The sequence below is a fragment of the Chrysoperla carnea genome, chromosome 5 (genome assembly GCF_905475395.1).
Source record: "Chrysoperla carnea chromosome 5, inChrCarn1.1, whole genome shotgun sequence".
In the NCBI taxonomy this organism is placed as follows: domain Eukaryota; kingdom Metazoa; phylum Arthropoda; class Insecta; order Neuroptera; family Chrysopidae; genus Chrysoperla; species Chrysoperla carnea.
Genome location: NC_058341.1, coordinates 49099330 through 49171418, shown reverse-complemented (window position 1 = coordinate 49171418; position 72089 = coordinate 49099330). Strand labels below are relative to the sequence as shown.

General features: G+C 28.7%; 3 protein-coding genes across 4 annotated transcripts; 1 reads left to right on the top strand and 2 right to left on the bottom strand.

The window, feature by feature from the left end:
- Positions 1-15503: 15503 nt before the first annotated feature.
- LOC123300220 (eukaryotic translation initiation factor 4E-binding protein) lies at positions 15504-16887 on the top strand. Its single transcript, XM_044882748.1, has 2 exons — positions 15504-15842; positions 16542-16887. Exons 1-2 carry the CDS (start codon positions 15707-15709, stop codon positions 16730-16732), a joined length of 327 nt encoding a protein of 108 aa, XP_044738683.1. The 5' UTR covers positions 15504-15706; the 3' UTR covers positions 16733-16887.
- Positions 16888-22687: 5800 nt separating this feature from the next.
- On the bottom strand, positions 22688-27015 carry LOC123300343 (PAT complex subunit CCDC47). Its single transcript, XM_044882907.1, has 8 exons — positions 26911-27015; positions 26531-26786; positions 25563-25857; positions 25371-25495; positions 25002-25160; positions 24444-24634; positions 24209-24377; positions 22688-24148 (listed from the first exon to the last, which is right to left on the bottom strand). The coding sequence occupies exons 2-8, from the start codon at positions 26756-26758 to the stop codon at positions 23909-23911; spliced, it is 1407 nt and encodes a 468-aa protein (XP_044738842.1). The 5' UTR covers positions 26759-26786; positions 26911-27015; the 3' UTR covers positions 22688-23908.
- Positions 27016-33715: 6700 nt separating this feature from the next.
- LOC123299739 (low density lipoprotein receptor adapter protein 1-B-like) lies at positions 33716-39535 on the bottom strand. 2 transcript variants are annotated; one of them, XM_044882065.1, is made up of 3 exons: positions 39280-39535; positions 37500-37872; positions 33716-34351 (listed from the first exon to the last, which is right to left on the bottom strand). In XM_044882065.1, exons 1-3 carry the CDS (start codon positions 39516-39518, stop codon positions 34229-34231), a joined length of 735 nt encoding a protein of 244 aa, XP_044738000.1. In that variant the 5' UTR covers positions 39519-39535; the 3' UTR covers positions 33716-34228. The 2 variants fall into 2 exon arrangements, with proteins under 2 accessions (XP_044738000.1, XP_044738001.1); XM_044882066.1 differs by having other exon boundaries at positions 34216-34351; positions 37562-37872.
- Between the last annotated feature and the right edge of the window lie 32554 nt (positions 39536-72089).

The window sequence follows — 72089 nt, the reverse complement described above, 5'->3', positions numbered from 1 at the left end:
GTTAGGATTAGAGTGTTTGAGCCTGAAACTGTAAAACTTTTCATTCTGAAAACAGTCCTTGCAGAGAGCATGTGAGCTTTCTGCTGTGTTTCTGGCTTCGACAGAATCTTCTAAGTAGGTTGATTTGCTCATGGCAGCACGTTCCACCATTAGACATATTGGTCTAGAATCTAGATAATAGGTACGCTTCTCATTTGATCAAAAGCTTCGCAGGTCAAAAAAATTTAATTAATGGGTGAATTCGTATGACCTTGAAAGAAAGAAAAAACTTATTTTGGTTGAAACATTTTTTTCAAAAAAAATGCTGCTATGCAAAGTTCTTGATTGTTGATCTGTTATTAAAGTGATACCGTGTATGTATTTATTATTATATTTGTACTTACACCCAATTATTAAAAGGTATAATCAATATTCGATACGTAAAACAATTAAAATTACTTTTCAGTCTTTATACATAAATTACCATAATTAGGATATTATTTATTTTATTATCACAAAATTCTAAAAATATGAGTAATATAAAGTCGTGCAATAATATACCTAATTATATGAAAATAATACAAATTATTATTATTTATTATTATTAGTAATAATAATTTTAAATAAACATATTATCTATTTTAAATAAATTAATAACAAATAAAAGGGTTAATTATTATGCTAAAAGTATGACTAATCAGTTAAGTATGGTAATAATTAAATATTTATTTAAAAAAAAAAACATACAGTCACAAGAAAAATTATGACAAGCTCTTATCAAAATAGAAAAGTCCAGTTTTTATTTATTGATAACAAAAGAGTCATGTGATTCATAAGGGTTCCGTATGCTTAAGAGATTCGAATAAGAAGAAATAAGAGAGAATTGTACAGCTATGCCACAGTCTGCACAATGTACACGGTAAGAAATTTTTTGTTAATATCACTATATCAGTATCGGTGTGAAAGCCATATTGTATTGAGGCAATGGTCACCTTAGCAATTCTTATGGAGGGCAAGACAATGCAATATGCGTGTCAGGCCCATACTGGTTCGCGATGCCCACAATACTTCTGGTGGCAGGTCTATCTACCAGAAGTATTGTGGATATCTCCAACCAGTAATATTACTTATTCTAACATATTACTTATAGTATCTGTATTTGTACCGTAGCAGTGGTGTAGTAAAAGCCATGCATTTCCCCACCTCATCGAATCAATCTTCCTGAATAAGGAACTTTATTACAATAATTATCTCCCTTAATCATGGTGAGACGGAATGAAATTTGAATGTTTCGCTAGGAGAACAGCGAGAAAAAAATTATCGGAAAAGCAGAAAATTATTGTGGGCATGAAACCAAAGACGAAGGATTCGATAAAATAACGATATGAAATAGTATTAAAGACATTTTATCTTATATTTTTGGGAACAAAACTTGATAACTTTGCGTTTTGTAACTTACTTACACCACAAACTTTCCTTACCTTTTTCACATAGTTACAAATGAGTTATCGGAGACGTAACTTTTCTTTTCGCATTTTTGATGATTTCAATTATCTTACTAATTATCCCGTATAAATGTCTTTGAGCACAAAAAATATCCGTTTTGACTACGTAATACGAAACCTCTTAAATTGTGTCGCATAGTTTCAGAACTTTTTATTTAATATTTACACGTTTTATTTCGGAACAAAAAATAATAATTAAAGGTGAATCATACCATATTAAAACAAAAGTGTCATGTTTTTTTTGTTAATCACTATTTTGAAAGGGTATTTCTTTACCTTGTTAATGAATATTAAATACTGCACTCTTAAATATTATTTTGAACTAACAAAGAAAACAAGTCATTTTTGCTACAGGAATATATTTGATACCCGGAAACTGCCACAATGAACGATCATAGAAATTATTACCTTGAGTTATTTAGTCGTTAGGTTAGAATTATTTGCAATTCTTATCTATTGAGAATTGTCTTTACGAACTTTTTCGAAAGAAACGAAAAGTGGACAGTACTTATTTTACTAAATTTTGATAAAACATTAATTTTGAACCTGGTAGAGATAGAAAGAAATCCGTGTCAAACTTATAAGTTCGGAGATTAAATTATGTTCTCAGATTTTGTCTTATCTGCCATTTTTCACAGAAAATCGATCTCGTAGCCTCAGCCAGGGGAAAAATAAACCCTAACTATTAAAATAAGCCTGCCTCCAAATTTTCATGTCTCAAGATTCAGCCATCTTGAAAAAGCCTCCCTGGAATTATTCCAATTTAGCAGAACTTACGGGATCGAGTCTTGGTGAAAAACAATAATTCGAAAAAATTGTAAAAAATCATTGATGATTGTCAAAGAAAATACCAATTATGAGGCACCATGTATTTTATGCATTGTGTACATAATCAAAAACTCGTTTCCCTCCATTGTAAGGAACAATCATAATCATTATTTTCTTTTTTGATAATAAAATTGGTCATAATATTTGACATTAATAAACATTGTTTACGTGACATTTTCCAAACAAAGTAAATAGGATAAGAAGTTATTTATATATTTACCTCTATGTAAAGCTATTATTATAAAAAGAGAGTATTGCATGTTTTTCTCGCAATCACCTGAAGATATCGATTAAGTGCTCATTAAGTGTCTTGTATATACTCTGCGTGAGTTAAATAGAGACTGATCAGTCTGTCTTCCACTCACGTAGAGTATATACCCTTTGTAAAGCATATCGTTAGCCATTATGATATATGAAGTAGATTTCTAACAAACCGAAGTGGTACTGAGCAAGAGATATCCGTTTATATAGATATGTATGTATATGTGTGTCCACTCATATCTACACTCTCTCTTGCTCAATGCCACTTTGGTTTGATAGAACTATAAGAAGAGTTTTTATGGACGTTCTTATGTAAAAAACAAAGAAAGACTCTTCAATGCGTATACTGGCAAGAGACTTAGGTCGGCTGTCATCACGTATACAAACAAACAATAGTTGTCTAAAAAGTCATTCTTTGTCTTATACATAAGAACGTCTACAAAAACTCTTTTTACTTTATATATTATAATGGCTAACGAACTGACTTACAAACGGTAAATGCAAGCACTTAATTACAGCACTTTATTTATTAAAATAGAAGGGCTTACAATAAAATAATCGGCTAAAATGCTATGGAACTTTATTCAAAGATTCTGAAGAATATTTAAGAACTTCGGTAACATTAAAATTTTTGGATTGAAAGTGGCTATATTCGCATTTTTCCGAACTTTAAATAATTAATAAAATTTGAAAAAGACCTTTTTTGTTCTAAATTGTCCAAGTATCGTTCAAATCTTTTTCTCGAGGCATTATATATAACTTCCAACTTTTATTAAGAAAAATTGTTAAAAAATTTTCCAACCACTTTTCCGAACTGGCAACATACATTTATATCATCATTATTAGATATTGAAGAGAATCATATAAAAAATTGAGATGGAATAGTTGTTGTTTGTATTAATGCTCCGATTCGTATTGTACTAGATATGTAAGTTAAAAATTTCTGTCTTCTAGTTTATTTTAAATTCTTTCAACCTCAAATTTGGCAATCGCGGAGTATTGCTTTATCCATATATTGTGAGCAATACTAATAAAAAGATTTTATTTCCACCTCATTAAATGCTTCTTATTATTAAGTACTTTTTTTATGAACGGTTTTTTGCCTTGTAATTTCTACATTGGAGGGTAGAAAGTGGTTAGGGCAGTTAACACACCCAACACATAGTTCCCACAGTTCGACAATAACTGAACTGAACCTTTCCTACAAATATGTCTTTTTCTCCAACCCTTTTTTTAAGCCTTCGTAAATGCAATATGTGGGGGGCCTAGTGAGCAACTGCTCCTTTGCTACCCATTAAATCCACCACTACTGATTATATTAATACTTATTACGATTACCATATAGTTATTATCATCTTACCTAATTTGGGGATGGTATTGTACGTGCTGACACATTTATTTAGGAAATCTTTGATAATACTTTTCTATATTATATAGAGATCGTGTGGCTTCCCACACCCGACTTTTTTCATAAAATATATTATGAATATTGTCTTTTTGAAAATGAAATTAAGATTATTTTTATCATGGCAAATGAATTTATCAGTAAAATATTATGATGAATATTTTGGTTGTATAAATATTATTTATTTTTTATGTACACAAAATACATCTTGTATTAATAAAAAATGAATTTTTTTTCTTTAAATTGCGCAACAATTTTTTTTTTTCATTCTAATTTTAAAGTATTTATTTTTTTTATGCTAAATTTTAATTATTTGTATATGCGATGGAGTGGACTCACTTACTTTTTGCAAGCATTTGATAATTATAGGATTCGCTCTTACACTTGAGTGATGACATTGACAATGAATTATTTTAATAATATCTGAATAATTTAGGAAATATGAAAATGTTTTTTTGTTAGTACTATAATACTCGAAGTAATTTAAAATCCAACTGCCCCACAGCAGAGTCAAGGGAGGAGCTCAAACTTTTATTCATCATGTTTGGTCATAAAGTCAAAAAAAATAAGAAACTCTTTTTTCGAGTAAGAGAAAATTTTATTAGGTCAAAATATAACGTTCAGTCACTATTTTGGCAATCCGTTTTCACAAAATTGAACTTCGTCGACTGAGATGTCCACTTCAAATAGTCTAGTTCAAAAAGTCGAGCGCAAGACTCTTCATCAAAATTTTTCATTTTGTTGTGAAAGAGAAAAGCACAATTTGATAAAATATTGCAATGATTCAAAACTTATGGGTTATTACGCTATGACCCGAATGTATGGCTTCCGCAATTCTATATAGTATCTATCGCATATATAGCACTGGATTTGTAACATTTTTCTTAACTCTTAACCAGCGTTTCCTCTTATTTCAATCAAAATTTGTTTCGCAACATCAGCCCGTTTGACAGCCTCGCCAAGAAGCATGTTTTTTTGGTTGAATTACTCGACTCAACAGGTACATTCTCGGTACATTCAAGACAAAGTAAAAGAATGTACAGAGCTCAAAATATGTATGGATATCTGACTATTCAGTGGAATTGCGTCTCAAAAATGGGTGCATTTACAGGACTATATTGTTAATTCAAATTTTTGTGAAGAAATTCCCAAGGAGAGGGGTTTTGGGGGTCACGCAGGCTTGATATGATGTTGTTTTTAGGCATTTTTAGGCTCATTTGAATTAACGAATTTCGATGGTTGTAATTATAGTCATCATAGGTTATAATCATCTTCACAAGGCTCAAATTTAGAAGCAATGTAAACGTCATTTCTTGAATAGGTAGACAATACGCCCAAATCAGATTCGATATTCGCAATTTAGACATAAAATTACCTTAACTTTGGTTACCAGACGTTCGTATTTGTACGAAAATGTCCGTAGTTGAGGGTTATCCATATCGTCTGTATTTTTTGACAAAATGTCCGTATATTTCATGAAATGTTTCAAAAATTAAAAAAGTTTGGAACTTGGAAAAATTACGTGTGTGAAGTATTGACTAACTGAAAAATTTTGTCAAATTATCTCTTTTGTTTTGCTCGGAAAGAAAGAGAAAATATAGATGCAAACGAGCAGAGAATAAGTTTGTGTAGTGACTTATAATCATGCAGAGTTGCAAAAACTAGGAATTACAAGGTATTACGATATACTTTCTGCAACTGTATAATAATGGTATAAATGTATAATCTCGTGTTAAACTCTAACTATACATATAGTTATCGAGTAACGTTGGATTTACGATTTTGAAATTCCGCATTTTCGAAAGAGCTTTTAAAATTTTTCTAAAAATTTTCCAAGGAGTTCGTTCAATACCCTGAACTCTTACGGTAGATCCTGTATGAATTAATTACGTTAAAATAACAAAATTTTCTCCAAAAAGATGAAAGCAATTTTCATCGAAATTTGTGTGCTTTTCTTTCTTAACTTTTGAAAAGTAGTGTGTAATAACATAAATGCAGATCGAAGAAACATATTTTTATCTAAAAATCATTTATTAATCAATTAATATTTTAAATTAATAATTTTTTATAATAATTAAAATTTGAACGTCGAATGATAACATGGTGATTCTAAAAATATATCAATAATATTTTAATTTTAAACATACGAAAATTTAATTTATCTTTTAAACCAAAAAAATTGACCCAAAAAAATCTGCCTATTTTAAAAGTAAATACAAATTATTTAAATTAAACTTGCTTTGACCTAAATACTTTTTTCTCAATTGACAATTATTTAAATAAAAAACGAATTATGTCTACAAAGTTTAAAAATTAATTTGACTTTCTGAACTTTATTTACGATTTGTTCGATGAATATACAAATATAACTTCCACGTTTCAACAATCTCATTATCAAATAATTTTCAAGGTCACTTCAATTTATATCGTAAATTATTATACAATTGAATTTGCAAATTTTTATTTTTTAGATATATTATGAAATATGTTATTTATTGATCCAGAAATATTTATTACATTTAGTTTTGTAAGGTCACATGAAACTAAATTAAATTAAATTATTAAAAAAATTTTATTAGCCCACTTTCTCGTTGTCTGACAGTCCGCCTTGGTACTTTCTTTTTTTTTCCACCATATACCACACATAAGTTTTTAATCTCAAAATAAAAATTGAAGTAAAAAATATTCTTTAAAATACAAACTCGTATTGCAAAGCATACAAAATATTTGTTTGGTGCTCAATTGAAAATGTTTTGGAAAATCCAGAACGTCTTAAGCTTAACGTACGCTTTAGGCTAGGAAATGGGTATCAGTATTATGTTAGCATTTTTGCTGATATTGATTATCACCTTGGATACAAAAATATTTTTCTGGATTCCAAAAAGTTCCGGAATGCCTAGTAACGCTTCAGTATAGCCTTTTTTAAACGATATGCCTAAAATATTAGTGTTAAAAAAAATATTTTTTTAGGAATTTATGTGGACATATTTGTTTGAGTGAAATAACACACTAGTGAAATTTACAAAATTTAAAAGCCCCCGACAAATGTTTCGGATATGGAACCCTAAATACGTATTTGGAACATAGCTAAGAACATTCTCCATTAAATTACCATTTTCCTTATAGCCTTTTCCAAACTGAACCGATTTTTAAAGTTATCGCGTCTTTTTTAGTTGTTTCAGGAACGGAATCCTAAAATCGAACTTGAAATATATAGCTAAGAATACACTCCATTAAATTACCTTTCAAGCAAAACAAAAGAAATCAAAATCGGTTCATTCGTTTAGGAGCTACGATGCCACATTTTTGGCTCGAGGGTTAAAAATTGTGTAGAAGAGATTAAGACAAAGTTTTTTGTTCGAGATATTCTTAGAGAGAATTAGATAAATAAAACTATAAAAATATACTTTTTATAGTATGTTAGTGATACTTGTATTTTCCAACGCCTCCAACTTTCTAAATCGTGCCATATTAGTGGATTATCATTGAAATAACAAACATTTGCAAAATTTCAAATCGATAAATGAAATTTAATTTTTTAGATTTGTTTACAAACATACAAGTCAACCTAATAAAACCCTACTAAATGTAAATCAGCTATTTAAATACTTGAAAAAGTTTAAAATTATTGTTATCATCTAGTAATTTTCCAAGAAATTTATCACAATTTCATTTGAAGATAACGTGAGTATAAAACATTTGATAATAAAAAGTTTCCCATTTAAAATGATAGAAATTTAAACTTGAATTAAACAACTTGTGTATGAGCTATTATAAAATTGTTTTGAAAGAGTTTTTTATAGCAATTTTTTATGACACTAGCTAAATGTAGCCCACAGTTTCACTGAGAGACCTGTGGACGATTACTTGACTGGATAGATTTGTTTCGATATCATCGATGGTATTGTGTTTCAAGGGCGTTAAATCAAGACTTTCGTTAAAGCGACATTCACATATTGTTTGATTAAAACTTACTGAGGCCTCAAACGAAAAAAATTCTACTCATATTGACGATATGAAACAATACAAATTGTGTAGTACATGGTAAGTAACTCAAACTGAACACTTATTTTGATAAAAAAAGTTCAATAATTTGTTCTTCAACATGGTATGTAATGTATGCATGACGATTTTCCCAATATTAATAGGCTTTTGTCCTAAATTTGAAAAAATTGGTTTATACGTTACATAATTAGTATCTGATTTACAACAAGAAAGTATTATTTAAAAAAAAAATACTATTTACCTTATGTATTTTGCATTTTAAAAAATCAATTCAAATTTAATTCTAAAACAGTGTAGAGTATCATGGCGTCTTGAATGACATCAAACATTGACATACAATTATTTTTGTATATCCAAGTTACAAGTATATGCAAGTTTATATGTTTTTATATATGTAAGTTTACATAGTGTTTCATATGGAGTGACGTAATACTTTCAAAGTACATTTGATTGGTGTTAGCTGTCACGTGATCGGATGCATAGTTTTACGAAATTAATTATCTAACAAGTGAAATTTACAAAATATAACAAACCTCCGACAAATTTTTTGGCTACGGAACTCCAAACTCGCATTTGAAACATCCCTTTTTTTTAGTTCTGGGGTTAAAAATAATAATAATCTTTCTTTTTTTTTTAAATTTTTTGTTTTTTATCTACATATCATGATTAATAGAAACTGTTATTTAACCGATTTATTCTTAGTGGACAAAAGCCTATTATATCGTACCTCCCAACGAAGCTGTAGGTTACATTTGGCTAGCACCATCACAAATGGTTCTTTAATTTAAGTTCAAAGTTATATTATTTTAAATGGAAAACTCTAAATTATTATCAACAATATTACTCTCTGTTATACATGCCTTAAAAATGATGTATTTGAAAGCAACCTTATATCAGCAATCTAATAACAATAATAAATAATTATATTTTATTGTTTTAATTAATTATCGTATGATATATAATTTGAATATTATCAATTTTATTAATATAGGATGTCCTACGTCGAAATTTTTTATATATTATAGTTGCTGGATAATCATGAAATGTGAATCTGATACATTTTCTTTATTTACAGTTTAATTCAGGTCATTTTTAATTTTCATTCCGTATTTACATTATAATCCTGAAAGGGACGAACGAGTATACAGTGTGTCGCACTTAAGATGAAGAGACCCTCATATTTTTGCTTTAGTTATTTATTGGAATATGGAATTTTGTCATACAGGGTGATGGGCCAAATTTTTTAAGATACTTAACCGAAATCTGATCTTTAAACTCACCCTACTACAAATTGGCAAATATAGCCAATTCTTAATATTTTGTCTATGCTGACCTAGAATATCAGAACTCCAAGAATAGTACAAAACATTCTTACTTACTTCAACTTTGCTAAAATTGTCAAACAATTTAAAGTATGAGGTGGTCGATATCTGTCAAATCAGCTAATTTAAAGAAAGAATGTAGAGGCCCACCCCACGCTTTAAATTTTACATTACAATTGAAATTATTATCCACATTTGAGTGCAATAAAAGAGTGTTTTTTTAAGTTTTAACTGTAATTTAATTTCTTATTTTTTAGTTTCGCTAAGTTAAAAATTGTTTTACTCTTTGGATAACAAAATACAATTTTAAAAAATCTACTAATACTGGGTGTCTGGGTTTCGACCTGACGGCTTTCTGCATGCGGAACGTTCACTATATGGTGTCTATAGACAGTAAATTACTTATAGTTATTTGTAAAATTGCAATATTATTTAAGTAATAAAAATAAGATTATCGATCCTGGTGATCCTGATTAGGATACCAGGATAAAATTATTAAATTATTGTATTGTCATCGGACTTTGATATGTGTGCAGTGCAGTTCAAAAGTAGGTTTTTAATTTCTAAGATTTAAATACATTGTTTGTTAGTTACAAGTGAATTAATTAAATATAGGCGCGTGTTAAAATTACTTAGTAATACATAGCTTAATATTTGTACCTAGTTTTTAAGAAATTCTTATCTACTTTTCAAGTTTTTTCAGTTAATGATTTATTTTGAAAGGTTGTTGGGTTTTTCATAGATGAGCCGTGTGAAACATTGTTTGAATTAAATATTTATTTACATTGTTCTATTGTTTAATTGATAAGTTTCAGTTATCAGTAAATCACAGTGCTTATTGCATAATACATTTAGAATGATTGAGTGAAATTCATTTTGTTTTTCATGCCAAGCATTGTCTGTACAGATATTAAATGAAAATTTCCCGATTTCAAAGTATAAAAAATGGAATGAGATCCAAAATTAATAAATTACAAAATGTACATGCATATCTGAAAGAGATTCAGCGGCTAAAGCAGGGACAGAGGTAGTTTATAGTTTTGTCTATTAATTGTTCTATAAAACATGTCTGTGAAATTATTGTAAAACAAGTGAAAACAAACAATTGACTAAGTTAATTGTTGAAATACCATGTATAGACATTAGACAGTGTTGATTACTCTATCACATTACACATATACCTATACATGTCACACATACATAACTGATAATCCCATATTAATACATACTATAAAATTTGCATCTAATGTGTTATCTAGTGAGTAAACAGTGATATTTACAAAAAAATGTTTCAAACAAAAGTTGTTTATTTTTTGATAAGAAAATGGATTAATTAGATGATTCTATGAACAACTATACCAAAATTTTTTTCGTAGCATCAATATTTTTAAGCGTTACAAACTTGGGACTAAACTTAATATACTATGTATATTTCATATAAACATGGTATAAAAAGCTTTATGGACAGAGAAAGTTATCAAAAAAACTCTAACATTCGGGAGAAAGTCCAATAGTTCCAAAAAATGTGGAATCCTATTGGGCAAGATCAGTCAGGATATAAATTAGGTACTAAATACTTTTTTCTAGAATTCAAATTTGATCATAAAAGGTTCCAAACCTTCGGCTACGGCCGAAATTCAGGTCGAAGGCGAAGGTGGTTTTTTTTTCCGAAGGTGGTCGAAGCCGAAGCTTTGGTCGGACACTAATTATATCTTATTACACCTTTTCTTCAGAGCACGCCAGTACGACCCTCTCATTTCTCAAATTTCCAGGCGTTCTGAGATGACCGCGTCAAATACTTCACCTGGTCCTAGACTTAATCATTTTGTAGAATCTAGTATTTATTCCTGTGGGAACATATAATTATATTTGTTTGTTTTCTACAAAATTATAAACCGCATCGTGTTATTGTTTATTTTTAAGTAAATGACCTAGTAGACGGATATAGTAATCAAACTTTAACACAGAGTGGAATGACGCATGTCTACGTGCACATTCACACTGTTTTCCCGTATCGTATGTTGTGAAAAGCGTGTATCTAAACACGTAATCATTAAAGGTTAACGTTACCTTTACATTGAAAAAAAAATATTATTGTTGTGCACTCGCCACGGACAACACTACAAATAAATATTTACTACGAAGAGTGCGTTAATACTTTATTTCCCCCCTAGAGTTTTCAAAAATAGATTTTTTTGGCATTTACTAGGATAATAAATTGTAAATGTTGACAATTATTATTCTGATGCGATATTTTTCTACTCTCTGGTAGAAAATCATTGTATTTCATTCCGAAAATCGAAAAGCAGAAATGAGCTTTTCGTTTGATATACAGAATGATTTGTGTTATATACAGAATCGATGTCCATCACATAAGAAAAAATTCAAGGACTCATTCAAAATAGTGCTTGAAATTAGTGATGGTTGTAACTCCGGCGGCGGGAGCGGAGGGGGTTAATTTTAATTAAGGGGGCATTTATTTAAATCTTAGTTAAATTCATCCCGTATGTCAGTGTGCTAACTGTCTACACAAATATTTACCGAGTGATAAAGATAGCTTGCGAAAAAATGATTTGATTAATTTGATAATTTAACTGTTATTGGGGCTCTATGAGGAATCGATGCAATTAAATATGAAGTGGAATTTTCGATAGCAATGTGGAATTTATAGGAGAGTAAAAACAAAGTTTATAGTTAAAGGCTTAATAATACTAAAAGGTAAATATTTATCGCAAATTGTAAAAAGTAAAAAACAAAATCAAATTTACCTATAGTCTGATATTATTTTCATAGTGTCAATCTAATATTTACAAAGATACTTAAAATGGAAGAAAATCTTAATTATAAAAATTTAAAGAAAAATTGTAGAAAATAATATTTAATTTTTTTTATTTACTCGATCGGAGAGTCATTGGGCTGACTTTAAAAAGCCATATACGTCACGGCTCGTAAATACAGGAATCTAATGCGTATTTATTAATATTGTATAATACTACTAGCATGATACTCGCTCGCTTTACTGGGTTTAAAAGTAAAGCCCACCGCGTTATAGCCTTCACCTCTTTTGCTCTCACTTATCCCCCTTTCATAACACTCGAAATTGGGATAGGGAATGTTTTACACAGGTAAAAGTATATGAACAGTTTTCGATTAAAAAACAAAGTAAAATAGTCATAAGTCATTGAGTATATCGTGAGTATATGTGAACAGGCGTCCATAAATTCGTTCCTTCTTTTTTACAGAAATCTTAGCATTACAATGATGTTCATAGATAACGCAGTGAATTGTCGAAAAAATAAATCTATTTATTTTTATAACTTTATAAATTATAACTCATGGGCTATTCTGATATATGCGCTATATTATTGTAAAGTTTCATTAAAATCCATTGAGTAGTTTTTAAGTGAAAGTGTAACATACAAACAGACTCACTTTCACATTTATAATATAATATATTATGAGGATTATAATGCTTACAGTAGACATTTTTTGGAATTTAAATTTTAAGAATTATCCTCAAGTTGACCTTGAAATAAATTGCACATTTAAACTTTTTAAAACCATTTAATAGAAAACCTTAAGTTTTTATGATTCTAAAGTTTTCGATCATCTGAGATGAGGCATTTAAGAAATTGGCCTATTTCTAGAACTAGCCGTACTTTTAGGTAAAAGTCGGTAACTTTTAAAGCAAATTTTATTATCAGGCAGGATTTATTTCGAAGTACAATCAACTTTTTAATCACAAGCGATTGTAAATCATTTATTCTATTTTTTTACTTACAAGAAAATAGAAAATTTATGTCTGCATTTGTTTCCAAAATACCTTCTTCTAATAAATAAATTTCTTATCTACTTTGCGACTAATCAACTATGAAGTTTTTTTTAACTAAATATTCAAGTATAAGTTAAGCGTAATTATAAGTCCAACACTAAATCCAATATGATAATTTGGATTAAAGTAATATGAAAATATTAGAGTTTCAAATGATAGGTGGATTATCTTAAAAAAATTATCAGGGACTTTAGAAAATGATTATGAAACTTTCAATTCTTTTACAAATAAAATTATGGTAATTCCCAAAAAAATACAAAACAATTTTGATAAAATTACTTTTACTTTTCAGCTTTTTTATAAAAATTTGCATAAAATTTTTTTTTCAAGATTTCCGGTTAACATGGCAATTTTTATGAAACGAGTGGGCTTTCTTTCCTATAAAAAATAGTAACTTTCCTGCAAAATTTGTTGAACATCATGAATTTGAACCCTTTGGGGTAGTATGTAATGCGACCTGTCGAAATTTACATTATTACATACCATAATATCAAATAGCTAGCTCGATCCTTGCGGAATTCTGCAGTGCGGTACCCGTGGCTAAAAACTGGCCAGAGAAATAACATTTAGTGATACAAAAGTTTATTTTGTTTTCATTTATAGGCAATTATATTACAGATATTATATTAAAAACAGGCTAGAAAAATAATACATTTTGATGACCATATACACAATTACACAAACGCGCTTTAATTCAGAGTTGGCGTGTTATCATCTTTCCTCCAGGAAAGATTATCTAAGTGTTCGTTTAAGGTCAGCTATTGGGAAATGCCATAAGAGAGAACAAAATAGATATCTTTGACTTTTCATTTCAAATTAGTGATAAAATTTTTGAGGTCAAAATAATTTATATCAAAATGCACTTGATGGAAGGTGTGTAATATTTATCGAAATGAAAACAATTTCATGGATCGTATGGTTTTTATTGACGTCAAAAAATGTTTATCTAAAATCTGAACAATAAATAACAACGCCTTTTGACTTTATAATGACTTATACGTTTAGTAAAAATAATAAATTTTAAATTATTATTCAATAAAAAAAATAACAAATAAAAAATGTTACTACTTAAGGTAGTTGGGGCTACAAAGCACGACAAGTAATTTTGGATTCTCGTTTTTGTTAGAATTCAACGAACCGTTGTTTGACTGCCAATCTAATAGGATCAATTTTTCATAAAGCCCTAACAGTAAAAACTTAAATTGATTGATTGTATCATTTGTTCAAAATGATGCATGTTTCAATAGTCAACCTAAAGTTATCATTGGTATTTTACTTAATTTGAAAGCAAACCTGGATTTCTACGGTCAAATAAATTTGACAATTTTTGCAGCCCAAAAAAGCGTGTCTACCCACAGTTTGCATAGCGCCGCAGTAAACCCACAATATGGCAGATGACTGATATCAAATTTGCACATTACCCATAAAAATGTAAAAATAGACTTGATAACAAAATTTGAAAGTTAAATTAAAATGGATTAAAAAACGAAGAAGTTATAAGCATTCAAAGATTATTGTCCTTCTCTTTCTTGCAAAACAGAGCTTTATATGTAATCTCTATAGATGGCGATACTTTACAATAACGTTACTATTCTATATCTTTCTCTTTGTTTAATTAGTGGTTTTAATGATTCATATTTTGCATACTTCTAAAGATTTTCAAAAGCAATTTCAATTTTCTGCCGGTGTAGTGAGAATTTTCTACCTGAAGTGAAAAAAAAAATTAATTAATCATCTTCTTTACAAAAATACCTATACGTAACTTATATAACACTCCACGTTGTATATGGTTTTCTAATAAGTTTTTTCCACTCTGGATTTCGACGAAAATGTTTTACTTAGAATTTTACGGATGCTTTACTGGTAAAGTTTAGTATTTACTTTAAAACAGCTTAAGCCACATTTTCATTGATAATCCAGAATGAGAGCTCGAATACAAAGTCCTTGGGGCCACTTAGTTATTGATAAAACTGAAAGCGTTTAAAAAAATCTTGATTTAAAATTTTTTGTTAGAACGTATTAAAATATCTTTATTGATCGAACCACCTTAAGAAAAATTCGAAGGACATGACTTAGTTATTTATTTTGAACTTATTCAATTAAATGAGTATTGAATATAGGTATATTATTTTCCGACAACCTGATGAAAATCAGCAAAAAACAATTTCAAGAAAAAAAAAAAACATTTACTTAAAAATGTAAACAAGTGAATAAAAATTTACATATGATGTTATGTAAAAATTATAAAAATTCAACAAAGATAGACTGATTTGTGTTTACGCGAAATATTCGCGATAATTTTGTAGTGGGGTTAAATAATAATTTACGTCGTAGATTGCTTTATTAAAAGCCGGTGTATTGCCACATACAGTGATTGTTTTAGTTCAGTAGTTGTGGAGAACACATATTAAATTAATTTAAATTTAAATGGTGTTTGTTCTATGAGTACAGTTTTGTATTGTTGTTATACGTAAACCTAACTTCGTGTTTCCACAAAAGTTTATTTATTCGGTGCTCTGAATCTCAAATTTTTCAAGTCAATTAGTTTTGGAAGTGTGTACAGCGAAAGATGTCAGTTTCATTAACACGTACAAGTCAAAATCAAAACATTCCAACAAAAAGAATGATTATTACCGATATGAATCAACTGCCATCCGATTATTCTTCAACACCTGGTGGTACTCTTTATTCAACTACTCCAGGAGGTAAATTTCTATTATATTTGAAATTTTTTTTAGAGATTTTCACGGTTTTATTTTGTTTAGTTGTTCTCTAATTTAATTCTTTAAGTTTTTAATTTTTATAATGTTAATTAACTATTCAGTTGTGCTTAATTGTTACCCCTAAATTTTTTTTTAAAAGAAGAATTAATTCATTCGATTCAATTCTTCAAAATAAATTAATTCTTTCGATTCTTTTTTATACCATTTTGATTCCGAAATTGATTTGAAAATTTAATTTTAAATAGAAAAAAGGTTCCTTTTACTTTCAAAAGTAAGTAAATCAATTTTTTAAATTTCGTATCTTCATAATGCTGTTTCACCAGGAGCAGCAGAAAACACTGATGCAGGATTATGAATTTCAGGAACGACTTTGCAAATCGGAAATAACCTGCCGAAAATAAATTAATATTTCAATTTTTAAGCGGGTCTCGAACCCACAATGAAATATTTATCGAAATCAGCTTCCTCATTTCCGAGGTTTTGTTCGTAGATTGGCGTACATTGCACTCGCCTCTGCCGTCTCATATATTGATAGAATTAAATCATTTTATAAAATGAATCTAAGGAATTTCTGAATTCCCAACATACAAGACCTTGATTTTATTTAATTATTCTCTGAAATCGTTTTAATTTTCTAGGAAAAATATTTCCGTGTTTTAATATTTGTCCTTTTTTTTGCAGGATCAAGAATAGTTTATGATCGTACATTTTTAATGAACTTAAGAAATTCACCAATGTCTCAAACACCTCCAAAATCTGGTTCAATTCCTGATTTCTTACTACGTGGTGGTTCAGGAATATCACCAGCCAGATCCAGTCCTCCAAGAAGTTGCCAGACCGTGGAGGAAGAACAATTTGTTATGGACTTATAAAATTTTCTATGAAAATTGCCCCAATATTATTTAATTATTTATAAGTGTTTTTCTTTAGTTAGATTACAATGAATCATTGTGATTTACTAAATTAGGAATTTAGTATTAATTTTTATTGGACTGAGACCCTCTTAATTTAAAAAAAATCTCATATGTTCCTTTTTTTTCTTGATTTTAAACTTTTTGTACGTTTAAATATCAATTAATGACCATATTTTTTTGTTTTTCTAAATGAGATTCTTTTCGTTTTTTGTATAAAAATTTTTTGTTAATTTTTTCCTTATTTATACAATATATAATATATATTTTATGGTACAAATTGTATTATTATTAAATAATAATATTATTGTTTAATATTTTTTTAAACTGAAAATAAAATTAGAAAAAATAAAAAAAAACTATTAAATTTAAAAATGTTGTTTTCTTATTTGGGCATGTCATAACAAGGTGTCATAATACCTTTTTTGGATATAGATTTACTTTAATAATAATTACCAGTTTACAATATGGACAGTTATTTTTAACGCCCTAAAAAGGATATCTGTATAAACGTTAGAATTAATTTTATCAATACATTGAATTCATATTCAGTTAGGGATAATGGTGTTTGTCTCCGATTTTATCTGCGATGTTTAATTTTAGTCGCATGAAGGAATACATAAAATAGCCATTCTTAAGGAGTCCTCAATAGCAGTTCCGATTTCGATGATTTTTTTTAACCTCCGAATAAAAAAAAGGAGTGTTATAAGTTTGACCGCTATGTGTAATTCATTTGTTTGGTTTTGAAAGGTAATTTAATGGCGAGTGTTCTTAGCTATGTTTCCGGTGTGAATTTAGAGTTCCGTCCACGAAAAAACTAAAAATTGGCGATGATCTTCCAAAAATGCTTTAAGGAAAAAGGCTATTTATTAGCGAGTGTACTTAGATATGTTTCAAATGCGAATTTAGAGTTCCGTTGCCGAAAAATTTGTCGGAGGTTTTTCAAATTTTGTAAATTTCACTTGTTAAATGTTTTTTTTATACATTATTTAAAATCAGAAACCTTTCAGAGGGGGAAATTATCTGAGGGTGGGGGTAGACAATGTCCCGAAAGGTATATCAACACCCAGCCTAAATTGCTAATGGTAGAAGTTTAAAATTTCGAGAGGATATTGATTTGATACTGTAGGTGTGATTTAAGAAATAATTTTTTGAGATTTACCCTCATAAAAGGGTGAAATAGGGGATGAAAGTTTGTATGAAAATTTATTGAAACCGTCATTTTTCTGTTCACTATTTAACCGATTTTAAAAATTCCTTCACCTGTAGAATAATGCTACATTATCAGCAAGTAACATGGGCTGTATTTTATTTTCAAAAAAATTAAGTTTCCACTCCAAAAGTTAAAATCCATTTTTATTGTTATTAAATTGAAATACATTTTTTTATATAAGTTTCACAAATATTGTTTAAATAATGTCAATATTTAGCAGTTATCCACGTTACAGCCATCAATTCTCTTACCTTCACTTTTGTTCACTATTTAAGGGATTTTAACTTTTAGTGCGAATCCCTAATTATTTTGTAAAAAAAAATACGGGAGTATAAAATCAATATCGTCTCGAAATTCCAAACTTCGTTCACGAGCGATTTAAGCTGTGCTACGATATATCAGTCATCAGATATATCAGTATTTGACGGATAGACGCAAATCGCCTAGACATTCCTTAAAATCTCATAATATCATATTAAATCGTTACACGAATTATTGAAGATTTTTACGACCCTAGTCAAATAATTAAAGAGAAGATATTAAAATTTGTTGAAATTTAAAACAATTTAGCTCAAAATAATACTAAAACCAATTCGATTTAAGTTGTTCGCTTTTAATAACATTTTCATGAAAAACACTAAAAAACTTAAAATTTTTAGATTAAGTAGAAGTTTTAATTTATATGATTTTCGAGGTCTGATGTTTTTTTTATGACATAAAGTTCGACAAAACTTGACAGAGAATTGATACAGAATTTGTCCAAAAGTTCAATGGCATTTACAAAGTTTCTAACTACGGGAAAAAAATTGCATGAATTCAAAAAAAAAAAAAAAAAATTGCGAATTCAGAAATTGGTATTGAAATTGCATAATAATATTTTTATTTAAATAATGAATAATTAAAAATCATCAACATCCGTAATTGTTTTATTATAGCCTAGGAATAATAAATTTTTGTCACAGTAAAATATAATATTTTGCAAACGTTGCTAAAATGAGAAAGAAAATCTTTTCATTTGAAAACTTGAAGTGTACCTCTATGTATACAAACTGTAATTAATGTATCTGCACCAATAACCAGTTTTCTAGCGTGAGTCATGCTAAATTTTTATTTGGTAGGATCATATCAACAATAATGTGTTCCTTTGAGAAAACGTGGAATTAACCAAGAGCATATGAACTTGATTTAAGTCTTATTATTACCCTAAATAATTCATAGACATGACAATTTAGTTAATTTTGCGATTCAATTAATAGTTTCCGAGATATCGGCTCAGAAATTTCTGAACATCAACCCTCAAAATCGAGATTGGTTGATATCTCAGAAACTTTTCGCGCCATCGTTAACATGGTGCGGTTTTTGTATTTTTTGGATCTAAATTACTCTAGAAAATGACTTTTTTTAAGTCCAAATTGAGAACATAAAAAAATAAAAAAAAAATATTATTCCGGAATTTGATGAATCTGGCATATAGGATAATTTTGACCCAAAATATACAAAAGTCTAGTTAATTTTGCGATTGAAAGGCAAATTTTTGAGATATTGACTGAGGAAATTAATCTGAGATACCATCCCTCGATTTTAGTCGATATCTCAGAAATTATTCTTCCAATCGAATTTCGGAATTTGATAAAAGTTGGTAGGATAATCTTGATCCAAATAAATTAAATATAGGATTCATTTAACGATTGGGTAAATAGTTTTCAAGATATGGTCTATAATCTATTTTTCAGTTTATATTTCATATACATATATATACTCTATATTTCAGATAGAATAAATTGATATTCCATTCTAGCTTCGAGTTTTCAAATTATTGTATTATGTAGGTATTATTACCAGAAACTGAAAGTTATTTGTTCTTATTGATGATTTTCTTCTACATTTCGGAGCATGCAAATTGAAACCCTCAAAAGTTAAGGATACAAACTTAGATTCTTTAATTATTCGAAAGAAACCCAATATCGATATATAGAAGTAAAAAATATTTTTATTATTAGTATATATAAATAAAATAGCTGATAAAAGTTACTTAATCGATTATGAGATCAATATAAGAATTTTGTTCCTTATCAGCAATCTTAAAAATACTCACAAAAATTATGGCCTTCAAAAATTGTTGCAATTTTTATTTTTACATTGAACGTGTTCGTGTAACTACCTGACCAAAAACTGTATTGAGTTCTAAAAATTTCTATATTTAGTCATGTTTTTATTAAGAATTTTTGTTATCAAACAATTCGCTTTACTGGAAACAAAAAATTACAATAAAATAATTTTTTGGTATATAAGGTAAAAATGTACCATTTACAGGATGTTTAGGCATAACGCAATTTTATACTGATTGTTAAAATAAATACAAATATTTTTACCGTGAAAATTGGTTATTATTTCACGTTTAAGTCTTTAATTCATAGTATTGAACTTTTTTTTTCTTCGAGTTTATCTCTAATTCCGTATTAAAATTTGGCTTTAAAGCTAATTCAAGGAATAGAAGTGCATAAATCCGGGGTATACACTTAACATAGGAAAACAAAGTTTTATTTTAGTATATTTGAATTGTAAGCTATTGTTTTATCGGAAATAATTTTGCGATAAAATAAAACTATTATTTAGTTTTATTTCTTTTAATAATAGTAAAAATTATTTTAACATATATAATCATTAAAAACTAATTTCAATTACAAAATAGAAATCAAATTTCCATTTTTTCCCGGAATTACATACATAAAAAATTCCAATTTCCCTAAGTACGGTAGACTCAGACTAGATCATATTATAAAGTCCATAAAAACAAAAAATTCTTTTTTCGAGTAAGAGAACATTTTATTATGTCAAAATGTGCTATTCAGTCACTATTTTTAAATAAGTTAATTCTACGAAGTAAAACTTTTCCAAAATGTGCGCACTAAATATCATAGATTTTTGTAAGGTAATTACGGGATATATTGAGAAAGGTTAAATCATTTAGCCGATCTTCAAACATTGTCGCTTTAAGGTATGTTTTGAGACGAGGCAAAATTGAAAAGGAGCGTAAGCAAATTAAGTATATTTTATAATGAGGGAATCTGAACTTTGGTTGTTCCAAATTGTGGCATAACACACAATTGCATTTTATCTGTCACGATTGTAACTAATTCAAATTTATTAATGAAGGTTGTTAAATTAGGAGGTTTAATATGAAGCATATTGAATTCCGGTTAATCATTTCTGCACCAGGATGTCTAATTGACTAAAACACAAAGCTTAAAATAATAAAAATTTGCTGAATTTAAAAATAAATTTTATTAATTGTATGCTACCTGTTAGTTACGTGTTGAAATGACTATCAATTTAAAACTGAATTTGTTTCGTAAAGGAACAGTCTAGTCAACAAGCATCATTTTGAGATGAACCTCATCTAGTTTCTAGTTTCATTTGATTCGCATTTATGTTTTTTATAATTTTTCTGACATAAATGAAGAGATTTTGGTAAAAAATACAAGAGTTATAAACAATTCAATAACAAAAAAGAGATGGTTTGGTTTTTTGCAAATATTTCGGAAACTATTTAAGATACCCTAAATTTACAAAAAAGATCCCTAAACAGGAGGAAATTTGCTAAAAAAAGTCCTGCCTTCCAGAATTCTACCACCAATAGGTATTTATAATTTTAATTTAGAGATGAAAGTAGCGCTAAAAGCGTATTTGATTTACAATTATTATGATTGTTGTTGCTAAAGTTATTTATTTAAAAAAAATGGATATGGCTGTGAAGTTCATTTGTGTCCGAAAAATTTCTAAACATAATTCCGAATCAAATAAAACCTTGCTCATAATTTTCCGAGAACTAGACCAGGTTCGTTTCAGAATGATTCGTTTTAGAATAGAAGAAATATAAACGAGTTATTAAATGCGTTCGAAAGAAAAACAAATTTTATTTTTAATAAAATTATTACAGTGTGGGTTTTTACTTTTACAAATGAAATTATGGCAAATTTATATTTCAACCAGTCATTTAAGTTTGTTGAAATTCGAAATTAAAATAAATAATGAACATTTATTTACAAAATGAATTCGATACACTTATTAATATAAATATTTTGGAAGTAAATTGGCAATTTTTAATAACATACAAAATAATAACAATCATATTAATGAATCAATTTTTTCTAAATAAATCATTAAAAGTCGCAATCAATGGATTAATTACCCAATAATTTAGCTAACCTTGAAAATATTAATTTAGAACCGCTAAGTTAATTACTTAATGCCGATACTTCAATAAAACTCGAATATTTCAGCATTTATACACAATAATTTTATGCTAATTATGTTTTAAAAAAGGTACAAAGCGTTTCTTTTTGGCAGTAGCCCATAAATTTATTAATTATTATGGATTATTATTAGAAAGGTTGTGAAAATTAATCGCTATCTATGGAGTGTGTCTTGTTTCAAGATTGCAACTAAGAGTTAATAAAGGTTAATAAATTTTTCTAATAAGTGGCAGGCTTTAATTCTTAATAAAATCTGATATTTACATGTTTACTGGAAAACTTGATATTTATGATTTTCATTCTATTATAAAGAATTAACAACTAATCAAAACTTATTACACAGGCAACTATAAAAGTTGGGCAAAATCAAAGATTTCCTCTGTCATATTTCAAATTTTTTTGCCTGTAACGTCGGTTGAAACTGAAACTCAACTTTTGTTTGTTTCCTTTTCTAATTTGAAATGTGTCGAACTGATGTGATGTATTTATTTTAAATATAACACCCATGGTCTCAGTTAGTGAATTTCTCGGGATCTCTCAATGATTTGACTAATCCAAGGAAAAGGACTACAAAGTAAATAAAAACTGAATAATTCTAAATACCTTGAAATAAAGTGAGTCATGTCATCGAATCGAACTAACTTCAAAGCTTTTAACTAAAAGTTTGTACACTTAGACGAAGATTTTAGGAGAGTTTTGAAAAGATTTAGTTTCTATGATGGATTTCATTACAGGAGACAATAACTAATTTGTGAACATGCTTCTTTAATTGCAATGTTGATTACCAAATCTACAAAACTATTACTATCTTGCCATCTAAAAGTAATAAATCTAGGACTAGGCGTAGTATTTCATAGTCAGAACGGCTGAATATTTGAGAAGATAAGGTAAGGACCCTGTCTAACAACTTTTTTACTCTACAAAAATTATTATTATCGAAATTTATCTTTCAGGGCTCTTGGGAAATTTTTAACCAAGGGTACCAGATGCTTAAAATTGATTAATATTCGTGGACAATGATATTTAAATAAGTAGATAATTTAATAGGAGACACAAAACAAAGCAGGGTACCTGTCATCCGACACCTTGAAAATTGCAACGTTTAAGAACTTAGATAACGGACATCTCGTTATTTTGAATGTCGGACAAAATATTTTTGCATTTTCTTATTCAATTACCTTCTTGTTTGAATATTCTCCTTAAAATATTCATAAATTTTAATCATGTGCAATTAGAAACTTTTTAGACCCTTCTGAATAAGAAGTAAGCTACTATGAAAAATTTCGTAGAGTCAAAGTTGTTCAACAGAACCTTGACAACAGTCTCTTAAATTACCGCTCGTTCTGGAAGAACTATCAAATATTACGCCTACCCAAGGCGTACTTTTCCCGTCGTTTCGATTTAATGTAAATAAAAATTCAACCAGATGCAACTGAATCCTTTTTTTTACTTTCTATGAGTTTTTAACCAGCTTTTATAGGCAAATATTTGTCTGTATATGTTTATTTACATCAGTTATGGCAAACTGATTTTCAACTAATATCCGTTGCTAATGAATAATACGCTATGAATTAAATTAATAAAACCAACTATTTAATAATTAATAATAAAAAAACAAATTTCGACGCGACACAAGAAACAATAATAATTAAATTATTATGTTTATATTTACAGAGCTTTAACTTTCAATTGTTTCATACGTGGGGCTCGTCGTTTGGCTTGACGTTTTTGTTCTTTTTCTTCCCAACGTCTTTGACGTTCAGGATCTGCATCAGCTAATACTTTTTCCTTTTCAGCACGTTTTCGTTGTTCACGACGAGCTGCAGCCGCTTCGGCACGAGCTTGCCATGTACTACGTAGGAAAGCCTCTTCTACACGTAATCTATTTTTGTCAGCCTTGTATTTACCCTAGAAAATTTTTCGATATTAAAATACAATCAAGTATAATTTATGAAACAAAATACTGACTTCTTTGGATAAACGGAAACGTTTCACTTTTTCCATACAATAAAATACAAGAACCATTTGTTGTTTAATGGCATCCATAGCCTCATTTGGTGATAAACCTTTAACTGGAATATTAAATCCGAATAAAAGAACACGTTGAGTTTCTGGAAGTTTTAATTGTTGAGTATCTCTGAAAAATCAAAATAAATTGGTTGTAGATTCACTTACACTTGGAAAGTTTGTTTTGAAAACTTACTCTGGTTGTTTAGGGCCGGAATATTGATCAGAGAAATGCATGTATTCAACTTGATTCGGATATTTGTTCATAAAAGCTGTAACACGGGAATCTAAAATGTTTGAAGTTACTTCTTGCATTTCACTCAGTACTTGATATGTGGATGGAAGTCCATGTTTGTCCCCAGGACGTCTTTCACCACAAAATACACTCTAAAATCAAAAGACATTTTTTAAAGATAATCTTTTTCTTACTTTCTCAAGATGTTTAAAATCGAAACATATCTTTGAAAGAAATTTAATAGCTGACCGTCGCGTCTATTTAATTGAATTTTATAATTTTGAATCCTATTCACCAATTAAAGGAACTTGAAGACAAACGGTATATTCATCACTCGGGGTAAATTGCAAAACACATAAAAATCGCTGTTCGACTTTGCTAAATGAATTACAAGAAATCAGCCGAAATTTTTACATTTTTTGTATCCTATCCAACTGGCAAAATGATTTTGATCCAAGTCCAGTCCAAAGTGAAAGTTTTTTTCTATCTTTAATATTAAAAGCATAAATTATTTCTTACCAAATCAGCCATTTCTTTACCCAGCTGGGTGGCCGTTTTCTTTGAACCAACACAAAATACAAAACTTTCCATATCTTCCTTATTCATCATTACTTTAATATGTACTTGATCCATGGCGGGTCGCATAATTCCAGCGATTACTGCTATTAAATCTTGTCTCTATTTGTAATTGAAAACGTACATTATTTATGAATGATTTTTTGGGTTCGAAGTTTTGATGGTGGTTTTCGCAAGCATAATTTAAAGAAATATATCATTTTGATTTATAAAATTTAGTTTTAAAAATAAGCAAGATGCTATTCTTTCCATTATAAAAACTTGAAAGTTCAAAATATAAAAAATAATGGTGTCTAGTACAAATCGTTTTACCTTTAAAAATTTGAGTTCAACCAACATGCCTTCGCAACACGTTCGTCCACTACACCAAAGTGTAAATTGATTTTCGCTCTCCTTAATTAATCCTGGAGAGTCTGACTCCAATTTACCATCATCTCCTAAATATTAAAAAATAAATTAGTAAAATGATTAAGAAAAATTGAAGAAAATTAATTACCAACGCACCGACTAGACTGAAGTTATCATCTAACAATGATTTATGTGTTTGTAACCAAGCATTGGCTAATCGTGTATTTTTCGCTTTTCCCGTGAAGAAATTCACAAAATATACGAACAAACCCGTAATCATTAACATCTCTAACCAATAACTATCCCAATTTGCTCTAAATGGTAAAGGAACATTTGTTATAGTAATTTTTGGTTCTCGTGGTGGTTGATCAGGACTTTTTACTGAACGTTCACCAGAGAATCCTTCAAATTCTTCTTCATCATTAAAATGTTCGAATTCACTATCTTCCTCCTTAAATGAGAAACAAAAATGAGATATATCTATATATAGAGAAATAAAAAAAGTACTAAAGAACACAAAAATTGGGTTGATTTGACGAAATATTAAATGAGAATTGATTTTTTCACAATTTTACTTAACTCGGTTTATTGTTACTTAATCGGTAAACATAAATTACAAAAAATACAAAAAAAAACTCTTTGTCCCGAAAATCCAGTTCGTATGACTAAAAGACAAACATCTCCTAAAAAATTGGTTGAAATCGATCCGAAAAATCGGTCAACCCTTCAAAAACTTGATATTTAAACGAATTTTGACCCAAAAAATACAAAAATAAAATTCATTTGACGATTCTTATTCAATTTTCCACAGTGTACCCGAAATTGTACCAATATGAATTCCTGTATTTTGAAGAAACGTTCGATAGTATCCCAAGAACAACATATCTAGCCGTCAAATTGAATTTTAGGGAAAAAAACTTAAATACCGATTTCCTGGATTAGTGATTCCTGTGCATTAAATCAAACTGAGATACATCGAGTACAAACTGGACATACGATTATAGAAAATCGCAGTAAAATTCCAGTTTGGATAAACTTGATAGAATATTTTGAGATGAGTATCTAGGTAGGTATTCACTAAGTTTGATAATTAGGGGTAAAATTGATTAGAATATTAAAAATACCTCAACTATAATATCATCTTCACCTTCATCTTCTTGTAAATTTAAACCTTGTTCCTGACTATTTGCATTTAAATTATTTGCAGTTTCAAGTGGTGCAATTTCTTCATCTTCAACTTCAAAATCTTCAAATTCTGCAAATTCATTATCAGCTAAACCTTCATATTGCATCGATCCATATATAAAACTTCCCAACGTAAATAATAATGTAAGAAATATCCACGATTTCATTTTAATTCATTAATTTATTCAATTTTTCCTGCAAGTTGTACAAAATTTGAGGTTAGAATGACCTTTTTCAATTCATAAATACAATTATTTTTAAAATCAATATTACGTGTATTTTTGTTAAAAGTAGCTGATTAATGAGTTTTAAAACTTACGTGTTTAATTTTGTTCATTTATTTTCACAGCCCTAAATATTAATTATGTCACTCAATAATACGAACCAATTGGAGCAAATTGATAAAAAAACCCTGTACTCAATAATTAATTTATTGTTGCGTATACTGAGCATGATCAAAAAACAACACACATCATTTTAAAAATCTAATTAAGCCAAATATTTTAATACTTTTAATTAATTTATTGTTAATCTGCTTGCTTACGTGTAATGTGTAAACTTTTATGGTTAGCCTCAGTAATCAATGGTTGTAATCCCTGACCAAATTTTCTGTATTTACATTTGATTATTATTTAAATTACTTGTAAATAAACGAAAGATGTTTATTCTTTGATAAGAAAAGTATTGTTGCATTGTTTAATCGCTAAGTCAGCGTCGAAATTTCACAATCAGAATCTAAAGAATACAAATAGTATTAGAGTAACAGCAGAAATGAATATAGAAAAAGGGTGGAAGGTCTAATTTATACTAATATAAACTATTTTTGAAGTTTTGGATACGCAGTCCCAACATTTGTAACGGGAGGTGTCACCCCTAATTTTTGTGTCGCTCACAGTCATATAATATAGGTCTGTGGTGTCGCTAAACCACAAACAAATAGCTTGAAATTGTTGTCTAAGTTAGGTTTTAGAAAGTTTGTTATAACAGCTGTACCTATGAAATTTAAGTCAAGGTATGCTAAGTTTAGTCCCAAGTTTGTAACGCTTAAAAATATTGATGCTACGAATAAGATTCTGGTAAATGTTTCCATAAAATCATCTACGTTTACGGAAAAATCACAAAAAAACATTTTTGACGTTAAATGACCCAAAGAATCGAGAGTAACTTTTATTTGGTTCAAAAAATGTCATTTAATTGTTTCTGTAGAGGGGGAAGGGTTTGCAAAAATTGGACTAATGGGGTTTCTGGCAAGATTCAGAATATTATTAATCTATAAGCTTTTCTGAACAAGGATCAATTAGCTTTTTTCCTCTGAAGATTAAAAAAGATCCGCTAGATAGCAACACTAGGGATGATGGGGGAGTACAAATATATCCTGCCATCTAGAGGATCTTTTTTAATCTTCAGAGAAAAAAGGCTAATTGACAAATTGCGGTTCTCATATATTGCACACTCAGCCTCAGCCAGCGCCCAGCGCCTGCTCTATCATATCGGATCATTAATTAATAGACCAATTATAAAAAGGAAATAACCGGTGCACATTTTGGAATAAATCTACAAAAAATTCGATGAACTTTTTTTTAAATATTTTTATTTACATACAAATTAAAATTTTTTTTACATAATAATATTGTTCTAACATACAGCAATGAATTATTCTAATTAATAATACATTAATTATATTATAATTTACATTATAGTTTCTTTTAATAAAGTTTTTAATGTTTCTTTAAGTCTAATTTGAGACATTATTAACACTAATTTAATCCACATATTAAAAAATTAGTTTTCTCCACATGTTCGTTTAGAAATAAAATCCGCTAACGACAAAATCAGACGTATTAACAAATTGATATTTTATTATGAAATGATGACAAAGATGCCTTGCATCAAATTTTTTTATTTTTGGGGCTTGTTCTTACTACGAGGCAGTAATAAAAGTAATAATGGGTAAATTCGCCTGAAAAAATCTCCCAGCGGATGCTTAGAGGGCTAGGGCAAGAGCGTTTTGATAAGTGCTTTTTTACTACCTCATTTTGCTTTTATCTGTTGAATATTGCCAATTTGATTAGCATATTTTGAAATTTAAAACGTCTGATACTGCCTATTAATAATTTTATCTCTATAAGATCATGAAAGAAGTTAAAAATGAAAACTTTAAAACAGCTACAACAAAAATTATTATCATAAAATTAGACCGGATTAATTACTTTTTTAGATCTATGTTTTAAAAGCTATAGACATAAAAATATTGTGAGAGAAAATGATATAGATCTTTTGCGCATTTAATATTTAGCTAATTAGTAACACAAATTTTTTTAATTTTTTGGACCCATTTAACGTACAGTTTTTTTTTTTTTTAATTTGACACATTATAGAAGGGGTATTTACAAAAATGTTTATATTTATTAATATGGAGGGTTTTGCTTGTACAGGGCCTTTATAAATTTGTTAAATAATTTCTCATATACCATTTCTTATTAAAATATCGCAGTGCTTACAAAAAAAGCGTTTAATTTCTTGTTTTAGAATTTTGTTTTGGATCATTACATGCTTTGCAACAAATCGCATGGGTCTTGATTACTTCAAAGCTAGCGAAGTTGTTTTGTATTGAACGTAAAAAAGCTTGATTCAAGAACTGATTCTCTGTAATAAAATGACACATTGCAATTTTCTGATCAATTTTTTTAGAAAAATAGAATTATTGAAAATAATTGTTTTGATCAATTTAAGTAGGTACCAACACACGAATTAAATCTCGAATCGAGCTATTTTGTTCAATGATCGAATTAATACTTGGAATCATATCTTTCTCTAATGAAAGCGAAAAATTTGGCGATTGATAAGAGCTCAATATTTTTGTTTTTGTTATTAAAAACCGAATGAAATTATATGCAGGCTTCAAGCATTTTTATGTTCTTTTAAATACGTACTTCGCGAGATCCTCCTTGCCGTTAAATATTCAATTCGAATATTGACAAGTGTGTAGAATAACTTGCGCTTTCTTATTTCGCAGCACACCGAAATTATTTTGAACAGGAACAACTATATTGAGCGTCTATGTACCACTTTATACTTTCAGTAAAATTTGAAATAATCAAAATTGACCATCAGATGTGAAATTTATTTAAAAAAATTTTTTTGTTTTAAGTTTATTGATGGATGTAAAAATAAAATATGCGTGCAATTTTAAATATGCAATGAAGTACTTTCGTTTTACTAATTAATATCATTCTTAAAATTTAAATTCATATAAAACTATATATTTGATAGTAAAATTATTTATTTTACAGTTGAAAGAGAACTGAATAACAATCATTTAAATAATATATAATCATCAAAAATTCCTTCAAATTACTTATATTTTATATAGGGATATAATAAAAAAATTTTTATTTTTGGGTTCAAACTTTAAACCAAGAATACTTGAACAGGCTGAAAATGTACATTTTGTTGACTGTGTAGTCGTGGGCTTTGAAAGGGAACAATGTAGAAGAAATTACTGACAATTGCTTGGGTGGAATATTCAGATCATGATTAGCTGTGATTGATGTTTTTTTCAAAACGAAGAATTACTTCATTATGGGTGGAATGTAAGCGGATCGGTATTCACATGCTTTTCCGTTATAATGATGAAATATTAAAATTCTTTATTTTAAAGAAGCCGTAATAACAAGCAGGCGTGTGCAGGAATGATCCAAGGGAGGGGTTCAAACTTTTGTTCGCCATTTTTTGTTATAAGAGAACATTTTATTAGGTCAAAGTGTGATATTCAGTCACTATTTTTCAATAAGTTAATTCTGTGAAGTATAGCAAAAACTTTTCCAAAACTCTTCATTGACCTCTACACTATGTATATTGAGCGAGGGCAAACCATTAAGCCGATCTTCAGTTTTTCCATCTAAGGTATGTTTTGAGACGACGCCAAAACGCATTTTTATTGCAAATATCGAGTGCGTCGAATGAATTTTTGGTATTCCGTCCGGCAATGCGTTTTCGCCAAAGTTCAACTTCGTCGACCCAGATGCCACGAGGATCATCATGCAAAATTGAATATTCTAGTTCAAAAAGTCGAGCAAGAGTTTTCATCCAAATTTTCATTTTATCGAGAAAGAGACAAGCTAAATTTGATAAAATATTTCGATGATTCAAAATTCGAACTATAATCTTTAACTGAATCGGTATGTAAAGTCAGTGTCACAAAAAATGCACGGATTACATATGACACTATATGTAATCCGTGCATTTTTTGTGACATTGAATGTATTCGAACATTGAGCCTGTTATGCTGCTACGCACTTCTATGTCGTATTCATCGCAGATATCGCGCATTCGATAGCCTCGCCAAGATCCAGGTTTGAATTACTCAAAGACAATACAAAGAATGTGCCGACCTCAAAATATGCATAGATATCTGATTCGTCAGTGAATATGTCTCATAAATGAGTGCATTTACAGGACTATATTGCTAGTTCAAAATTTATGTGGACAGATTCTTAATGGGAGGAGTTTTGACCGCCAAAACTCCTTCCTTGAGCACGGGTCTGATAACAAGTATTCTTTGTCTAATTAGTTTATGAAGTTAAATATGAAAATTATAAAATTTATTTAAGAAATATCATCTGTATATTGTACTTCATTCGCTCCATGCACCATGCGTTTGTGAATCATTTGGATCACTTTAAACAGAAAGAACTCAGGTTAAATGTTATAGCGAAATTGATCGGCAAAATGACTTTTGATTGGTTGTTCATTTCGTTATATCGTATATTGGGTTATACGACTTACAGCAATAGCTGATTGTGAGACATAAAACCTTTAAAATTTTGAGGTTTTTTAAACAAATATTAATATATTAATATTATGTGATCATAAAGTGTCCTTCTAATGTCGTGATCGGAGCGAATAAGTGAAATATATTTCAGAATTTTCACTATTCCTACATATATTGGATATTAAAACACTGAATATAAGAATCATTTTAACTAGCATATATTTAACATATAAAATAATTAATTGAAGATTCAACATAGGCGTTATTTTTACAGAAAAGCCAACTGCAGTGCCATTTTTTATCAGAACAAAAAATAAAGTAGCTTGTCTCCTATAAATCGTATATTCAGTGTTTTTGTTTACAATTTGTATGATAAATTAATTTAAAAATTTGTTTAATTTAATAAAAATTCTAGAAATTAATTTTTTAATTATTATTTACAATAAAAATGACACAATATTTAAATAACAGAAAACTATGCAAATTAATTAATAAAAAACAGAATAATCATCAACATATAATAAAAATAATTAATAAAGAGAAACAAGAATCCAGCTTGTTATTTAATAATATAGAATATTTGATTACAATAATAATAATTAATTAAAAACAGTTTCAATTTTATAATTATTTATTTATTTTTTAAAGTTAGAATTTATATTAAATTCCAACATTTTATTTTTAAATTTATGTTTTTTTTTTTTGTTAAATATATTTGCTAAATATCACAGTTGGATTTTTTTCTAACTTTGCATTTTTTTCTACATTTTTTTTTCATTAAATGTCTTTTTGTTTAATTTCTAATTAGCTTAATTTTGTTGTTGTTAGGTTTTGAATTGTTGTTTGTTATGAATTAAAATCTAATTAATTAAAGAATAGAAAAACATCTTATTTTGACATGGCGGTAGATTGAGAAAATGACTGGTGAAAAAAATTTCACTCACAATCACGATTATGTTACAATATTACTAATTACATCACCGTTGAGACTTTATATATTATGTGTTCTTTATAAGTTCAAGCAAATTACAAATTTAGTTATCGTTAAATTCTGAAACGAGCAACGTATAGTTGTATAGGTTTTTAACTTTTCTTTCAGAGTTTGATGAGGTACATCATGTTGGGTACATCAGACTGGACCTAGTTCTTTGGGTTTCTTGAATATTCAATTTAGATCCTCAAAGGTATGAAATATAACAACAGTTTAAATTAGAAAGTTGACTCTTTTAAAACAAGCTAACATTTAACACATTTATTCGAAAATCGTACCCTTTCGGAGGAAATGTGACTTAAAAATAAGTCATTATTGCATTTCGAAAAAAAACACAACTGTTACAGAAAAATGCTTTTGCCAAAAGTTGCCAAGGGCAATAGTGGCCATTTGAATGACCTTTATTATCTGTGATAACTTTTGACTAAATCAATTTTCTAAAGCAAGCGTAATTTCTTTCGATTAAATGCAATAATGACACATTTTCTAGTTGCATTTCCTTCGAAAGCTAACGATTTTCGAAAAAATGTTTTAAATAAAAAATGTTAGCTTCTTTTTTCCAACTTACTAATTTAAAGTGTTACTCTAGTTTTTATCTATTAAGTTCTAAATTGATATTAAAGAAACCCGGAGAACTAGGACCAATCTGATGTCAGAACATAGTCCCTCGCATCATACTCTGAAATTTATGTTAAAGTTATTTTTTGATTGGTTAACTGCAAAACAAGTTATTAGCCTTTATAGATTTAAATGGCCCATCCTGTATATATATATACAGTGTGACGCATTTAAGATGAAGACTCTAATATTTTCTTTATTTGTAGGAATATCGATTTGAAATTTTGCACAGTCAAACAGGATGATTCATAGAGAGGTTAGAGATATCGAAAAAAATTATTAGAAAAAGTAGCTTAGAATATTTTTTATACCCATGTGCGGATTGTCCAGTTTTTACATTCCATAGCACATTAGTTATAAAATTAAACTTTTATCACTAGTGTGGTATGGAATGTAAAAACTGGACAAATCGATAATTTAATAGTGTTATGTATTCAAATAATTCAATAAACTAGTTGCAATAGTTATGAGTGTGGACCAAATAATGGAAAAATTAAAAATGTGAATTTTGTCATGAAAATCGGTATATGGGTATAAACAAATATTCTAAGCAACTTTTTCTATTAATTTTTTTCGATATATCTAACCATCTTTGACGCTAGGCAAAAAATTAAGAATTTGTCCTATTTGTCAATTTGTAGTTGGCTGAGTTTAAAATTCTGATTTCGGTATTAAGTATCTTAAAAAATATGATCCATCACCTTGTATGACTGTGCAAAATTTCAAACCGATATTCCAAAAAATAAAGAAAATATGAGGGTGCCTTCATCTTAAATGCGACACATTGTATATTCGCATTACCGAGGTGCAAATTGGTGGATTTTCTTTCTTTTTTTTTGTTATTCTACGACGTTCAATAAAACTAGAAGTTTGCTTTACTCTTCAAGTACGAATACGACCATAGTAATCTCAATTTGCAACAGGCGTACGCAGAATGAAGCACGCGAGTCAAGGTAATGCAGTCCTCCATTATAGTGTATAATTGACCAAACTTCGTTTTTCACTCCAAAAAGGAGAGTACGAGGTCCGTTGAACCTTTTTAAGTCAAAATAAAATGTTTCACACATAGGTAAGTATTTGTTTTTAATTTTAAATATATTTTATAACTGCTTTTTATAATTATCCATGTCATGTGTTGTTCATCGTCGTGTCAGTTTCTTCTATGATGATATGTGCATACAGGTTGACTTAACAAATGACTGTTGAATTATTATTGTTATTGTTATTGTTATTGGAGCATATTTCCATATTAAGCTATGAAGAAAGTAAGTTGATTGTTTGCTTTTCACCCCATGTATGATGTTTTATTTGTTGTGTGTTTGTTGTATTGTTGTGAATCATGTTATTCATAGAGTCCTCATTCTCGTCAAAACACACCTGTAAAAATATAAGAAAATTCTTACATTAATGCAAAATATATACTGAATGTTTCTGAAAAAGCGTTTTAATAGGTCATGCATTTACATCAATTTGTTTCTTTGAACTTGTGTTGGTATAACTATTGATATAAGAAACTAGTATCGTTACAAAAAGTTATTTTCAAGACGGCTGCGGCTGGATTTTTTGGGATATGAGAGCGGTTACATTTACTACGTTTACAAATGCACATTCCCGAAATTGATAATTTTAAAATCTTTTTCACGTGCTTTTAGAAGTATAAGTTATAATCGGGAATATTCATGAAATTTAAATTTGGTTCAAATATTTTTCTTCCGTAACTTTAATGACTGAACATTTCAACTAAACCATTATTTTAGTAAATAATATCTTTTTAATTACTTAAAATTAACAAATTCAGTGAGGGCATTTAAAAATTTTTAAAATGGAAACTCAAATTTTTATACGGATGTGACATTATAGTACGGGCTTGTCAAATTTGTTGACACACTGTATGATATTAATTACTTACATTTTATATGGTATTTCATTAAATTATACTATTATGTACTACGACTTTTTATTAGAAAACTTAATAATAACGAGTGTAAATTCTGTGTTGTAAATTCATTTGTTTAAAGTGTAAATTATACATTGAACTGTCACCAATTGACAGATCACGTACTTATACGTCATCAACAGAGAGCGCCAAAAAACTGTGTTTAAATATCTCAAAATTATAATGTATTTTAAATATTTTTTTTACACTTTAATACAACATTTTTAAGCAGTATTTATATTTTTTACTTTGTTATAACGGTGTAAACAATGAATTAAAAATATAAAAAAATACATGAAAATTCCCTATTGCGAGACATTTTTGCCGTTGCTAACGTACCACGTCATCCGAGGCAGACTATGGTCTACGCCATTAAAGCCATATCGGCAGTGAGAGTGTACATTCAAAGATAGTTTTTGGTCATAAAAGCTACATATTGAAAATTGTTTTTACTCAAGACTGTAAAGAAAGGACTCCACACGATAAGATAGGAAAATGGCTTTCTGTAAAACTTTTTCAACCCCCCTCCCCCCGAACATGCTCTTTAGCTCGTTCTGATCAAAAGCTCTCACGGCCACAAAACTTTTTAACGAGCTACGGGAAATTAAAGTTACATATACACATATATAAAATTGTCTGGAAAGAAAAATGACTCTACTAGACATTTATTTTGTGCGAGGTCTATCAAAATAAAAAAGTTTCTAGTGACTTTTCTTCTTAGGCGAATACTTTACCAGATATAAGCACTTGGACGCGTGTATTCGAAACTACATTTTTCCAAATGAAAGTACGAATAAGTTGTAAAAAACCGCATTCCGATCAACTCATGTTTCAAAATATTTCCTGGTCTAAGAATACCAAGTTTCATATCTTCCGTCCTGAGCTCTTTACAATTGAATCCTATACAGAGTGGACTATTTTAATCTATAATGGCTATAATAATTCGGTTTGTAGCTAACCAATAAAAAAATTACTCAACTTTCTAACAAAAGTTGCAAAGTCTAGTTCTCCGGGTTGCTTTAATATTAAATTTAGATCCTAAAAGGTAAGAGATAGAATAACACTTTAAATTAGAAAGTTGATGGCCTTTATCTTTAAATGATCTTGAAAATGTACCTGGGATAAAAAGTTACTAACACAGTCGAATGACCTTTAATTTTTCCTTGATAACTTTTGTCTAAAAAATTACTCTAATGCTAGTCTATTTTTTTCGATTAAATGCAAGAATGGCATATTTGTAAGTTTAACGATTTTCGAAAAAATGTTTTAAATAAAAAATGTCTTTTATCTTTTCTTTTAGGACTTTAATTGACTATTCAAGAAATCCGGAGAACCCGAACGTCCAATCTGATGTCAGAACATGATGTCCATCATCAAACTCTGCAACTTTTGTTTAAGTTATTTTTTGATAAACTAACTATACTTAAAAAAACAAAGTACATATTTAAAGCACACATTTTAATTTAAGTAATTCGATCTTTTTATTCTGATTTTAAAATAACTTATATTTAGCAAATATGTAAGTTCGAATCAATTAAATTGTACTATTAGGCTCAAAAACATAATTTAAAGTTCAAAAAGTTGGCCTCGATAAAACAACTCAAGTATACAAAACAAGCTATTAGCAATAGATTAAAATAGTTCACCCTATACATCAATAACGCAATCGATCGACGACTCAATAACATCTTGCTTCTCGTTGGTCACATTATATTAAACAACGGTCAGGATGGTGGATCAAAAGGTCTAAATATTTTTTATCCTATACATTTTTGACTGTTAATATTTAAGATAATGTGACTCGTAACCCGATAGGTGTACGGAAGAAATCTTGTGAGAGATGGCTGCGTTAGCTGCGATTGTTCCTCGACACAGCCATTTCGTACGCGTTTTTTCCGTACCATTGCAGCGTGGTTTTTATTGTTTGTAATTTTTGAAAAAATAAAACAAACCAAAATAATAAATGTATACCTACTTCCGATATTAAATATTTATATGTTGGAAGTACTAATGTACATAAACAATGAAGGTAAATAAAGTGGCTCTAATTTTAGAATTTCAGAGATTTTGAATAATTTATACTGGAAATGGAAACTGTTCACAAAAACGGTTATAGCGCATATACTGTTCATTTTCAAAAATTTTTCAACCGAGATTTAAACTCTTTGAATTTGCAAACTTGATACATTTTGTGTCTAATTAACTTCAGACGTTAAGAATCATTTTGGTTAAAACTACCGTCGATGTCAAAAACTATATTTCGGTCAATTCTCTTGGAAGTAACAACAACCATAAGCACTAATTAGACACACAAACGCATAAAACATCTAAAATGCTTTCAATTTTTTGAAGGTTACAAAGTAGCCAATTTGAAAGAAATATTTTTAAGTATGTATCCTTCAAATTAGAGCCAATTTGATCATACACTTATATATTTTTTAAACATTTATTAAACTCCCTGTATAAAATAAAGAAAATAAAACTAAAAATAACATAAGTAAATGAATAAAAAATGAAAAAATAATATTTGTAATGGAAAAACAAGAAAAAAGGAAAAATGAAAAACAAAAATACAAAACAAAAACAAACCCAAGAATTGTGGTGTAAATTTTCATTTTCAGTCATATCCGAATTAAAGTCAATAAGCATACTACTATTCTTGTCAGTAATGTCATCATCATGACCTTTCTCCGACCGGACGATTGTCGCTTGCTGTGAACTTTGATTTGCTGACGCTTCAATACTTTTTGAACATTCACCAATGATTAAATTCCGTTTCTCCTCATTCTTTCGCCATGCCTCGTATGCTGCATTGAATGCTTTGGCCACCGTTAATGTCACAGCTTGTGTTACTTTACGTTTAGGACATAAAAATGCATGACATTCCATTGTTTCATTCGCATTCGCTGCTATAAACGCAAACACATGATCGTGGGATGCATCCGCTGAACAGTATGATATTCTGTAAAATAAACAAAAATCAAAATATAGAGAAGGAATAAGTTTCTTATTCAGGAAATACTTATTTCCGGTTCATAATTTAATGTTTTTCCAAGTTATCAATGTATTTTATAAAACGAAAGTTTTTGCATGTGACTTTAATGTTTTGCTGGATAATATATAGCGTGTTTCAATAGTTCTTTACTATTTCACAATAACTACAAGATGTCTTTTTTAACTTTACATATGCGTGAAACGCAAATAACATTTTCTTATTTAAGTATTGTTTGAATTTTAATCAACCCCTCTCTCCATTTCTTTTGAATTACTCATCAAGAACAGAGCTTTTTTGGATTACTTATTCGAATGTTTAGTTTTGAACTGATGCGTATTATAAATTTTTTTCGCAGGTTTTTCTTTGTGTAAGTGTGTTATTTCAAAATTCACTAATTGATGACTCAAATTTAAAAAATTATACTGTTTGAGAATGAGAGGTAAATTTTACTTTTAGTTTAGAAAATTTTGTATAATATCCCTCTTTTGAAGTTGACATCTTTCTCGATAAAAATCTAATCGATTCGCACAAAACGAGTAGAGAATATCAATTGTTTGAAACCAAACATAAGCACTGAACTTGTATGTTTTATAAAATAGCTCCAAAACAAAAATGGACACGGAGAAAAATTAATGACTTTTTTTTAAATACATTTTTTGCAAGTAATATTACAATAAATAATACAGATTCAATAAAATTTGCCTTAGTTTTGAAAAAGTTTTACTACTTGAATTGCCCACTTTGATCTAGTCTAGATCTAGCCTAGAACTAGTCTAGATAGTCGCTCACGGTCGGGTAGTAGAAAAGTAAGATAGTATTGTGGAAATCGAGTAATTTGATAATTTTATGAACATCTATATCGAAAAGTATCAAAATTTGCTTCTTCGAGTGTTAGAACTTTTATAAACTTTGGACTAAATAAGACGTATAACTCAGTTGCTGAAACAAAGGGGGGTTAGTTTTCTAACTTTTTAGAGGTTTATTGTCTAGTTTTTGTTATAACGAATCAAAAACCTTTTGGTTGATAAAGACACGTACACTATGAGAAAAACGGCGTACCTGTTTGAATAACGTAGTTTCGAGAAATAACTCGTTTGGGTTTACAAAGCATCGCTTTGTATGGAAACCGGTTTGAATCATACACAGGTACCGTAATACGTATATGGCTGGCTATATCTTTTTTTCTACTCCGAATTTCTTCATACAATTTTAGGTGAGAATTTTTATACTAAGGAACATTTTTATAAAAAAAAAAATTGATTATTTGAAAATTTTAAATGAGAAAGTCTCTTTAACATTGATGGTTAACATTTTATTAAAAACCATGAAATTTTCTCCGTGTATCCTAATAAATAATATTCTAGCTCGACTTACCTATAAATAGATATATCAAGTAGCTCTTCATCTGTTGAAAGATCTGTAATACGTATACCCCGTAGGGATACATTGACTAGTACACGTTGTAACTTCTTACCACTAACTTTAGCCACACGTAGTATTGTTTTGATTGCTTCGGCTGTAGCACCTTCACTGCTTGCTGCCTCTACAAGTGTACTCCCTAGATATTTTATTGTAAAATTTACACTATCTTGATCTTGATTCTCATATTCCATTGCATCTTTATTTATAATATTTGTTAATGCCCATTCTTCATATAATTCTGTAACAACAACAAAAATAAAAATTTAAAAAATATTAATTCATTCTTATTGGACTTGATTAAAATCGAGATTATTTTACGGGTATTATAAATTAAATTTTAATTAATTATTCTTGTAAATTGATGTTTAGTAATTCATTGATTACAAGGTGATGTTATACAAACAGAGGTGACGATTTTATTTACTGGTTTGAAAGCATCGGTCTCACAATCTCAGGTATTATGGACCTATCTATCAACTGTAAAGGAAACTATTTGGAAAGCAATATTCGATTTTACATGAAAATTAAGGGAAAAAAGATTGTTTTTTAGGATTTTTTTAATAGAGAAAAATGACAAAAATGTTTGTTTTAAACTTTAACCAAAAACATGTACCTTTAATCCAAAATTATAAAAATCGGATGAATTTGAACGTTTTATCAGCCAATTTCAAGATATAAATAAATTAAATTTGATTCTCGTGAAGTTGGTATCTCGAGAACCAGAATAAAATAAAGAATAAAACGATGCACTCATGAAAATTGTAGAAAGATTTTTACATCAAACTTTTTTTTTTAAAGCAGCCTTGAAAAATGGAAATTAATAATAATAATACCTAATACTAATTTTTATTAGACCAATCCTCATATACCAATTCCACCTATACCTAACGTTATAGGTTGGTAGAAAAAAATTCATCCACATTATTTGGACAATGATCCAGCAGTAAATTCTTGCAGAAGCGCTTTCAAATAATTGCCTTTGGTTCCATTCAAGCTTTATATCGGTTGTTTAACTTTTTTTTAAAATTAATATTGCCGGAAAAAGGATCACCTTAATTCAATAAAATAAATATTTGACTTTTTTTCTGATAGTACTTACTTTCTTAAAGAAATCTGAATCTTTCGAAAAACTAATTTTCAGTTTTTTTTCACTCTAGCTAATGGATAACTGGCAGGATAAAAAATTCGTGAAAAGTTGGTAGGATCTTACTTTCTCGTAATACTTTTAATAAATGTTAACATTTTTGAACAGTTTTTTCATAAAAATTTACACGGTACCTAAGATATGATCGAAAGACTTAAACTAAGTATTATAAAAAATTTTTTCCTTGTAATTTAATATTTTTTATTTAACATGGGAGGACGGTTCTATACACATTTTTCAATATCGAGAAATCATTATTTGATTGGAATGAAACTTTAGAATTTTTTAAAAATTCCTCTTAAATATTCATTGGTGGAAAAAAATATTTATAAAGAAAAGCGGCATTCCAGATAAGAATGGTTAAAGTTACAACTGAATTTTAAGCACTTCGATTATACTCTTTACTGTTTACTGCCTTGATTTCTTTTATTTTTGGAAAATCCTGATATTTTCCCAATTTTTATTGTTCTCATCCAGGTATAGTGGAATACGAAAAAGTACCAAAGTGTGAAATTGTGAAAATGAACCGGATTTTCGAAAAATAATAGTAAAGAATGGCAGAAAGAATATGAGTACCTATAACATATCCAAATTTCAAATCGATAGAGTAAAGGGTATAATCGCAGTGCTTGAAATTCAATTGTAACTTTAACCATTCTTATCTGGAAAACCGCTTTTCTTTATAAATATTTTTTTCCACCAATGAATATTTAAGAGGAGTCTTAAAAAAATTATGAAGTTTCACGCCAATCAAATAATGATTTCACGCCATTGAAAAATGTGTCTTAAATAAAAAAAAGTTAACTTCAGTGGTTATTCCACTTCTGATTGCAGAGATTACATAAATAAATTCTTGAAAACTAACGGGAAATAAATAATAATAAGCTGTGGTATTTTTGTGGTAATTAAAACGTATCATCGCATCGTGTCTATATAAAAATTTTATTTTTCATCATGCTTAAATAACCAAAATATTTTTATATACAGCAATTATAATTTTAAAACATTTTCACGTTTTCATGTAATGAGTTTACTGTCTTTTTTGGTCGTTGCATCGCATCATTATGATACCAAATGAAAATAAAATGGACATTGTGTACAGGCAAAATATACTATAATATTTTATTATATGTGTTTTCATACTATAACATAACATTGTAATTGAGTTTTGATTGCATTTCCACACTGTGTGCTTGCTTTGCGAGAGACAGACAGAGTCGAGCGTCAGGTTGTGTTAATAACTGTTTGGAAAATTTTATTTACCATATAGAATTTACGGGGATGGTTTATAATATAAATGTGTAGGAAAGGAATGGTAGAGGAAAATGTTTTACTAACTTTCATAACTAACTAACTACCAACAATTATTGTTAATAAGATAAAATAATTTTAAATCTTTTTTAAAATGAAAGTTTTACTACTTGGAGATGGGATATTTATGTTTAGGCATTAAAAATTATTTTACTTTTGAGTAGTTATCAATTGGTGTGGTAGAAGTCGAGTCGTACATTAAGGCCCACTTAACTTCAAAACGCTATAAATTCTCTTAGTTAAATTTTTCCCGAAATTGCTATGATTAAAATAATTACTTATTCGCTGGTAACACAAATTTAATAATCTTTTCATATTTGTAGTGCAGGAGCTGCGATAGATAAGCGAATTCCCTCTGAGATTGAAAAAATAACTCATTTTCTTAAAATCGGATATTGCATTTTTAATTTTTTTAAAATTTTTATTTCTAAAACTAAGCGTCTAGAGAAATAATTACAAGAGTACTCTTTTGCTTAAAACTGATCAAAAAATACAAAAATATTTATATTTTGAAAAAATTCAAAATTTTGTACTTTGCGCCACTTTGGAAACTCGCTAAAAAAACTAAATTTCAAAACATAGATGATAGGCTATCTTAGGAATCTAGTTGCCCATGCAGGCCAATTACAAATAGGAAAATAAACTATGTAAATTATTTTTTTAATAAAACATATATCCATTTACAGTTTTATTAAGAATGTAATTATTGACAATATTTTGTCAAAAAAGTGACTGTGGACCATCTCAAGTTCCAGTCGCCATCTATCATAACTCATATATGATTTAAGATTTATCATATTAATTTTTAACAAAATGTAAGGAAAAAGTTTATTATTAAATGTTTCAGTAAATGTTCTCGAATGATCCTCCCTGGTATATTCACAGATTTGCAGTTTTACGTGGCTATCTATTATTATTACGTGGCTATCTATTTTATTTAATTTCACCTGTCCCGTTGTCTGCCTGTAATCAAATCTTGCAAGTCAAATTTGATCCACTTCCCGGTTTTCGATTGAGCAGAAAATTTGCATGAACATTTAGTTTGGATGACAATGCATGGTAAGGTTGTGGCGTCTTGATATTACCTTCGCTCCCACACATATTTGATATTTATAAATTTTTTTTTTCAAGTCGTCACTTTAGACCAAGGAAATCGGTATATTTTTACATAAAATACAGATTATTCTGAAGTAAACTAAACGTATGTTTTCTTTCTTATACTTATATACTTCATTTATTATTGATTAATCTATAGATTTCAATGAAAAAATATAAAAACCAATTTTTAAGGAAAAAACGCCTCGAAGAAAATATAGTTTTTCCATTAGAGATATGAAAATGATAATATAAATATGGTACAATGATTTTGTCATGTACTTAACTATGTAAATTTTAACATCAAAACTTTGACGAAAGTAATTCAATTATTTCATGAGGTAAATTAGTATTATAAAGTAAATGCAAAGTGAGTGTGTGTGTTTTTTTTATATGTGTATTCTTGCTTTTGCTGCTGTGCTCGTAGCGTTGTTGCTGCTGCATTAATTTCAAGTCAATTAAGAAAATTAAATTAGAACAAAAGTTTCTTTCCATGCATACATTATGTGATATCGGATTTATTGAATTCATTACGAAAATGTATATTATTACTAGAGTGATACCCACCTGCTTCGCTGGGTTTAAAAGTAAAGATTGATAAAGATTGCTCTCGCTTTTCCCCTTTCTATAACACTCGAAATAATGGTAAGGATTGTTTTACACAGGTAAAATATATGTAAGGATTTCTATTTTTTTAAATGTACAATAGTCGTAAATATTCATTGAGTATATCAGAGAAGATGGCCGTGAAATAATTTATATTGACTATTTTTACAGAAATCTGTAATTTATGGTAATGTTAAATGACTACTTTTACAGATATCTTATGGTAATGTCAAATGTCAAATTAAATTAAATTTTTTAATTTTTTTAATTATATCTTTATAAATTATAGTTCATGTGTTATTCTGTTATATCATTTCATTAAAAACCATTCGCTAGTGTAAGCGTGAAAGCGTAACAAACAAACAAACAAACAAGCTTACTTTCGCATTTATAATATAACGAGATGTTCATTCGTTAATGTAATAAACTCATAAAGTTGTCTTACTTTACTTACTTAAAGTTGAAATACTCTTTAATATCTTTAGATCATTTTGAAACATAAAGATTTCTAAGACTAAGAAAATAATTCCTAAGTAAAGTATTTGTGTCACTGATTGAAGTTAAAATAATTTTGTAATTTTAACAACTATTATGGTTATTTATTAACATTCTTTGTGTGATAAAAAAAAATTTCTAAGAAAATATGTTAAGGATGTCTGAGCATGGCAATAATAATTGATATAAAGCGTCAAAATTTTTTTATATGTAGACTGTTACTCAAAGATTATGTGGTTTAAATTTCAGCCTAGGTATCCATGCAAATTTTTAAGAAAAATATCTTTGAAAATCGAAATAATATACCGACCAAGCTGACTTTTTTTAAGCTTACCCAGGTCAATTGACTTTACATATAGGTCAATTGAGTCTTGAGTCCCACATCTTGTAAACCGTTAGAGACAGAGCAAAAGTTTAAATGTAAAAAATATGTTTACTTTTGTTGGAATTTTTTCGAAAACATCACTGTTTACCCACGAAGGCGCTAATTAGGTTCGAACATTATTTAGTATATGTTATATGAGAATATCAGTCATGTGTCTTTGGCATCACAGCCGTGTTATATATATACGACTGTGTCTATCTAAAAGTGACTATCTTCCTTTACTTACATTACGTAAAAACACAAACGATTGTGTAATTAACCAATTGTTTGTGTTCACTTGTTTATATTGTGTTGTATTTTACCAAAAGACAAAAAAGAAATGCTTAATATGAAAGGTTTTTATTGAAATGTGAAATAAAAAGTAAAAAAACAATGTATAAAATTTATGTTATAAAGTGTGAAGCGTTTTGACTTAAATGTTGCTTAAAATTTCACTTGGTAAAAATGAACATAATTCAGAGCTCAAACTATAACTTTTTTAGATATTAAAAGAAAATTTTGTTCGTAAAGAACACTCTAAAATAAAAGTTTCAACGAAATTGTTAAAAAAAGCATCTATTAAATCCATTTATGTAAGTGTCTGGCATAGCTACAAAAAAATTAGCTACAGATAGAAATTTTGAATTAAGGTAGTTGTCGTGCTATGGACATTATGTCAGAAAATTATAAATTTTTGTAGGTATACTTATTAAAGATATTATAATACAATTATCATAAAAATTTGAGGTCAATTGACCCGTCTCTAACTCGAGATAAACTTAATTAAAGTTCGAAAAATTAGCACGGAGAGCATTGGAGAGATTGTGTTTTAAACAAGTTTCAGAAATTCTCAAAAAACTAACTGTTCATTGATGTATTTGTCCCGAATTAAAAAAAGGGCAAAATAATTTTTGACCTTTTCAATGTTGAGATGTAATAACGCAAAGTTAAAATATTTTTGAATAATAGAGTAGAAAATTATGTGTTGTCCCAAAAACAAATATAGCAGAGTATTGTAAATAAGTAGAGATTCGTAGAGTATTCCCGCAGCCCCCGCGGACACAGTCATAAACAAAAATTTTGGCTCATTTCACTACAAGCTTATCTATTTTTACCGCGCATATGATCCAAAACTTTTTGACAATATTGTAGCATAACAACTACTTTAACAAAGTTTGCGATTTTCAGATTTGAATAGAATTGCCCATCGTTTGCTAGTTTACAAGGCAACCATGTGAGTGCCAATATCAAATTTTCTATTTTGTTCAAAATAATATTTGTCATTAAATTGAAATTGTACAATTTGAAGAAATTTCAAGCATTTATATTTCATAAATTTAATCTTAATACTTCTTAGACAGGCCAATTTAAAAAATTATCTCGATGGCATAGATTTGTATCAACTCAAGGACTTTATTTTATTTCAAATATAAATTTCAAACATCTTTTATTTCCAAAAAAAAAAATAGTGTCGATATATATTTCAAAGAGAAAAAAATTCATTTTAGATTGTGTATAAAATGAATAAAGTTTTCTGGCACTGAAAAATGTATCTCTCTACGACAAAAAAAAATCTCTCGTGATATCTGCAAAGTATTATATAAATTTTTTTTTATTCCATAAACAACTTAAAAAAAGGACAACCAGTAACGAGAAAAAATCTAGGAAAAATTAGAACGTAAAACTTTTTACTATGTGCTACTTGTAAAATCGTTTATGTATTTGTCCAAGAATCCAGAGCAGCAACACGACCGAATATTTCACAATCAAACCCGTAAAAATGATCAAAATGATAGTTAGGAATATAATAAGATTTTTTAAGCAGCCTAAAAATTACCGGCGGAATAAAAAGTCAAATTTTAATAGATGTCTATTTTTCGATAGATTCCATAAGAATTTTTTTATTAAGGATGTACTAGCACCAAGGCAATTTTAAATAAAAACCTTGATTTTTTCATATGAAGTTGAAATAAGTCCAAATCAATTCTGAAAATTTTAGGAAGGGGTTGCCCGATTATTTAAATAAATAATGCATTAATTCAAAAGTAGACATATTTTTTTCTCCAAAACTAGTTGGTGGAAATTAAAAAAAGACAACTTTTTAAATTAAAATTAAAAACTTAATAATTTATTGAAAAAAAAAAAAAAAAAAACCGTTGTGCCCGACTAATTAAGGATGTATGAGCACGGTAGTGGGAACACAAATTTTAAAAAATATATATTTTCAATTTTGATGATAAATTATGTTATAATTTATTAATATAAGACGAAAAGTAAGAATAAAAATTTTCAATATCTGGAGTAATTTTCCAAATATCGACAATTGAAAATTTTGTTTAATCATTTAGCTTTCGATATTTCGAAAGCCAAGGTTGACATCGAAAAATTTTAATATTATTTTTCGTCTACATTTATGAAGTTATAACAAAATTCATCATCAAATTTGAAAATAAGGTAAAAATAATTTCAATCCTAAATCTAAAATTGCCTTGGTGTTCGTACTACCTTAATTTAAAGCAAATTTACTCTCGTTTAGTATCGAAAAAATTTCTGTAATACTGTTAATTTTCAGACAGTTTACAAATTTCTAGGTAGCTTCAAGTTATTGTTTTATTTATCGTAATCTCAACCAACTTGCTTCGAAATATTCTAGGAAGTTAAAACTTTTTTGGGGAGGGAAGAAGTCTACGCAACCTTCTGCCCATACAGCTCTTGTTGTTTGCTGTTTATCGATTATTTTCTAGGTAAATACTCTTAGAAAAATTTGAAAGGTGTTTCATGAAGTATTTGTTACTGCTATAGGAACTTAGACTTTATAAATATAGTTAGAAAAGTAAAAATTCTGTTTGTATGTTTTTCCGATTGTATAATATACTTGTAGAAAATGGTACTAAAAGAAATAATCTTTGTATTTGTTCTAAATGATATCTATAATTTAATATCATATCAATTGCAGCTGTGTGTTTTAACTAAGTCGAAGGATAAATATAGTTGTTTACAGTTTACAGTCTTACAGAAAATAAAATTTTACAGTCAAACTACTTTCAACAACGCGCTGCCATAGGAAAATTTTGTAATGCATTGAAAGTCTATGTTTGAGACAGTTAATTTTAGTGAAATGGCGGAATAAGTAAATTATAACAAAGTTTGTTATTTCATTCTACTTTATATTAAAATTTTTCTTTGCCATTCTTTGCCTTAAGAAAAAAAAACCGAGCCAAAACCGAAAATTTTTTGGTGCCAAGAATTTTTGGTTCAATTTGTTTTACTTGATATTCTAGTTTTTTCTTCTATTTAGATAATATTACTTAGGTTAGTGGATTAATTCTGGCCATTACTATTAATAGACCTTGAGGATTAAGGTGTACTCCGGAAGGCATCGAAAAGTATTTCAGTGTTTATTGAAGTGAGACGATCGAGTATTCCGCCTGGATGACATATACAACGATTTTTTTCCATTTTTCAAAATAGCTGACTTTCTCGTCTCTGTCATGTTTAGTGGATATTTTCTATGATAGAACCTAGCAAAGGGCAGGTAAAAGGATTGTGTGAGACTAAAGGAATTTACCCGACTGGGTTGAAATAAGGACACACTTTGGAAAGAAAACGCGGCTATTGTTCGCGTTTCCCAAGTTTCTGCTAATTGAATGTGTGGAAATCAACATCGTAAACCCCACGAAAAACTTTTGCTTAAGAAAATGGACTTATCGACACATTATACCCGGGCCTCAATGCCAAATTTCCTTTCATGTTAATCAAAACCCGAGTTATAGATAAATGTCGACTTAATATGGTATATATATATGGTATATAAATTTGAGTAGCTTTGATCTTTATTTAAAAAAATTTATTTTCTTATCATTTAAATTTGTCTAGCCAAAAAAAAACTTTGATTTAAAAAGTATTTTTCTCTAAAATTGTTAACATAAAATATTAGTTTGTGAAAAGGAGAAAGTAAAAATATACAAAAGTATGAATATACAAAAGGCTCTATTGAATGCTATGCAAATACCATCTGACTTTACAGCATAGAAAACAAGCATAGTAAATGCTTGTTTAAAAAAAACAAAATAACTAAAATAGAGATACTAAAAAAATTTATATATTTATGCTCAGATTAAAATGTCATTTGCAAATTTTGTCGTTGCAATTTTTATAGTTTTGCAATATTAATTTTAAATTTATTTAATTTATATATAATAATTGCAATGTTCTAGTTATAAACGTTTTTTAATATTTTTTAAAACAATATTTGTGTTTGCTTTTTTTCAATGTAGTTTAGATTTTAGCTAATTTCCTTTTTATAAATTCGAGTTATTGGTGTTATACGAAAATTTCCTACAGAGTGCATCGATCCTATAAATCAATATAAGGAATTTTGCCATATACTTACTATATTCAGTAAATTTTGTATAGTTTTTGTAAAGAAATTTTAATAAAAAACGATTGAAAATTAACGGTTCTATGCATTTTTACCTCAAATAACTTTTAACGTGTTAGTTTTCGGGATAAAAATCGATAAAAAATTGAGAAATTCAAACCATAAAGCTTATTAAATTTTTTAGGGATCATTTTTGGCATATAATTAAAGCCAATTAAGCAATGAAGATTTGAAAAAATTTCTGTTCCTTATATTTCCTCAAAGAGAAAATTCGCTTTTAAGGAAATATAAGGAATAGTAATTTTTTCAAAACTTCATTATAATCCAGTAAATATGTATGAAAATATGGGGTTGCTGTGCAAAAGGTCGGGTAGTTTTGATTTTTGGATATGTTGTTAGTGTTGAGCCCATGACTTAAAATCCAACCTCGGGGTGCCAAGGCGCGCCGCGGGGTGGAAAACACTTTTTCACTTTTTAATGAAATATCGAAAATTTGACCATTCCTAAGTGAAATCTCGCGAACGGTTTATTTTAGAGAAAATATTATTTTAATAAATTAAAGGGTAATAAATTTGTGACAATTTAAGCCCAACACCAGGTTTGTAGCGTAAATAATGGCTGAATTATAGATCTTCAAAATAAATTAACTAAGATAATTGGGATGATATAGGTTGGTAAACCTGCATTATTAATTGATCAGCTGAGTGTTAGTAGTTTAGTAAAAACAAATTAATTCTATTGTCATGTTATTGTCAGATTTGTTGTTTAAAATGATCTGAATGTTCGTGCATGGTTATTGCTTAAAAGTATCATTTTTAAGATACAGAAGTGGCTAGGTCAAGAGAAAAACCCTCTTGAATGGGGCTGGGTATCTACCAGATTTGGGCTCTCTCCCCTCAAAATGGACAGAGATGCAGCTCCTGAATCCCTTCTTAAAATGATATCTTGCAATTGTAAGAAAGCGTGCAAGAACTCATGTGGTTGCCGTAAAGCTGGTCTTATATGTTCTTCTCTATGCACCTGTTCTCTAGGAGAATCTTGCGAAAACGTTTCGGAAATAAATCCGTTTGAGGGGAGCTTTGAAGACGAAGACGACATGCTGGCGTCAATAAATAACTCTAAACATGAAGATATAGGAGAGTTAAATTTTCCACTGGATGAAGAGAACAAGGAGCATCAGGCAGAGCTTGAGCATTTCCATCCTGGCCCATCAAAAATGCGAAAACTTTAAATAGATACTGTTATCGTTATTTGTAACAAATACTTCCAAAGTTTACTGTATTGTTTTAACTAAATAGGACATTCATTGATAAAAAAATGTTAATATATAACTCCTACAAACACACTTTTCATTCTTTCTTTCATAATTTTATTAATACTTTCTTTTATTCTTTTATAGCAAATAAACTAACATACACAATTAATTTATACAGCGTTTGATTTAAACAATTATATTGTGGAAATATTTTAAAAAAATCACGATTTTCACAAATCTTTGAAAAATTGGTTTATTTTGAAGGTTTGTATTTCAGCCATTATTTACGCTACAAACCTGGTGTTGGGCTTAAACTGTCACAAATTTATTACCCTTTAATTTATTAAAATAATATTTTCTGTAAAATAAACCGTTCGCGAGATTTCACTTAGGAATGGTCAAATTTTCGATATTTCATTAAAAAGTGGCGCGCCCCGCGGCGCGCCTTGGCACCCCGAGGTGGAAAACTTGGATTTTAAGTCATGGGCCTAACACTAACAACATAGGAAAAAATCAAAACTACCCGACCTTTTGCATACCACAATGTATTATTTTACTGAACTAATAATTATATGCCAAAAGTGATCTCTATAATTCAGTCGAATAAATTGGCAGTACATAATCGGTGTGGTACTGAAGTCGTGTGAGTGCAACCCCTGTAGTCCACACGACTAATTTCCCAGAGCAGAAAAACAATAAAAAAAGGTCTTGTTAGCCTTCACGGTTTATTCTTCGAACATGTATTGCAGCTTATAAGCTGCAACGATCATTATCTCCATAGGCAGATGATGCGTTTTATCCACTTTTATGATTCTGTTGATTCAGTTTTTTCCAGTTTTTATATTACTATTAAAAAACGGCTCAACTAATTCTGTTGAAAACTCTTTTAATTTTTAAATACGCGATTACGCGTCGAATAAGTCCAATCATGTGTTAATGTCATAACTGGTTCGCGAGATTATCGAGACAGAATCCGAACAAACATACGAACAAACGCACACACACACACACACACACACACACACACACACACAGACATCACATTGAAAAGGTTTCATAAGAATATTGCGGCCTTGAAACCGCGGAAATATGTAAAACTGGAGATTTTCAAAATCGGCCCCACTATATTTACTTTCTCTGGTTAAGTTAATAATAATTTTTTCATATAATTTATTAAGCAAAGAGTTTTAGTTTAAATTTATTGAGAAGAAATTTGTTTAGTGTGTGCAGTTCTTGCGTTATTGAGTTTTATTAGGCTATATAGCGATTAAATATATTAGTGTTTTTTGTTTTAGTAATTATCAATGTTTGCATTTGAACGTTTTTTAATGCAAAAAAAAAAAAAAATAAAATAAAATAAAAAATTTGTTGATAGTGTTGTTTTAAATTATAATTTTAAATAAATTGGATATTTTTGTATTTGTTTCTGATATTACACTTTATTTTATATTATGGTAAATTTGTCATAAATGTCCACAAGGGGGTTGAAATTTAACATTGATATTGCATTCCTATCGAAAAACTCATTTTAATAAATATGGTGGAAACGTAATTAAATGCATAACACTTACAATTAGTATGAACTAATCTAATTAATTACGCTTCCACCAGTTATTTACAGTGTTGATACACAAAGTTCATTGGGTTATAAAGTACTAGCACATTGGTGATTGATCGTCGCAAATTTTTCTTTCTATTTCACTTCTTGAATTTGAACGCTTTGGCTGGGCATTCGACTTTCGTTTTAAATGTAATTAACGAAAAGCTCGCAAAAAATACTAAACCAAAAAGAATTCATGTGAGTCATTTCGCCTAATCCTTAGTTTTCGAAATAAAAGGAGATTAAAATCGAAAAAAATTTTCTGATTTTAAAATTGAAGAAAAATATTTTACAATTCTTGTTGACGTCAAGTTAAACTACACGAGCAACGATTTCAATACGAAAAATGCGTATATTGAGGTACTTACAAATGAGTTCCATCAAGTTAGACGAAATTTAATTATCTGGAGAATAAAAATTTTTCTATACGCAGAAAAAAAAGAGTGATTACGGAAAAATCAACGATTGGACAAAAAAAAGAAAAGCTCAGGCCAAAGTTATCGGGCGAAATATAAATTTTTCCGCTGCGAAAAATATTAGCTATAATCAAAATATACAGATAGGTTACAAATTTTATGCTAAAAAACTTAGCTTATATTCAGAGTATTTTTCTCTTAAAATGCACAGTTTTGAAAGAAAATTAAAAAAAAAGTTTGTATATACAAATCGTTCGAAAATTTATGCCCGATAACTTTGGACTGAACTATTTTTTCTCAAACATGTTCAGTTTTCGATTAAATTGCCAAAAATTGTGAAAAAACGTTGATTTTTTCAAAATTATGCTTTCTTTCTGCGAAAATGAAAATTTGTATTCTATAGAAAAAAAGCTAAAAATTGGATTTGCTCTACCTTAAACTTAAGTAACTTACACCTGACTTGATGGGTCTAAATAGCGTCTGAACAACAAAGCGCTGGGCAAAATCATTATTCGCACCGTGTGTGAGTTTTATTGGAGGCGTTTTTATGGTAACGATACACTACTTTAATTGTAGAATTGTATGGATGCATATATAAGTGTATGGACTGCATTCATGACTTACATTGAAAATTTAATATTATTGTCTCACAAATTTAAATAAATAATTATGATAATTTACATTTGAAAAATAATTTGTGCAATTTGATTTGTTATTTTCATAATTTTTAATGCATTATGTTTAATAAATTAGTGTTTTTCAATGATTTTACTTTGACATTTTCTATAACATAGAATTGAAAATTAGTCATAACAGCCTCTTTTTTTGCCAAAATTTTTCACTGGAAGCCTTGGCATCGTTTTTATTGTCCCTACCATGACTACACATACAACGAATAGCATTTTTTTTAAATTGATAAAAAATCCACAACAAAAATAAATGATTTATTTCGTCTTTTGTTTAAGTATACCCTTCGGAGAAACTTTCATCAAAAAAATCATGTAAAAATACAATTTTAGATCCAGCTCTTGTTCTTTTGTATACAACGATAGACATCATCGTGGATAATTGTTATTTTCTCTGTTAAATAAGAAAATAAATTTTCAAGTAGAAGGTAGATAAACTACATTCATTAAAATTATGATGGACAAGCAAAATAAAGTGAACTTTTTTGAAACATAATTAGCTTCTGCTAATCAATTTTAAGTTTCAAATAAACTTTTTAAATTTAATTTAAAAATAGACAGTTTATTATTTATTTACTCTTGTATACTTTGTCAATATTAATAACAAAACAAAAAAAAAAAAAACAAAAAACATTATTTTATCATAGCATCTTTATATCTCATAGATATCAGTTTCATATTTCATCTGACTCAATAGAAAGTTACTGGTTGAACCCCGGAAAAAAGGTTTGAAATTGAAAAGATTCAATGATATTTACGTTTGAGGGCGTCCATAATATTATTATAGCGTTAAATGTGCAAATTAATTATATTATTTATAATATTATGATATTATTATATTTAATGATATCTGTATACATTATATAAATTACTAAAATTGATTACTGGTTAGGTTAGGTTAGGTTATATTGGCTGTCCAATATAACCTAATCTCCATTGTGATATCATATATGTGTTTTACCACATTTCCGCTGATAATTTCATTTATCAGCTCCTCAATTTCAGAGGCTGAGTGCATCTCCTTCTTACATATACCACGTACTACACCAGCTTATCACAACTATTAATTAAATTAATTTTGAGCTGAGCTGAGGGCGACATAATTGAAAACTGAATACAATAATTTATTTAAGCAATAAATTTTATAAATCTAGCGCCAAAGGTCATATCCGTTACAGTGTGATATATATATATATATATGTATTAAAAAGTCTTTACAAAGTTTGTGCTATCTTCAATATTGTTTGGGCAGACATAGAGTAGAAAAAAAAGTTTATATGTTGTTAAAAGTGTTACGAAGAACATCACATGAAAATTTAACACGAAAATCGATAATGTCCACCACAAATACGTTTGTATAACATGACAGTTTGTTCCAATTCAATGTTATTGGTGGTAATGCATATTCTTTCTGTACACCAAATGTGTCATGGTATCTCCTGTCTTTAGTGCTTTTGTAAACTTTAAATAGATATTGGAACGTTAAATTGATTTGAAATTCGTTTTTGAAGTTACACTGTGTGTCTAAAGATAGTCTCCCATTTCGCAAGGCAAGTGTTTTTTATCCAAGAATTTCTGGAATACAGCGTAGAATAATGTATCTTGATAACGTGTCCTCTCACCCATTCAGTTTCCTGTTTCAGTTTCTTAAAACAAAAATACACACCGTCATGTATTTTGGATCAAAATATCGTCTTGTATTTGACATCAATGATTTTAAGTTTTGAATTGTTTTAAACAATGTATTTTTATACCATGTATATGAAATATACTAAGGTATACTAAGTTTAGCCCCAAGTTTGTAACGCTTAAAAAAATTGATACTATGAACAAAATTTTGGTAAAGGTGTTCATAAAATCACTTAATTAATCCATTTCTGGTTATCTGTCTGTCTGTCCGTCTGTCATCACGATTACTCAAAAAAGAAAAGAGATTCTACCAAACTAAAATTTTTATAGCGTGCTTAGGACGTAAAAAGTGAGATCGAGTTCGTAAATGAGCAACATAGGTCAATTGGGGTCTCGAGTCCGTAGGACCCATCTTGTCAACCGTTAGAGATAAAACAAAAGTTTAAATGAAAGAAAATGTTTCTAATAAAAAAATAAACAATTTTTGTTTGACATTTTTTCGTAAACATCACTGTTTACAAGTCAGAGCGCTTATAATGCGCAAATTGTATAGTATGTATTATATGGGAATATCAGTTATATACATATGTGTGACATATATGAATGTGTAATGTGACGGAGTAATCAACACTGTCATGGTTTTTCATGACATGGTTTTTCAACAATTAACTCGATAATTGTTTGTTTTCACTTGCTTATTTTAATTTTCTCATTAATAAAGAAAATTATTAAACAATTCAAATATAAAGAAAATTCTTTTTTGGACAAATTGCTTGTGTTCGACGAAAAAGATGGCGTCTCAATTTAAATAACAAAATTTTTAAATGTACTAAGTTTCTATTGTAATACAGACACAAAAAGTTCAAAAATATTTCGTAAAGAAAATAATTTTGTATAGCTCATTTTTCATAATTACTCAACATTCATTACATCATTTTCACATGACAGTTATGGAGAATTCTAAACTAATTCAACTTATTAAGTTTTCTTTAAACATAAGAACGTCTTCATTGTTTTAAGACAATATGAAGAAGATATCCTTCTTTTTGTATAAAATTTAATTTAATTAAGCAACAAAACGATGTTGTATTAACAAGAATATGTGTAAAATATCATTGAGCAGGTTTTACTATATAAACATTAATAGAATAGATTGTACAAATTGGTCTATTAGAACATTACACTGTAACTCCATTACTTCACAATACAGGGTTGTTTAATAAGGTTGAACCACCCATTTTACCACTTAAATGGGCGAGAAGTGCATTTTAGAACGTAATATAAGAGTAATTATTTTATTATTACTCTAATATTATGTTAATACACGTGTCATCCATTTAAACGGTAACGTCTTTTTGGACAATGTATCTCTCTCACTTTAGTGCTAATATCCTTTTGGACAAATTTATTTAGATAATTTTGACAAAAAAATATTGAGACAATTTTGTAGTTAATAATACCATAAAAAAATAAGGCTGTAGATGATATAAAAATAAAATTTTAATTTAATTATGAGATCATCGAAGATCTATCATTTGATGAACAGAGACAAATATAGTTAGAGCATTGATGATTGAAGAGCGATATCTATATTATCAAATTTATAAGCACTACTTGCTTTTATATTAGTAGTTGCGTGGTATTGTAAATTCAAAAGCAGCCCATTACTTTACTACAAAGTATTAATTTGGTTTATATGTATGTACCGTGCAATAAACCAAAACTTTTTCACAATATTGTAGGTTTACAATCACCTTAACCAAGTAGTACCTTATACTTTTTGCTCACCCGCATTGTATTAAAATTATAAATATAATATAACCTTTAGTAATTTGTAAAGTTAATAATGAAAGTTTTATGTTGATATTATGATTATTAAATTATTATGTTCGTTATCAGAAATATTTTGTAGGTGGTTTAATATTATATATTTTATATACAGAATCTAAGAAAAGTAACGGTGCTGCAATCATTGCTTTCTGATTTAAACCATTCCTTCAAGGTATTACTCTAAGTGACAGAAGATAGATTATATAATCTGTACCCCAAAAAGATTATATAATCTGAACCCCAAACAACCGTATTCAAACAAAAAGAACCCATGCCTGAACATAATAAAAAAATCTCCGTTTTCTAAAAAACTAAATAGTAATAAAACCTACCGAATTTTCGGAGAAGGATACTTTCTTTTAAATAGGGTTCTTTCGTCGCAAAAAACAGAGAAAAGAAGTTGTTCGGTTTTGCAATAATTTGCACGATATCATATTTTAAACTTTGTCTGATAGCTTCTCGAAAAATGAAGGATCGTCAATCCGATCAATAAAAGCAGAGATATTCAAGAAAACGTCACCCAAGAAAACAATGTAGAGCTAAATTCTTTTAAAACCGCATGCAGAAGATCTTGCGGATCTTTGCGGAACCGGAAAACTCCTTTTCTCTGTAGTTTTACCAACGAAAAAAACCTATTAAAAAAATTTGCCTTCTGACAAAATTTTTCGAATTTATTATCAAAATCCAGTCGATTTACCCAACTAAAAGCAAACATTATTTTCTTGTAGAACCTCAATATAGTGTTGTGTTTAAGGGGTTTTTTAGTACCAAAATAAACTTCGAGTCTAGGAAATTATTCAATAATAATTGTGACACAAGTGGTGTCGAATTTAGATTGATAGTCAAACACAAATATTTCGATTTTGATTTTTACTCGAAATTACCGGTAACAGTAACATCATAAAGTTTGGTTGAACGATAAAAAAATTGAGCTCATTGTACATACACGTGAAATAAAATAACAGCACTATCTTTTTCGACTTACACACTTTATACTGAAGTGATTTTCTGAATCGTGGAATTATGTGTAAATTTTTTGTACCCCTACCCCTGAACAAAATTCTGGATCCGCGGCTGTTTTATATTACAATACGAACGAACAGTTATTTCTACTTTGTGTACAGGATGAGTAGGTAGGATTCAAGAGTTGCGTTGAACATGCAAAAATAATTAACTTATTCGAATTTATAACAATTGGAAATTGTGTTGAAACATAGAATTTAGGTTCATTTTAGAATCCATAAAATGACAAACAACCATTTAAAAACATTATTGTGGAAGCAAATAAATTTTTACAAATTAACAAGTGAAATTACAAAATTAACTCTAAACTCACACTTGAAACATATTTAAGAACACTCTCCATGAAATTAGCTTTCTCCTTAGAGCCTTTTTCAAACAGAGCCGATTTTGATATCATCGTTTATTTTTAAGTTGTTGCGGAATCCTAATCTTACACTTACAACATAACTAAGAACACTCTCCATTATATTACCTTTCAAGTGAAACAGAAGAATAAAAATCGGTTCATTCGTTTAGACGCTATGATGAAACAAACAAACACACACACATAGCGGTCAAACTTATAACACCCCTTTTTTTGCTTCGCTGGTTGAAAATATATCCCAAAGTTCACTTCACTTTTGGAATTTAATCCCGCTCGCTTGACTCATCCTGTATATGATAATGAAGTGTAATACTTGTTATGATATATTTATTCATAAATAATACTAATATGTATAATTAATGGATGTTGTCGAGTAGAGGTAAGAAGTGTTAGGTGATTTTAAATATGCTATGAATAAATTAACTTTGTTCGTTCTTAAATATTATAATACTTAATTTTAAATAAATTTTATCATATATCACAAGTTTTAATTGAAATTATAATACTAAAACACTTTTCACAAGTCCCACAACAGGGAAAGTGTTTATTAAAATAATATGTTTATTGTTTTTGAAATTGTGACACATGATATTTACAACTCTTATTTAAAAAAAAAAGTGAATATCATTCCATAAGGAGTTAACACGAACCCTTATTTGTTTATAGCAAATATAGCAGTGAATGAAAATTATAATTTACTTTGTTTTATTATTGAGGTTCTTTCTAAAGGTTCATACTTTCATGAAGAGAAATACGATCCTAGAATTAATATTTCATAGAATTCAGATTCATCTATAAGGCACGAACAGCTTGAGACAAGAAAATAGTCCATATTAGTATTAAACTATAAATCCAATTTTCCGGAACATTAAAGTACAAGTGGATGCTTCAGATAGATGATACAAAAAACTGTTAACTTAACGAATGCGCGGACGCAAATCGATGGCCATCCGTGTTTGTGGCTTCTGACTCGAATAATATGTAGAACATGTGAAAACAAACAATTGACTGAGTTAATTGTTGAAATACCATGCATAGGCAGTGTTGATTACTCTATCACATTACACATACATAACTAATATAACTGATATTCCCATATAATACATACTATACAATTTACGCCTATTTTGCGACCTCACGGGTAAACATTGATGTTTACGAAAAAATGTATCAAACAAAAGTTGTTTTGTTTTTTATAAGGAACATTTTTTACTTTTAAACTTTTGTTCTATATCTAACGGATTACAAGACGCAATTGACCTATGTTGCTCATTTACGAACTCGACCTCACTTTTTACGTCCTGAATACGCTGAAAAAATTGCCTCTTTATGTATTTTTTCGTTTTTGAGTTATCGTGTCCACAGATGGACTGACGGACAACCGTAAATGGACTAATTAGGTGTTTTTATGAACACCTATACCAAAATTTTGGTCGTAGCATCAATATTTTATTTATTAAGCGTTAAAAACTTGGAACTAAACTTAGTATAAATTGCATATTACATATTATATGCAAAAATCATTATGTTCAACACCTCAAAAATTTCAATTTTCTTCAATATTTCTTTCTTATTTTTCTGCACTTTCTGCGTCCCGTGAAAGAGAACGTCAGCGCATTACCGAGAAGTTTCAAAGAGATTCGAAAATACAGTGATCATTAAATAATCTTAATTTAAATTAAAAGTATCTTTAATTCTGTTCCCAAATCACATACTGCTTCCTATATAGTTTTTTTCGACATTTATAAATAGAAACTATCTTTATAAAATAGGAGTTTTATTTCGACATTTGCTAAAGCTAATTAGACTTTCGAAGTATTCGGACATTACAAAAAAAGTTATCACAAATTTTCAAGGAACCTCAAATACCTACCCTAAAATATTAAAAAAGCGATTCGGATATTATATAATTTTTAATTTTTATTTGAATACTGTTCAGGTTATTCTTTCAAGTTTTCTTTTGAATGGTTGCGTTGCTTGATACATCACATTTTTATACCATGTATATGAAATATACCAAGGTATACTAAGTTTAGTACCAAGTTTGTAACGCTTAAAAATATTGATGCTATGAAAAAAATTTTTGTATAGGTGTTCATAAAATCACCTAAATAGTCCATTTCCGGTCCATTTTTTGTCTGCCTATCGTCAGTCTGCCGTCTGTCTTTCCGTCTATCATCACGATAACTCAAAAACGAAAAGAGATATCAAGCTGAAATTTTTATAGCGTACTAAGGACGTAAAAAGTGAGGTTGAGTATGTAAATGAGCAACATAGATCAATCTGGTCTTGTAGGACCCATCGTAGGACCCATCTTGTAAACTGTTAAAGAGATAGAACAAAAGTTTAAATGTAAAAAATGGTTCTTATAAAAAAATAAACTTTTGTTTAAAACATTTTTTCGTAAACATTACTGTTTACCCGTGAGAGCGCAAATTATGCGCAAATTGTATAATATGTATTATATAGGAATAGCAGTTATTTATGTGTGACATGTATGTATGTGTAATGTGGCAGAGTAATCAAACCTGCATGGTATTTCAACAACTAACTCAATCAACTGTTAGTTTTCACTTGTTTTTGAGTTAACAATTGAAACAAATTAAAAAATTGTTCATAAAAAATAACACGCATGAATTGTGTATGGAAAATGGTATGAAAATGAAGAAGAAAAAAAACGAATTGAATGAAATAAATATGAGAAAAAAAGTTAATAAATATCTTCTTGACAATTTCATTAAAATGTATAATAATACTATCTTTGCGCGTTTGCAAGAGAAAATATAATCTGGTGTGCACTCCATATAACCTTCATATAGAAGCTAAGCAAAAAACAAAGGTAAAAGGGAAAAATGTGATTTATTTGTACTTTTCTTGTATCCATTTTTGACATGGTTGGAAAATAAATGTACGTTTTTGGAACTATTTTTCTTATCACACGTTATGATTTGTTTGCTGGTTGGGGGGTAAAACCAAAAAAAGTGCAAGGAAACTAAAATTTTTTTTAATCGATTCAGCTTGTCATGTATTTTGAGAAAATGCAAAAATATTTTACAATTTGTCAATTTGTATGTTTTTGTTCAAAATATATGTTTTTTCATTCAAAAAAATGAGTTGTGAGTTATCAGAAGTTAAACAATAATAGAGATTATTTAAAGTAACCGAAAAAAAATTATGGGTAATGTATATACATGTTGGGTTGACTACTAAATCATAAGTATGTCTTTTTAAACTAATATTACAATTAATTCATGAAGTATAGAGTTAAAGTAACAATAATATTTAATTCTTTAAAAAATAAGATAAGTATTTGACTTCTTAAATAAAACATTAAATTTTCAGGATTACCATAATGCACAGATATGCAAATAGTTCGCGAGTGAAAAAAAAATAATTAAAAAAAACTAATCACACTAAACCTGCAAGGCACATTGCCACAAAATTAATTTTTATAATTAATTACTAATACAGTTTTTTATATTACCAAAAAATTTTTATCCTGTTGCATTTTTTCATTTTTTTGGAATTATGTTTTTTTAAAGTAAATCGTTTACGATTTCGAGTTGAATATTTTTAAATAAATATAGAATATATTTATATATAGAAAGCACAAAATTGAAAATGAAATCAATCATTGAAACAAAAAATTCAAAGCAAATCTGAGTGAAAAAGTAAGCGCTACATTTATAATGCACGACGATACAATAGGAACATAGTTCCCACCGGGTACTTACAATATACAAGCTATATTAGTGTCGTGACACTTGTCGTTATTTTTCCGCTATATACTCAAACTCTGAAAGAACAGTAAGGTACAAATTGGGATATATGGCTCTCAAAATGACAGCTCAACATCAACATGTTCGTAAAGTGTATACAGTAGCTTCTATCATGCATATAGAAGTATTTTTTGTTTGTAGAAAGGTTCGTATTCAAAAATTTAATATGAACGTATAAATCATTTTTGTCCCTTTTCATTTTTTTAATATAAATAATAATAATAAAAAAATCAGTTTAGCGTTAATTTTTTTAAACAAATACAAAGAGATTATCACTATGCTGTTAGTTAATAAAAAATTTTAACGAAATAATTTTATAAGTAAATTTTTGTACCAATCAACGTTAATTTCATAATCGGAGATGCAGTATTTCCTGAAAAACATATTTTCTTATTTTTATAGTCAAATATGTGTAAAGTTAAATGCGTAAGATATATATCTCAAACATAATATTTTCAGAAACACACCCTTTTGTTTTTTGAAGTTCATGCCAGGCCTACTAATTAAAAATTCAATTATTGTGACCTTAGATTTTTCGTTATCAGTTTCCTTTCTTATAAAATTAGAATAGAAAAAGAGATATCACCTCAAAACAAAATTAAATTCTTTCCAAAGAAACCTTCTTTCTAAACAGAATATAATTAAAATATTTGAATATCACTACTTCCTATCTACAAGCTTATATAAATTAAACAGGTGTACCAATAGTGTATGAGTATACCAAGAACAGAATCTTGAATATACTTGGGTTCATCATCCAACAAAAGTTAAATTTGTTCATTAAACGAGTTTTGAATCTCTCTGAGTTTTGATTAATTTTAGAAAAATTAAAATTTGTTGGATTGGATCGTTCGTAAGGAGTGGATATGTTCCCAAATATGACATATTTCTTGCTCTTTTCTACAAATTTAACATACCCATAAACATAAAAATTTAGTTTTCGATGGTTCATGTATACAGGGTGTCTAGCTAAGTTGGCTACGTTTGAAAAACTTTTTTATTTAAAAGTGAATCGCCGAATCTATAAATATATAGGAGACTTTCTATAGATATAGATAGTCACTCATCACGATATCTCTGGAACTATAAGACCTAGAGACTTGAAATTTGGCAGGAATATTCCTTTTGCCAAGTAGAGGTCAGCTAAGAACGGATTTTACGAAATTCCACCCACAAGGGGGGTTGCGGGGGTGTTCATGAATAAAAAATTCATATTTTTCAATTATGGCTTTTAATAGTTCAAAACTTGGTCAGAATGTTTTAAATTACATTTAGAAATTTTTTTAACCTTCGGAGGGTAGAAAGGTGTAGCGAGAAAGTGGGAAGGAAATATCGAATATTTACAAATATACCTAAGTGGGGTATCAAATAAAAGAGCATGACGTGTACATTACAAAACTGTTATCCAACGCAAGGAAATGTGGAGGGAGGGGTGCAAGTGGGGATGTTGCCCAGCAAAGCGGGTATATTTTACGCCACGCAAAGCGGGCGGGTAACAGCTAGTATTAATATATTTGAAGGCAGAGCTTTTTATAAAGAAAAAATATTTTTCGTAAACATTATAATAAAAAATTTTTCCATTTATAGTCAACCTAGGTACACCCTATATATCACATTTTAAGTTCAATGCCCATATTAACGGTTATCGAAAAATATTCTATCTTGTCAAGCCTGAGATGAATGAGTTTGCTGCTGCAAGGCTTACTTAACTATTATGAGTGTTTCCCAACTAAAAAGAAAAAAGGTCAGCTTCCTGGTTTAATTAGTACGAGTTATTATCGTCAATTGGCGGGGTTGCAACTTCCAGTTATCAATTACAAATATATATATATATATATATAAAACTATCCATAATATACAAAACGAAGCAATTTGTAATTGATAACTGGGAGTTGCAACCCCGCCAATTAATAAATTTTTTTTGTATTCTCTATTTGTAAGGATTTTAATTCCTTAAATATTTGACTTCTCATTTGAATTGATAATAAATATTACATGAAATTTTTAACTGGAAATTAGTTTCATTTTTAAACATGAATTTTTGTTTTGTTTCTTTCATATATCTGTTGATCTGAGAGGATTTTTCTTCAATGGTCTTCCGTTAGGCTTGTTCCAATCTTAATATCGGGATAATTTCTAACAAAACCACCCACAGCTGCATTCCTCCTCCTTCCTATCTCAATTATGACATGTTCTATACAATGTTTGTATTGTGAAAAAAAGAATGAATGCATTGAATTGAACTAATTTTCAAAATAGAGGATATTTTTGTGACTAAAAATGTATCAGGATGCGTAGAATCAGACTACATGACAAATCATATTCTCGGAATAAATTAATAAATTCTCTGAAAACTTCGCTCAGTAGTAACAAAGTACAAAGCTTGAAGTGGATAAAGTTTAGGAGGCTTTTTTCGAGATTCTATGCTAGGTTTATCTTGAAGATGGTGCTCATCGGTTTTTGCTTAATTAAAACAGATAATAACCTCATCTTTATACACGAGTATATACATCCAATAAAGATGACATTAAAATGATAAATGAATGTTACCTGTGAAAGACGAGGATCACTATCATTCAGATGAAGAGTAATGGACCCTTACGTGTCGTAAACAATACCCATATGAATGTAGGGACGATATAAATACAAAATATATATTAAATTTAAAGGTATGTACAAATTTTGTTATTAATAAAGTTTATATCACATAAATTAATATAATTTCACTTTCAAAATATTGTTTAGAATTTGTTACAACTAAAATTACCTCATATACACATACACGTCCTTACAAAACACCATTTGTACCTAACACTTTTGGACCAAATAACATTTTAATATAGGGTGTTTAAGGATGTATGAGCATGACAACAATGTTTGATTTAAAGGCTCAAAATTTGTTTGTAGGTAGTCTTTTAATCAAAGAATATGTGGTTAAAATTTCAGCTTAGGTAACCGTGCAAATTTTTAAGAAAAAAGTCATTAAAAATCGATATAAAATACATTGAATTATGGAGGAATCTCAAAAAACGACATATTTTGGAAGTTTTTATAATTTTCATTTGGAAAGAATGAAAACAAATTTAAAAAACTTTTTAATAGAAAGTAAACATATTAGCAATGAATTAGAAAAGAAAAAAACCAAGTGTCACCGTCCATATAAGGGATGTAAGAGCAGGGTAGATTAAGGGTTGAAATTATTTTTATCTTATTTTCAACTTTGATGATGAATTTTGTTATAACTTCATGAATGTAGACGAAAAATAAGAATAAAAATTTTTCGATATGTGTCTTGGTTTTCGAAATATCGAAATCTAAATAATTAAACAAAATTTTCAATTTTCGATATTTTGAAAATTAAGCCAGATATCGAAAAATTTTATTCTTACTTTTCGTCTTATATCGTCAAGTAATAATATAAATTTATCATCAAAATTGAAAATATCTATTTTTAAATTTGTGCCCTACCATGCTCATACATCCTTAAGACATATATATCTCAACAATAAATTCATTAACTTCCATTTAACCTGAAATTCTGATTATGCTGTTTATTTCCCTGTACAACGTTAAATGTTGTTATCGAAAAAATTTGGTATTGATCTTCAACGGAAACATACACTTTGAAAATCCTTGCATGCAATTTTATTAGATTCGTGATAGCGTCTGTAAGACTTGGAATTCTGACCTCGGTTCTTTTTTTGGTGGAAAATTCGGAGTGAAAACATAAAACTCAAACTCTAATTACATTAATATATGTAGTTGTATATAAATCAAGGAAACGTCTTTGATATTGTGTGATATATTTAGACGAGGAGGAGACAAGAGGCCAAGTGAAAATTGTGTTTATTTTACAGCTTTGTATCTCTTCATTCTTTACATCCATGTCTCAAACATTATTTTAATCTGTATTTAATAACAATATGACAACATAGCCACAAACACTGAAAAAAATTCTTAATATCAACCAATATGAGCTTGTTTCAATCTTGTGGCGAGAGCAAATATGGAAAATGGGGCCACAAATGTGATACAACAATCGTACCGAGTTGAGTGGTGAAGTTTACACAACCGCATGGGTTGATTGTATGAAAGTAATATATTGTCTAACCAAATATTTTTGTTTTGAAATGCAACATAGTTTTAAACAATCTTCTTTTAGTTGGCTCTACCACTTAAATAAAATATAACAAAATAGTGATGTGAGCAGACCTTTCTATTCTTGGAATAGAAATTACGTTTATTAAAAAAAAATCTACATTGTAAATACAAATATTTAGCCGTACTTGTTCCAATCGTTAGGAAATTCTTTGAAAGTAGTTTTACTTTATTTCAATATGTAACGGCCAACTTCGGGATGAGTTCGTTATTATTTTTTTTTTTTTCAGTGTGCCAATGACAAAGACTAGAGATTTTACAGGGGATGTTGCAGTACGAAGTTGCGAGCATTAAAGAATATAAGTACGAAGTTGTCCACATGAGTCAGAATATTATAAGACTAGTCTAGAATATTATAAGTCCGTATACTTTGAGACGTCCATCTTATAGTTGCTTCCAGTTCCAGTATAGCAGGATATTCAAGTTTATTTGTTTACGTGAATATGTTTATAACGTTGATAATTTTTTGGATTTAGAAGAAAAATAAAAATACACTCGTTTATATTATTTAACATCACGATAAATGTTAACATTAATACATATAGTTCATAGACTTGATTTTCTAACAAGCTTACGATTATGCTTTTTGCCCACTTTTGTTTGTAACTGTCTGTAGCCATTTCTAAACCTTATTCTAGTCTCTTTGCGGTTTTATGTAATTTTAAAGCGTACATTTATAATTTCATACCTGTGTTTTTATAAAATAAATTTTGTATTTAGACCCTTTTTCGTGCTAATCAGTTAATTTTAAATGCTATTATTCTCCCTAATAAACGTAATTTATTTTGGAAAATTACATACATAATTAAAACAACATGTGTAGAAACTTAATTGGGTTAAAGGTGAAATGTCAGTTTTTTAATGCTAGAAATAAACAAATTTTGAATGTTTTTATAAAAAACTAGCTTGGTACCTCACCGCTTATTACCTAACCTACCCGCTTGGCTGGGTTAAAAAGGAAAACCACCGTTTTATAACCTTAATCTCCCTTGCTGTCAGTTTGCCCCGTTTTTCAAACCCTTAGGAGTAGAATTTCGGGAAATCTTATCGGATGCCTACGTTGTACAAAGAACACACCCTCCAAGTTTTAGATCTCAACGATAAGCGGTTTAGGCAGTGCGTTGGTCCGTTTTTCAGTCATTCCGGACAAAGCATTTTGTATGTTTAGATTATTATGTAAAAAATCGAACCGACGGAAAAGTAACAAATAATTTTATTGCTTAGAAAGAAACTATTGATTGGAGTCGGTACTTATAAAATCGGTAAAATTATTTTTTGCTCTTTTGTCGATTTTTTTTTGAAAATTATTTTTATTTAGTTTAGGTCAACCTTCGTACGTAATAAACAGAGTTACACGTAGTAGTCCTTATCTTAAAATCTACCGAACAGATGTTGATGAAAAATCATGGGACTGGGGAGTATATCCTTTCAAACAATCCATAATTGGTGGAGAAAGCGATTCACAGATGAAAATTCAAAGGGTGAACAATCAATCATTCTCTATTTTTCTATATACTTCTTACCAATAAAAACACATTTATGGAAAATTTCACATTATAACTTGTTTTTGTTTTCCAAAAATGTCTTTAAGGATTTGACCTCCAAAGGCTAATAAACTTGCCACTACATACGACTACATCATTTAAAATTTGGTTTATCATTACCATTAAGTTTTAACGTTGACATTGCCTACAAACATTCACAATTGGCAGAAATGTTGACGCCTATGTTAAAAAGAAAATACAAAGTTTTTAATTACAAAATATTGAGAAAGGAACAAAAACCGATTTTTCATTTCTGGGAATTTTAATTAACTAATTCAGTTCCAAGTCGCTTTAGTGCACATTTACAGTACATACAATAATTATTTCTTCTAATGAAAATTTTCTATAGTTGGTTTTTTTTATTTACATCATTCCAAATATTCATATTATTTTCTAAAAATTGTACCCACACCTTTTCTCCTCAAAAATAAATTCATTGTTATTACGTAACTGCTTCATTTTCTTGTTTCTGCTGCAAGTATATTAGTATTGACTAAATTGTGTGAATATTTATGAGCGAAATGTTCGGTTAAATGCTTGTATTATTACTACTAAGCCATTCGATGACCTTATGCCAATATTTTTGTAGAATTCTTGTTATACAATTGCATGAAAAATTATCATGTATCCTTAGAAAATTAGGTATTTATTTTAAATACTCTGACGCAATAACCTCTTTGCCTAACATATTTCAAATAACCCTAAAATTATTAATTGATTCCGTAAATTTCACTCAAATCATACGTATTTCGAAAAAGGTTTAACGATTTTGTAAAAAGGGGGGACACGGAGATCTAGCAAATTTCATTATACTGTACTCAAAAATAGCACTTTTCAGAACACTTCGAGGAAGCGACAAAAAGAACATTTTGAATTTGTCTTCATCCTACGGTCTTTTCTATTTTTAGATAAATCCCTATCCCGAAAAATGGGATGGGCCTCTCATCTAGATGTCACTCTAATCAGTTTTTAGAGTCTCTCCATAAAACATCTCCTACTCCGGTAATAACAAAGCACCATTTACGTGCTTTACTTGGGTCCTACCGACCCAAGATCCAATTGACCTATGTTGCTCATTTACGAACTCGATCTCACTTTTTAAAAATCAAAATTTGAGCTTGATATCTCTTTTCGTTTTTGAATAATCGTGATGATAAGTGGACAAACAGACAGACAACCAGAGATGGACTAATTAGGTGATTTTATGAACACCTTTACCAAAATTTTGTCCATAGCATCAATATTTTAAGCGTTACAAACTTGAGTATAAAAATTAACTCCTGTAATTTATTGCAAAAAAAATTTCTCTATAATCTGTATTATAAAATATAAACTATATTTAATATTATTCTCACTTGTCAAGTCTTTGCAGACATAAACGTTTTTCATACACTTTTACACAATTACAAAATATATTATTTTTACAAAAAGACATGACAAAATGAAACAAAACAGAGTAAAATATGTATAATAAAGAAAATAATAAATATATAGGGAATATATATAGAAGAGAGATACTACTTTAGTTTAAAAATTGGTTTGTTTGGAGTACATATGTTTTTTTTTTTTATTTTTACGAAAATTTATTTAACGACCACAGATGTTTTTCTTTTTTTAAATATACAATAATACACCTACGGACAAAGAAAAATCTGTTTACCACACAATAGAAATGAGTAATTTTATAGAGATACATTTTCAAATAATACACAGAATCACTTACGGTTTTAGGGCTCATAAGGATTTCGAAAATTTATTTTGTAGGCTAGAATATTATTTGTTGATGATAGTGTACCTCGGATCTCACTTCAAATTGTTAGCTATTGTCATGGGAACAGAAGTGAGAACCTCAAACTTTGGACTAACTAGTTTTTTTCGCATTTTTGAATAAATCATAGTATGAATAATTAAAATTTCATAATTTAAAAATTGGAATTACTTAAATCCTAGGTAAACCCATCCACGTTTCGCTGTGGCTTTGTCTTAATTATTAGGTAAATAAAAAAATTCCAGAAACATTTGATAATTTTATGACTTTCATCCAATAGTTTCGTTTTGCCAATTTGCGGCTATAAACATACGGAAGCTAAATTTTTATGTGTAAGATACAATCGGTATAAATAACTATTATGAATAATAAAAAGGCCACAGCAAACAATGTTCACAAGCAGCATTCCATCCAAATTGACTGTTACTAATATTGTTTAACTTCGGTGGCCTTCATGAATCTTTGTTTTCGACGCAATATGTATGCCAAGTGGTATGCATGTCGCTTCTGAGGTGAGAATGCAAATCATGGTGACCAAACTATAATATTTTTACTTCTACTAAAAAATTTTTATAATAAAATTGATCATCGCGGCTAAAGAATTTTTCTCTTCGATAAGTGCAAAAAGTTAATATTATTCTTTTTATATTTTGAAGTTGAATATTGTTTTCAGTAATTCAAACCAGATTCTACTTAATAAATGGTTCATTACTACTTAAAGGTGGGTAATTTTCGATACCATATATTTAAGTTTTAAGCATATCTTAGATTAAAACTGCCATTGGCACTATATATGTAGACAAGTGGAAAACGTGATACAAGTGGAAAAAAGTCCTACTCATGCTGAGCCATTGAAAAAAACAGTTGAGTTGTTACTGGACGTTTGGGAAGTCATTGCCTATGAGAAAAACTTTATATCATTCATATTCTTCGTATGGTACTAAAAATTTTTTGTGTCCACTAAGGGAAGAGTAAAACCTCTAGTTTAAGTGATAAAATTACGGAGTTGGCAATGTCGATATTAGGATTGTAAGATATAACTTTTAGCAGAATACATGTTAAACTGGAACCATCAGTCAAACGGTTTCTAGGCGAGTCTTTAATGTTATTCATTTCTGAAAACAATCACTCCCAGGTACATTCCTCAGTTAATTGTCGTCTGGTAACGAATTCCATATTTTCCAAATTTTGTGTGTGTTGCCATTAGCAATTTTAATCCACGATGTAAATGCCATAACAAACAAGTCCGTGTTCGTTTATAATATAATGCTTCATAGTGAACTTTGTGATCAGTGGCGTGCCCAAAATATTATGTCGCGTGCAATTGATGGCAATTGGTTTTCTATCCCTGACCTAGAGTGTACTGTTAAGATTATCTTGCCCCGTACTAAATCTCTCGTATTTAGTGAGCCCGTATTTTTATGCCCGTGAGTATAAAACAGTTTAGTTTACTATTTTTATTGTATGTAATGTTCCTAGTAAAAACGTGAATTTTTTAAATAAACATTCCTATAAACAATATTTAATATAAAATTCTTGTGTAAATATAATAAATTTTACAGATGCTACAAAATATATACAGTGTATGTAATTCCATTTCATCAACGCAAGAGTGAAAACAATCTCGAAAAATTCATGAAAAATAGGTTTTATGCAAACTGAATGGCATAACAGAAACAGGAGGAATGCGTGTTTGATTAAAAAGCATTTTTCCAAATTTTAAAGCATAAGAATTTTTTTTTTGGTGTGGCTTTTTGAGTTTTTGTTCAACCTTGCATTTGACCATATTAAAAATTTATTTTAATTGGCTTGAAATGAAGATTTACATTTATTTCTAATTAACATACCTACGTAATAAAACAAAAAGGATTAAACAAAAACAAAAAATTACTCAAGCGGGAGTTAGATTTGGTACTAAAGGGTCTGTATAAAAAAAATCGTATAAAATATATACCTATATGTATACTTGTATACATATAATTTAATTTAATAATTTTATTCTATTCTGTCCATTTTAAATTGTTTTGTTTGCATACTAACATTGAACCTTTTGTTACCTTGAAATAATTTGCAAAAAAACAAAAGTATCTGAGCTATCGATAGAAATTGAATGGGATAGTTCTCTTTGTATATAATTATGGATCAAATTAATCTAGAAAATAATTTTATTTTAATCGGAGAAAATTTTGTCCAATTTTTTACAATTTTTCTCAAGGGTACACCTTTTTATTTTAGAATTTGATGAAACTTCTTTTGCACAGTAATTTTGATGCAAAAATTGCATGCATTGTTTTTGAGATATCGTCTAAAATTCTATACAAAAAACTGTTTTTACAAAGCGATTCTGAAGGCCTCGATTATCTTGTAATAATCAAATGATTTTTATATATTTATATTTATGTCTTATGATGCCGAGGGGACGTAGGGCCTCGACAAATGCTCACCAACGAACTAGATTCTGTGCCATGGACTTGATTTCTCCCATGGATTTGCCTTCTTCAGTAATTTAGGATTAGATAATTTTCGTCAATATTTAAATTGGACATAGTATGATTTTTATACCATGCATATATGTAATATGCAAGGTATACTTAGTTTAGTCCCAAGTTTGTAACGAATAAAAATATTGATCCTAAGCTCAAAATTTTGGTATAGGTGTTCATAAAATCACCTAATTACTCCATGTCCGTCCGTCAACTCGATAACTCAAAAACGAAAAAGATAAAGACATACTCAGGACGTAAAAAGTGAGGCCGAGTTCGTAAATGAGCAACATTGGGTCTTGAGTTCGTATGACCCATCTTGTAAACCGTTAGAGATAGAACAAAAATTTAAATGTAAAAAATATTCCTTATAAAAAATTAACCAACTTTTGTTTGAAACATGGAACAAAATTTTTTCGTAAACATCACTGTTTTACCGTGGGAGCGCAAATTAGTCGTAAATTGTATAGTATGTATTACATGGGAATATCAGTTATGTATGTGTGACATGTATGTATGTGTAATGTGATAGAGTAATCAAGCTGTTTTTACATGGTATTTCAACAATTAACTCAATCAATTGTTTTCTGTATCCTTTCTGTATTTATTCTGAATAATGCAAGGGCAGTATAATGAAAATTGTTTCGGGATATCACCCCTCGTACGCGACTTTATTCTACATATATCTCTCTCTTTGTGGGTCCAAAATACTTTAAGAGATAATTTTTTTCTGAAACGTATTAAAAACATTTTCCTTAGGTTTTTAAAGGTTTTTAAAAGGTATCCTTTCAAAAAATTGAACGAATTACAGAAAAATTTTTGATTCGACAT

Bases quoted from the DNA above. Each gene is read 5' to 3' on its own strand.
- LOC123300220 (XM_044882748.1), top strand. From the start codon at position 15,707: ATGTCAGTTTCATTAACACGTACAAGTCAAAATCAAAACATTCCAACA. The intron at 15,843-16,541 runs GTAAATTTCTAT...TTTTTTTTGCAG, and splicing joins TTATTCAACTACTCCAGGAG to GATCAAGAATAGTTTATGAT.
- LOC123299739 (XM_044882065.1), bottom strand. From the start codon at position 39,518: ATGGAATATGAGAATCAAGATCAAGATAGTGTAAATTTTACAATAAAA. The intron at 37,873-39,279 runs GTAAGTCGAGCT...TTTATTTTACAG, and splicing joins CTTGATATATCTATTTATAG to AATATCATACTGTTCAGCGG. The intron at 34,352-37,499 runs GTTTGTTTTTGT...ATATTTTTACAG, and splicing joins ATTTACACCACAATTCTTGG to GTGTGTTTTGACGAGAATGA.
- LOC123300343 (XM_044882907.1), bottom strand. From the start codon at position 26,758: ATGAAATCGTGGATATTTCTTACATTATTATTTACGTTGGGAAGTTTT. The intron at 25,496-25,562 runs GTGCGTTGGTAA...TTTAATATTTAG, and splicing joins TGATAACTTCAGTCTAGTCG to GAGATGATGGTAAATTGGAG. The intron at 25,161-25,370 runs GTAAAACGATTT...AATTACAAATAG, and splicing joins TTGAACTCAAATTTTTAAAG to AGACAAGATTTAATAGCAGT.